At 42.5% G+C, this 72,089-nt stretch overlaps 1 protein-coding gene across 1 annotated transcript; it reads left to right on the top strand.

Moving 5' to 3' along the window:
* Nucleotides 1–22,782: 22,782 nt before the first annotated feature.
* HTR3A (5-hydroxytryptamine receptor 3A) lies at nt 22,783–57,603 on the top strand. Its single transcript, XM_088443020.1, has 9 exons — nt 22,783–22,849; nt 23,358–23,503; nt 36,442–36,486; nt 39,396–39,505; nt 46,264–46,433; nt 50,182–50,339; nt 52,142–52,352; nt 55,686–55,916; nt 57,311–57,603. Exons 1-9 carry the CDS (start codon nt 22,783–22,785, stop codon nt 57,592–57,594), a joined length of 1,422 nt encoding a protein of 473 aa, XP_088299146.1. The 3' UTR covers nt 57,595–57,603.
* Nucleotides 57,604–72,089: the final 14,486 nt, after the last annotated feature.

The following is a 72,089-nucleotide window of genomic DNA, read 5'->3' on the forward strand; positions in this document are numbered from 1 at the left end:
CAAATGTGCAGAGAGATTTAGATTTGGGAGGGAGGTGTCCAAACTGACATCTAAAGTGCAGTGTAATAATAAAGCTGTGCAGTATTTGTGAGCTACATACAAAAGCAGCCAGTATTTACACTACATGCAAAAAAATGTATGTATTTACACTTCTTGCATTGCAACAGGGTTTGCCCAGGTACACAGTTAAGTGCTATCTCTCTCTCTATTCCCAACTCTGAATCAGTCCCTAAATACAGAGGGATTTTGTTTGCAATACAGCACTAGGCAGGTATGTTCCCTTTCCCCACTTCTCTTCAATCTAGCTTTAGATCCTCTTTTTCGTCATTTATATTTGAATACCACGTGGCGTGGGATTGAGTTTGGCCCTCATGTGTTAAAAAGTAACAGCGTAGGCTGATGATTTATTATTATATTTCACTAACCCCCATGCAGCATTTACTAGTTTTATACAGCTGCTTCATGACTTTGAACATATATCAGGATTTGTGATTAATAAAACTAAGACAGCCTTATCATTGCATACAGGGACGGCGGAAAACTGGGATGGGTCATTTTCGTTTAGGTGGGCTTGTTCTACACTGATTTATTTAGGACTTAAAATACCTGCTAATCCCTTTGATTTATACGCAATTAATTTTCCCAAAGCCATTAGCCGCACCCTAGCTGCCTTTCAGGCTTGGAAACAAATACCACTCTCTTATATAGGCAGATGTCATTTAATAAAAATTATTTATTTGTAATTGTAATTCATCCAAATGCTTCCTTTAATGTGGACAGACTCTGACTTGAAAGTCTTGGCTAAAACTATTGGTTGATTCATTTGGTCAGACAAGAAGCCCAGAATATCTTTATATAAACTAAGCCAACCTAAAGAATATGGAGGTATTAATCTCCCTTGTATTAGAAGTTATGTTCTGGCTGCAAATTATCATTACGCTGTAGAATGGCTACAAGACACTAATGAATTTGCTAATACTGGTATAGAACAGGCCCTTTGCCCAGATATTCCACTCCCCAGTGTCCTACATAGGAGACCCACAGCATTCCTATCTTCAGTTGCTAATAAGTTATTACTTACTACCACCTGTGCAGCATGGCGACTATCCCTCTCCAGGGTGGGTGACTCAGCTCATAACACAGTTTTTCTCCCCTTACTCAATTATACAGGGTTTGAAGGTCCTCTCTCCCTATTTCAAATGTATTACATACATGGAACCCGTTTGGTCCATCAACTTCTAGATTAACAGACGCTGAAAATGCTATCTCATGAATGCTTGGAAGAGGCATTTCCCTACCTTCTTGTCCCCTTATTTTTATACTACCAAATTCGCAGTTATGTGGCTAAGTTACTTTCTAAATGATCAAATGCTGATAGAACACGTATTGGATTATTGTGCTGTCCCGCTGCCCTGGGAGGGGTTGCTCTACCACCTTTTTGTATACACATACGTATTAAATGCTTAATCAAGATAGATAGGATACAGACTGGTATTGCCAAATGGACAAAGGATTTTCCCACCATATCTCTTGAAACCATATTTGCTGCTTTTATGTGCCTCAACAAAACTCTTATTTCTGCTTCCTATGCAGAAATGCATTATAAATTACTACACCGAGCTTACATTACCCCAAAACTACGTTGCTTGATGGGCATTTTGACTAACGCTGCACCTGAAGCAGACCTTTACCATTGTATGTGGAGTTGTCCAGAGGTCAAAAAATGTTGAGCCCTTGTTCAATTATACCTTAAAGATACTCTGGGCATATCCTTTACTGTTTCTCACGAATGGGCCCTATGAGATATTTATTCGACTTCCCAACAGTCTAAACCTTCTTTGGGGCACCGTATTTCACTGGATAAAATTGTTGCAGCAGGAAAGAAAACAGTTCTTTCCCAATGGATTTCCTCAGACACCTTGACCTTAACCCTATTAATGCCACATATTTCCTATTTATTTCATATGGATTGGCTGGAAATGATGATAAAGAAAGAAAATAGAGCCGAAAAGTTTTCTCATTCTGGTTACCATATAAATGTACTCTACCCTTGCCTGTGAAGGAGACCCTTCGTAGTGGTGTTAACCTCTTGGTATAATTTAGAAATTCTCTCTTCTGGTTGTCCTCCGTTCTGAGTTATCAACTCTTACCCCACTAGGTATAATCCCTTCTTGATATATATGCTTGTACATGGTGCGCTGGGCCGTGTGTCATTCTCTCACTCCATTTGAATGTTTGTATGGAAGAGTTTGTATTGAAGAGTATCTGAAATAGTGTTATATATATGTGTATTTTTTATATTTTGATACATATGTTTGTATGTAATGTGCAGTTTTCCAATAAAATATTTTGAAAAAATAAATAACTATATGTTGTGGCTTTCACCAAAGCAAGAATAAAATAAATTACATATCAAATTTCCTGTTTATTTCTTCATCAATTTGTGATAAATATTATTTGTTTTTTTGTTTTTATTTTTACTTTCAGCATAGACAAATATACAGAAATGAATATCTTACCATAATTATATCCAGTCTTGGGCCAAAATAATGAATCACATGACAAGTAATCATACAGAGATAACTAATGCATGTATATAACATTTTTTTGCCTATTCTATAAAGAATAATAAACAAGTAAATAATAGACAACGCGAGTAGCTGAGATCATTTCAAGCTCCAGTCAAACATTCACATGCAATATTTCATCATGAGTATCTCAACGTAACAGTCTATTGGGAGAAAAGAGATACAAAAGGAAAAGATCTTGTACAGAATTGATGCTGTTTGTCCATACACCCAAATAATAACTGTCCCCCCCTACTTTATCTGGCTGAATTTCCATATAACAATGATCAGCAATTTTTCACCCCTCAGATTCTAAAGACTACTTTGGCATTCCAGTAGAAGTCAATTTCACTGCGGCCCATGTTTATCTAATGTCACTCAATGGTAATTCACAGAATCTTTGGCAAGTTACGGCCTGAACACAAGAACATTGCAAAATATGTGTCAAACCGAAGGCATAGCAAAGACACAGAGTTTAAATTGAGCTCTTGGGGGTTATTCACAAACTGCAGGAGGGTTTGGGTACGAGAACCCAATGATCAAATACCAACAGCAGCATTCTGACATTCAAAATCCCTACAGATTTTAGTAAGTATTCTAACTGCAATCCTTACCCTTACCCACCCCTCCTGCAGCCTAACCCTAACCGACCCCTTCCACGGCCTAACCCTCCCCTAGGGCCTAACCATAACCGATGTTCGTCTATGCCAATGAGCTGATATCATTCAGAAAATGCAGTGTGTACAGACATTATACGACAAAATGTATGTAGAAACATCACCTCGATGTTCTTTAGGGAAATGTATTGTTCACATAGGAATGATAATTGTGTAGTGTGTGTACAGGACATTGGGTCTCATTCAGACCCAGTTGCAAGCACCGATGTGCTCGCAACCGGGTCGATAGTTAGCCCTGCGCACGTGCAGCAGCCCCACTGCGCGTGCGCAAGCCCCGGAGCGACAGAGAAACTCTAGCTCTGGAGCTCCCTACAAAAGGGGAGGCTGTCGATGTTGATCGACAGCTCGCCCCGTTTTGTAGGTGGGCCAGGGGGTGGTTTCCAAAACGGAGGCGTTCCTTTACGAATGCCTACAGTTTTGTGGGCGGCCGCACTGACATCATCAGTGATGTCAGTGGGGAGTTTCCTGCTCTTTCAGAGCAGGAAGCTCCCTGGAGCTTATGAGGGCCCAGACCCAACCTTAGGGTCTGGTCGTAAGCCCTGATGGTTGCGATGGTGTTCACCATCGCGACCATCAACCTGGCCAGTCGTTAAGCTGTGGGTGGTAATCTACAAGGAGGCGGTCGTTCAGGATGCAAGCAGCCGCCCTGATTCAGTGCGACCGCTTGCAACTAACGACCGCCTCTGAGGTCCATTGTGTGGTCTCTGGATTGATCAGCTGTCAGATAAACAATTGTGGATCATTCTGCTTATCTTTCAAATGTGTACCTACCAGTGACGTGTGGTGAGGTCAATGGCTGGGGAGGCACACATGTACAAATACACAGTTTTTATATCAAAACTCTGTAGCATGACAGGGAGTATGATAGGGGAGGGAGTATGACAGGGGAGGCTCCGCTTACACTGGGGTGTTCCTGTAATGGCAGTATAATGGTAGTATGTCAGACTCAGGTGGAATGTTTTGCTGTTTCCACAAGTATCCACATACCTGGTGATGTCTGATTTTACCAGTGTGATTTTAAAGGCTATGAGGCTGTTCGTTAAAAAACTTATGTATGGTCTCTCTAGGTTGAAGCTTTGTAAAGTTAAATACAAAATATTCAGACTGCGCATCTTAATTAAAAAGGTGGAAACCAGATATTGTTACATATGAAAATAAAGATATAAACATAGTAAATCTCACAGCTAAAACCATAAAACACACAATAAAACAATATTAAAATGGCTCATAGCTAATAATTCCACTGTTACATATTCAATTTATAAGACTGTAGAGCTCAGTTCCCAATAGTACTATATATTGCACTGAACGTCTTTATTAGATAATGGGCACATTCAGTCTCTGATGTTTAGAGTTTTGCATTGAATCTCATCACTCATCATTGTTGGTAATGCCCTGGGGTGGCTAAGCTGCACTGATTTAGGGGTGTCCTGCTCTTTGGATTTGAATCCTAGTATGTTAGGGACCTACCCTAAAGAGGTTACCTGGATGTGGTGGGTAGGCCCATAACCTCGGCCATGATTATGCTAAAAACCTCTATGGATTGCAAAATTATATTGCATTTATATATTATCAGTAATTTGGAGTTGTGCACCTAGATCTGTCTGTTTCTGGGCCTGCAATTAGTCTCATCAGGTAGCACCTCCCATTATATATATTCAGGGTGTGCAGTCCAGGAATCTTTCCTATACACGCCATTTAATGTGCTTTATTGCACATCTGAAGGAAAGAAGATGCCTTCATTCTGGACTAGCACCCCTCTCTTATTGGTTTAAAAGCATGTAGTCTGGTATAGTATATGTGCACACTATTAATAGTCACAATTTTAGGTAAGTCCTACAAGTTTACATACTGTAGTGCAATTTTGGGTTGATTTTTGGGGCATGGGTCCCCCTGGATTGCTTTGGTTGGTCTGCTCCAGGGCATTGCATTATAACACATTCTTTCTTTTCTGCACAATTTTAATACTTTGTTTGTTTCATTATATTTGTATTTTCACCTTTCTATGCAGCCATAGCTGCTCTTACTTTTTTTACTTCACTTTTCTCACTATGGCAATGCTCTGGGGTGCCTAGGCTGCGCTGATTTAGGGGTGTCCTGCGCTCTGGTTTTGAACCCTAGTATGTTAGGGACCTACCCTAAAGAGGTTACCTGGATATGGTGGGTAGGCCCTGTGGAAGCTGGATAATTGGCTGATACAGGATCGGTTTAAAATTAAATCTGCGCTATGTCATTTTGCGAATGGCAATGAGATGCCATTTTGCGACTGGTGAATCTTGCCCATTATAAGTACATACGACGATGCTATTATTTAGCGTCGTGCGATTCCTACGCAATGGAAAGAAGTTAAAAATCCTCACCATATAAATACAGACAGCCACTAAAACATATAAAATGATTAACCCTGCAAAACACATACCATGGTGTACTCCACAAACACATAGTTGCAGAATGCTAACTAGCATCTTTTCTCAATTCCCCAATACTTACACACTGCGCACTTACATGAAAAGGTTCCCTAACATTAAAGTGTAATATTCAAGATTTATTCAGTATTATTAATGTTGTGAAATAAATGTAGTTTGATATCTACGGTTTAGTACATGGTAAGCAGACTGTGTTTGGTGTTGTACTGATCCACTGTGTCTTTGCAGATTTCCGGTACCATCAGTGAGAAGATCGCAACATCTGTCTGCAAACTATGGACTATAGAGAGTTAAACATTAAAATGTACTTTGTAATGTAGCCAGCTTAGATTTATTATGCAGCGGGAAACAGGACACAAAGAGCTGTTGGAGACTGGTTTGTGTCCAAACGAATTGACCTATGAACTATACTGTAACAGAAGAACCAATGGAATCATGCCAAACTGTTCTATTGTATTGCCTATCTTTGTAAGAGTATATATGTGGGCTCTCTAAAACTTGGATGCCAGTCTGACTGCTTTGCTGCTGACGGAGGTTTCTATTCTGATGCTGGTATCTGGGTCCAGAGCGCATGCGTATGTAACAACTGTACCTTGGGTCTATATGATTTATTTGCACTAATTGTATTTAGATCACAGCGTGTAACCATCTGTTTTTATATTGAATAATAACTTTTTGTGCTTTGGAACCACAGTCAAAGTCTGAAAGCATTTATTTCTTGTGCGACTCATTACGCTAAATAGTGACAATTTTAAAAGGTATAGGTAGGTAGGAATCGATAGGTAGGAATCCATAGCCCATAACCTTGGCCATGATTATGCTAAAACCTCTATTGATTGCTAAATTTTATTGCATTTATATATTATCAGTAATTTGGAGTTGTGCACCTGAGAACTTTCTGTTTCTGTGTCTCCTTGTTGGTAAGGAATAATTGAATACATTGGTCCTATTCACTGTCATAAGGTACCACGATTAGCACACTCCGACTGTCAGGTGTACTTCACTCCTTTATATGAAGGGATATAATTGGTACTTCTTATGTATTAGAGATGTGCGCAAACCCCTGTGTTTTGGTTTTGGTTCTACATATTCATTGTGTTTTGATTTTGGTTTTCTTTAAAAATGTATAAAAACAGCTAAAATCATGTAATTGTGACCTGTTTTTGTTCCTACAGTATTGTTAACATTAATAAAATTAATTTCCAGTCATTTCCAGTCAATTTTGAACACCTCACAACTCACAATTTTGTATTCACAAATATTGGCCAAAGGCTGAAGCGAGCTGCCTGGCTAAACTGAGTGACAGAGCTGTGGCACAAACACATGGCAGTTTAATAGAATATACTGTAGCACATTTATGAAACATAGTGGAACAGCAGTGGCAGACAGGATGGCAGTTTAATAAACTATACAACCCTATGGGATGTTTTCATCAATCAAGAACTAATAACCTAAACGTAAAAGCTTAGTAGAAAATATGGTACAACATCACAGGCCTCAGGCCAATAGATATTGATAATAGTGGAAAGTAGAGAGTTATAATTAATGAATACATTAATAACAAACTTCTCCACACAGCAAATCACAGGCCTCAGGCCAGTACAGTCAAATTGAGTTAGAGTATTTATTTAGTGGAAGCCAGGTAAAGCATTGATTGATTATAAGTTGTAACTACAAAGATATTGGAGACATGGAAAAAATATTAAAAACAAGCATTAAAATGTGAGTTTACGAACATACTAAATCCAACCAGCAAATCACAGGCCTATGGACAATAGAAATTGATAATTTTAGAAAGTGAAAGTAGAAAGTACAGAGTACTTATTTGTATGAATATCTGTTACTATCTATTAGATAAAAGTAATGTTTAATGCCTAAAAGGTTTGTTAGATGTATAACATCCTATAATGTTTCGTTGTCTGCCTCTGCTAGCAGTAAAGTAACAGCTAATCCGCAGTAAAAAGGTAACTAAAACTTGACTGAGCTTCTGTGATGTTTGATTTCGTGTTTATGGACAATAAAGAGGGGTTATTAGTACTGTTCCATCTAAAATGAGAGACCTGATAAATATAGTTGCTGTATTTTTCTCTGAAGCAACCTGCAAATTGTGAGCACATTGATCATTAGACCTTAATTACTTAGACCATCCAGTTCCTAGGTCTGAGAGTCCTGTACAATTGACCATGGTTGACCCTATGCATCTACTTTTTAGAAGAATGTAGACAGCTGTATATTGTTTCTGTCATCAGTCTATACATTTCGAATAAATTGTATTTGCAATGTCACAGTACTTATTAAAAAGAAAAGAGTAACAATGTTAAGTATGCTGTTTTGTTTGTTTTATTTCTTTTTGATCAGGGGATAAAAGTCTAAGTTGGTGGGAATTTTCTTAACTGATTACATTATTTCTAATAAACTATTCAGAGATTGAAAAATAGGGTTTGCAAGATATAGAACATCAATGTATTAGTAAAGTACAGTAATATACACTGCCTGTCAAAACACAAAGTCTTGGTAAAGCCCATAACAAATAGTGATGTGGGATAGATTTGTCCTTGGGCCCTACCAGCCACCTGTATATTGTATATTAAAAAAGAAAACATTTTGATGGTTTGGTTAAAACAATGGGCTTAAGGCTGTCAATGTTGCTGATCATCATCACATTTGGAAGATGTCATCTTCCTCATCATCACCCTAATCACTTTTGTTATTATCATCATCACACAATACTCAGACGCACATTCAGAGCTTGATCTACAAGTCCAACATACTTAGCAGTATCACTTAGTTTCATCTCCTCCTTTAGTTTCTCTAGCTGCTTTTCCAGTAGTTTAATTAAGGGTATGACCTGACTCAGACTAGCAGTGTCTGAACTCACTTCATTGGTTACAATTTCAAATGGTTTCAGTAGCTTGCATAAAATTTAGAAAAATTCTCCAGTGTGCTGAATTCATGCTCCCTTATGTCATGGCTTACTGTGTTCATTTGGATGCATTGTTGCTGTTGTCTCCAGTTGCTGAAGCAAATAAAGGGCAGAATTCCACCTGGTTACTACCTGTTTCAGTTGATGGCATATCAGAAATATCCAGAAATGTTATGGGCCACAGCCAGCATCTCCTGCACAGACCTGTCACTTTTTAAGAAATTCTGAACCACCAAGTTTATTGTGTGTGCAAAACATGGTAGATGTTGAAATTGACCCAGTTGTAATGCTCGTACACTGTTACTTGTGTTATCGGAAATGACAAATCCTGAGGACAATCTGAGCAGGGCAAGCCATTTTGCTATCATATCCCTGAGTTTTACCAACAGATTGACCAGTGAGTATGCCAGTGAAACAAAGAGAAGCAGCCTGTGAATGAGCTGGTGTTGTGTGTAAGATACTACTGCTGCTGAAAGTGATACACCCACCCAGTGGGCCGTTACAGTGATGTCATATTTAGTTTGACCAATAACGTTTGTCCACATAGATAAGTGTACAGTCACTACAACAGTACAGTAGGCATAGAAAAACTTTTTGCTTAATGTCCTGGTACAGGAAAGGAGTTTCTGTATCTGGTAGATAGATTTGAGATAGAATTTGGTAGCAAGGACACATGACCTCAACTGAACATCGAAAAACAGGTGCATTAATGGCAGATATTGGATGCAGATATAATGCTCACATAGCCTTCATGGCTTCAGTGATCTGCTGTGCAATAAGATGGCAGCTGTCATACTTGGTTCCTCTTGCCAATGATTGTTTCACAGACAATTGTCACCCACAGTAGCAGCCCTTGCATGCAAGGATTCATCATGAGAATCCTGGATGGGGAGGAGTGGTGGTTATTTGTTTATGATTGGGACTGCTCTTTCCAGAATGGGCTCTAGTGGTGCTGGGTGCACTCATATACAGTAAACACAGAAAAAAAATAACAGATATGTATTAGTCCAGTATTTTTTATATTATCTAGACAGTGGCTACAAAATCAGTTGACTTTTCTGATTAAGTCAGGGTGCACACCTATACAATCATTGGGCCGTTCTTTCAATATCGAGAGGACAGCCTTTTGATTGTATGGGTATGTACGCTGTCCCGATGCAGGAGCGTTAGCCGATAAATGGCTTTTAACACTCCTGCAATGGTCGGGATCGGGAGTTTGCATCTTATGTATGTTTAGTGTTTATCAGTTCGACCTCCCGTTCCCATAGAAGCCCGTACACAATGTGCTATGTCTGCACAGTGTGTACACAGCTCACAGGCAGCTAACAAGGGGTCACACTGGGGACAGATTGCACGTCTGATCAGGACAGTTTTACCCAATCAGCCTGTAATCAAAAAGGCGTTTTCCCAGCTTAACTTAGGACCTGAAGTTGTATGCAAACCTAATGGTTTACATACAACAACAATGTTTGCAGATCGACACATGATCAGGATCTGTACAATGGTCGCAGTACTCTCTAGGCTGCAGCATGATTGACATGCTGCGGTCATTTAGGGGTGTGGAAGGGGCTGCAACAGCCAGCATAACAGAAAATGAGGGAGTATGTCAGTCCTGCTTTCTGGGTGTGCCCAGGCAAGTGTCTGCATCCTTGAAGGCATCTTCAGTGGCCCCAACATTGTGAAAAGCAAAGCCATTCTGAGTAACCTAGGGATTTCTCAGATTACCGATGTTCATGCAAATTATCTGATGCTTCATCTTCGGACACAGCAGTGGATCACAAAAGCATGCAGTGGGCGTCTTACATCTACAGGCGGCTCCTGCTGCTCTTACATATTTTCATGTAGCAGCTGCATCATGGTATGAGCTGCGTCCCTCTCTGAATCAGGCCCTCAGTCATATTTTTCTTGCTAATGAAAGAAAAATTTGTCATTAAGGAGATCTGTAAATTTGCAGATCTATTTAATACCTTAAGCAAATTATTATGTCTCTACATCAGCCAATCTCTACGTGTGACATATACTGTGGCAACAGGACACAGTGTATTCCATGAGTATAGAGCAGAAATCCGCCTTATGGACCTGATTCACTGCGGATCTCTATTGCGATCGCAGCTGCGATTACGAACACAGGTCTGCTGCAAAAATATGCTAATGTCTGCAATCGTAAAGCTAGTATAGAGACGTCCAAGGCCAGCATGGAGACGCCCACTACCGCTATCGCACTTCCGTAATACCTTGCAATCCTGCGTATACATCGGTACCATTGAGTAACAATGGCCCCTCATGCACAATTACAACAGGTCTGACCTTACTCAGAAATTGCTAACCTCATCGCCCGCAGTGAGTACACAAGCTGCGTATGCCATCACAGTGGCTACTTTATGCATGCCCAAGTAAAGGCGGTCATACGGCCAGGCACGCCTGTGTTTCTCCGACCATTCCCCTGTCACCACCCCAAACGCTGACATGACATCACTCACTCTGCGATGGCTTTGTATCTACACAGGCGCACTGCGATGAATACGCATGTGTAGTACGCACCATCGACCGATCTGCATATGCGGTTGCAATTGCGTTCCATGATGAATCAGACCCAATGTCCACAGCAGCAAGATTGGGAACTGCAGCAATAAAGAACTACAGAAATGAACGGTACCAGGAATTGTACATCACGGACCACGTCGCCTAGTATTTCACTTTGGCACAATGCACATCTACAGTACATATTAGTTTTCCCTTTAATTAAACTTCTTATTTTTATTTAGTTATTAGTTTAATTGATCCTAGAAAATCTACTGTACTGTTTTCTTGTTTAGATTTCTAGCATTTGTTCATATTACCTTCTTCCCAGAAATCCAATTATAGATCAGTCTGTTACTAGAATGAAATCCCATTATAGCAATTGAATTCAGGGAGAATTTGATACTTTAGACTACGTTCATTATGAACCAGACACAAACAGAGAAAATCTATTTTAATAATCCCTGGGTATTTAACATTCAGGTTTTTGGTCTCACTAAGGACAAGAGCTGGGATGACATGAGAAGGAAACAATAAAATATACAGCTATATTCTACAGATCATGATCAATTGGGCCCTTCAGTGTGAGAGTTGGTTTATTTTCTAGGTCAGATGATATACAACTATAGCTATTAAGAGGCATTTGCACGCACAAGAAGATGTGAAGCTGCAAAGCTAACCAACATCAGGGTTAGTTGTCTGGGTCTATAATGCATTTACCCTGTAAGCCCATGTATGGTCATTTAGCTATACAAAGAGCTAATTGAACACTATTTTGAAGGATTGGTGAAGCTGCGTCCACTACACTAGAGTGTAACAATCATAACTTTCTTTTTTTTTTTTTTTTAACTTAGTGTCTATTCACTTACCAAAAAAAAAACTAGTTATATATACATATACAGTATATATATATATATATATATATATATATATATAAATTTAAATGTCCTGACTGACTCAATGACTGACTAACTGACTAATTTACGCCCAGCTCAAACCCCTGGACCTGGAAACATGAAAATCAGGGAGAATATTATTTTTATGATGTAGGTACCCACTAAGAAGTCCTTACTGACTGTCTCATTGTGGCTGTAGCACAGTTCAGTATTTAAACACCAACTGTCATCCCAAGTGCTGACAAACATCACTGGCAGTTGGTGTGGCTCCCCAATATGAAGACTGAGGAAAGGGAATGTGTTACTACAGAGGTGAGAAAGGAAAATGTGTTACAACAGCAGTGAGAGTGGAATGTGTTACTATAGAGGTGATGGGGGAATGTGTTACTATAGAGGTGAGGAAGGGGGAACGAGTTGCTACACAGATAAGGGAGGGAAATGTGTTACTATAGAGGTGAGGGAGAGGAATGTGTTACTTACACAGATGAGGGACGGGAATGTGTTACCATAGAGGTGAGTGGGGAATGTGTTACTTGAGAGGTGAGGGAGGGGAATGTGTTACTAGAAAGGTATGGGGGGAATGTGTTACTACACAGGTGAAGGAGGAAAATGTGTTACTACACAGGTGAAGGAGCGGAATGTGTTACTACACAGATGAGGGAGGACAATATCAAATGTGTTACTATGGGGTGAGGGAAGGGAATGTGTCACTACAGAGGTGAGGGAGGGTAATCTGTTACTACAAGGTTGACTGAGGGTAATGTGTTACTACAGGAGTGAGGGAGGGATTGTATCTACACAGGTGAGGGAGGGTAATGTGTTACTACACAGATGATGGACAGGAATGTGTTACTATAGAGGTGAGGGGGGAATGTGTAGGTGAGGGTGGGGAATGTGTGACTACACATGTATGGAAAGAGAATGTGTTACTACATAGGTGAAGGAGGAAAATGGGTTACTACACAGGTGAGGGATGGGAATGTGTTACTACACATATGAGGGAGGACAATATCAAATGTGTTACTTTACTACGGGGTGAGGGAAGGGAATGTGTCACTACAGTGGGGAGGGAGGGGAATCTGTGTGCAGAGTCATTTCAGGGGATGATTCAGCCGTGAAAGCAGTGACAGGGATCACACAGATTCCCGATTATCGGGAATCTGTGAGTGCACTTGACCTGTACTGTGCATGTGCAGTATGGGTCTGTGTTGTCCCGCATGCAGTCCGGCAGCAGACTGTCAGTGATTAACAGTCTCCTGCCATTTCTGGCTGAGGAGCAGATGGCGCCAGCCTCCGTTTCCCAAAATAGAGGCATGTTGTGGCCGTTCGGGGGAGTGGAGAGGCCAGGATCTTTGACTGCTGACCAGGTTTCCTGACCTCTTTTACTCATCTGTGGCTGGCTTGCATGACCCCCATGGTCACTCAGCCGGGCGGAGGGATTGCAGATGATCTGATGCTGCCTCCTTTGCCGCAACTCGGATCAGTAATGCATACAGGAGGCGTGACGCCTCCTGCTGCATTACCATATTACAGCTATCGCAGCTTCTGGCATGTTAGCAACTGTGGTAACATATCCGTCTGCAGCGGAATCACCCGCTCTGTTCTGCAGTGATTTCTGAAACTCAAGTGATTAAATAGGAGGGAACCCGTGTGCAGACTCCATTCGGCCCCATCTCTCTCGCTGGTGTATCTATTCCTTTTCCATGGAATAATTATATGTGTGTTATGAAATACAAATATAATCATTGACACAAGTTATTAAACATTTATTTAATAAATATAAGGAGTGACACAATGGGCACGATTCAATTAAACGTGAAGTGAATAGCGCCGGGAATGAGCTCTTGAAGCAATTCAATGCTGCGCGAAGTTAGGTCAGGGAAGGCTCGTTCTTGTGCCTTAAACAGGGTGTTTAGGCGCGAAAACGGGCATTCTCCGACTAAACTTCCCGGCGCAATGCTGTTTTCTCAAAGCTAAGGGCAGAAAACAGCATCGTGCCTGGACTTTTGTCGAATTTCTGCTCGCATCCCCGGAGGTATGTGAGAAAAAATCCTTAGTCGGGCTTAATAGCGCAAATGAATTGAATAGCTCTGGGAGCAGATTCCCGGAGCTATTCACTTCGCGTTGAATAGAATTTTGCCCAATGATATTAATACAAATGATAATACAATAGATATTTATAAAAGTGTCAGGTACAATATTCTTATGGTTACTCATATGATTGGCGGCCCACAGGACCAGATAACGGCTTGTGGATGCCCTTGGGCAACTAAGTTATGGGGGTCCTCACCGATAATATTGCCAAGACCCCCCACCACCAGTACTACTGTATGCTCCTTTTCTGAGAGACAGAGAGATAAAGAGAGAGAGAGAGAGCACACTGCATGTAGCAGCATCAGGTTGCTGATGGAGATGGGCACTTCATGACATTAGGCTGCGCCCCCTTCACATACACCTGTGAATCACTACATTATTTGAGTGAGGGGGCAGGGCTTTGCTCATCAGCAACAGCTGGGCCACCCACTGTAGATCAAGAGGTTTTTCTGCTGAGAGGCAAAAGGCAGACTACTGGGCATATGCAATTAGACGCAATAAGCCGTTTTCAGTGAAAAGTTTTCGCTGGTGATGTCATTTCGCCAGGCAAAATCTTATCCCCGTAAAAATTTCCAAAAACTTTTCGCCGGTGCGGAAAGTCAATGCATTGGAATAGGAAAACATCCTGCACCCTTGGGACTGCCCCCCAAAGGTAAACTGTGTAAGTAAAAAAACTTAAGAACACCCCCAAAAAAAAGTACAAAGTTGGGGGACAAACATAAAAACTAGTGAAATAGACTCCAGGGGGGTCCCCAAGTATGTCCCAGGTGCTTTTAAGATTGCAGGTGTTTGCGGCAGGTGGATTTTTAACGTTTTTTTAAAACTTCACTTTAGCAACTTCAAAATATGCTAGCACCCATTTTCATGTATCCCAAATTTGCTGGGACTACTTATTTTCAGCAAAAAAACTGCTAAATGCTATTCTTCACCACTTCTGCAAAGACACTAATTAGCAGCTATTGAAATCATTTAAGTACCACAAATACCTTCAGCAGGCCTATTGGGGGTATCTATAGTCATCCCCAATGTCAGTGCATCTTTTGTGGGATGTCAGGCTTATTTTTCCCAAATTTGACAGGACTTTTCGCTGGTTTAGAATTCGCCGGGTTCCGTTTTCGCTGATTTGGAATTGATTTGGAATTGAATACGGGGATAAGCGGGGACAAGCGCGATACTGGAAAATCCTTCGATGTTGGCGAAAAGTCCGGCACGTGACTTTTCGCTGCTAATTGAATATGCCCCTATATGTCTTTTCTGGGACAACACTTACAGGTTTATGTATCAAGCAATGAAAAGCATGGAGGAGTGAACCAGTGGAGAAGTTGCCCATAGCAACCAATCAGCTTTGAAGTAGAATTTGTCAAGTACAGTCTATAAAATAATAGTTAGGAGCTGATTGGCTGCTATGGGCAACTTCTCCATTGTCCACTTCTCCACGCTTTTCACTGCTTGATACATAAACCTCTTAGTAAATTATTAAAATATAACTTTTATTACTATACACTTAAAAGGCACTTCCGGTCCGATGCCCGACTTCCGGCTCTAGCAGATGTGGACATCGGAGGCTGTTTCCCTCACCCACTGAACTGCAGCGGTAACTGCAGCGCCACTGAGTGCCGATATAGCAGCACACAGAATACCACCCACACTCAATCACCTATTGTTACCTTTCCCATGCACGCTCTCTCATCCAAGCATCTGCGACTTAAGGCGCACATCCACTTGCCGATTTCTATGAGCGATTGAATGATATCGTTATCATTCAATCGTTCATGAATCGTGCATGAATCGGGCACTCTAATGTCGGAAACAACCAATGATGCACGCTCCCGCTGGTCGTTTCCGACATCAATCATCGCCCGAACATGCCGGTCAACCTGACGATAATGTCAGGTTGAGCATGTTAGGGGATGATAGATGTGCTTACACTGAACGACTGATCGTTCAGTGTAGGTACAGTACAGACTGTGAAACGACTGCACGATTACAATGTCGTAATCGTTTCAAAGTCTGCTAGTGGATGCGTCACTCATAAATATTGTAACAACACAATTTACCTTTATGAAGCATATGTTCTCCCCTCACAAATAACACCTTGAATAAACATGTAAATGTTGAATTGCTTATCTATTTAAAGTCTGCATCCTATTTACTACTACCACAGACTTGCATTATATAAATTGGCAAGCTGGAAAGTATTATGTGTTGCAGGCTGCGGATTTACGATCAATGTTTAGATGATTATACTATATCACATGTATACATTTTGCATTGTGAGACTTCTATTGAATACAAATTGCATCTTCTGACTGTACAAGTCCTTGATACACACCAATCAGGTGAAACCTGTGTGTGCCACCTTAAATACAATAGATTGAGATTGACTTTACAGGTGGTCTATTAGTAATATATTGAACTGCAGCAATGATTTTAGGATGATTTAAGGTTAACAAGCAAAGTTTTTTTCTTAATAAGGATAATTGTCTGTATAATTTACGTTATCTTTTATGTGATTTGGAAAAAAAAACAAAACATTATATTTTTGCCATTTTCACATTTCTTTTGCCATGAACATGACCATTTGGTAGATTTGATGATTATCATAGCGATAAAGTATTAATATTCATCATAGTTTCACACTCACTAATTATACAATAAGCAATAAAAATTTCCGCATATTGTGAATATTTATATTAGTGAGATACATTTTAACTATACCCAACTTTTGCCTTTTAAGTGTATAATAATAAAAGTTATGTTATAATAATTTACTAAGTGTGCCCCAGAATAGTCATATAGGGCCAAATGTAATAGCGTGAGAGTTTAGAAAATGTGAGTCCGAGAACATGCAAACTCGCAAGTTTTTCAGACTCAAAAAACTATCACTATTCAAACGCTCATCCAGATGTTTTCCCATTTTGAAATACAACTCGACCAATGTAATAGTGTGCAAAACTCTCACATTTTCTAAACTCTCACCTATTACATTTGGCCCATAGTCTGATTTTTGCCTCTCAGCAAAAAACCTCTTGACATATAGTTTTGTCTATCAGTGACTGTGATGCTGCCAGGAGCTGGCCAGGGAGGGTGCAGAGTGCCTCCGCTCAGTGCAATGATGGCGGCACCTTCCGCCCCGTCCTCTCCGCCTATAATACGGCCCTGACTGCCCATCTGTCAAGTAGACAGGCAGATTTAATTCATTCTGCAATTCAAGCTCCTCCTAAGCAGTCAACTACTTCTTTTGTTTTGCTCTCTATATAGTTTATATTTTATCAAGAACTGATTCAATATTCAACATTTCTATTATGGCACCAACAGTGCCAGTAAGTACTTGCACAGAAGTGGTGTCACCAGAGTGAACACTATATTTTATTACTAGCTGTAGTACCAGGCATTGCCTGGATTTAAATCTTCAAGTTAAGTTTTATTATGTGATGTTGTTCAAATCCATCTAGTGGAAGGCCCAGAACATGTTCCCCGGATCATAGTGCTTCCCAGCGCACTCCGCCGTGAGGTCTGACCGGGATCTCAAACCCCTAGTATATCTTCTGGTATCCAATGTTACCACTCTGTGAAGTTTTCATCCAAATCAATCAAGTGGAAGGCTCAGAACAGGCTCCCTGGGTCAAAGTTTTGCCCAGCATACACCAACGGGAGGTCTAACCGGGACCTAACCCTCCTAAAACATGGCCAGGATCCAACTGGACCACCTCATGTTAGTTTCATCCCAATCAGTGCAGGGGATTATCTTCAAGTTATTAAGTTTTATTATGTGATGTCATTAAAATCCATACAGTGGAAGGCCCAGAATAGCCTCCCTGGGGCAAAGTTCTGCCTGGTGCACTTCCCCGTGAGGTCCTACTGGAACCCCAACCACTCCTTTAGGCATCCAAGACTAATTGCCACCCCTCTGTGATGAAGTTTTCATCCAAATATATCCAGTGGGAGGCCTAGAACAGGCTCCGTGGGTGAAAGTTCTGCCCAGCATACACCAACGGGAGGTCCGACCTGGACCTCAACCCCCTAGTATGTATTTTGGGATCCAATGTTACCACTCTGTGAAGTTTTCATCCAAATCCATCCAGTGGAAGGCACAGAACAGACTTCCCAGTTCCGAACATGCTCCCTGGGTCAAAGTTCTGCCTAGTGCACTCTGCCGTAAGGACCCCAACCACTCCATTAGGCATCCCAGACCAATTGCCACCCCTCTGTGAACTTTTCATCCAAATCCATCCAGAGGAAGGCCCAGAACAGACTCCCTGGGTCGAAGTTCTGGCCTGTGTCCCGGGTCAAATTTCTGGCCATTATACACCAACAGTATGTCTGTTTGGGTCCTCGGGTCCTCAACCCATTTGTATGTCTTCTGGGATCCAATGTTACCATTCTGTAAAGTTTTCATCCAAATTCATTCAGTGGAAAGCTCAGGTCAAGCTCCCCGGGTCAAAGTTCTGCCCAGCATACACCAATGGAAGCTCCGACTGTGACTCTAGCCCCTTTAAAAACCAACTGGACCACCTCGCGTTGGTTTCATCTCAATCGGTTGTCCGAGATCATAACTGGACAGACAAACAAACAAACAAATAGATCAATTAATTTTATATATAAGACTAGTTAGCAGCCTGTCAAAATGACAGAATATTGTCGCGCCCGTGAAAAGTCCCATTTGAGCGTTCAAATGGGTCACTTTTTGGTTATTTCTTCTCCACAACTGCGAGTAGAAATGTCAGCGCCGGTGGCTGTGCACACCGAAATGGAGCAACAATTGAATTGTTCCGTCGGGCACAATCTAGTGGCGCAACACAGAAGTGAGGATCAGCGTTAGCCTTTTATCGGAGAGACCTCTCTAGGTGTGGGGACCTAATAATTTTTTCAGGGGTGTGAAGCTTCCCTGAAATATTATCCATATTGCTTGTCTATGCAATAAATCATCTTTTTGGAAAGAACCTGACTTGTTTTACTACTTGCCTGTGGCACGTGTTTGTCTGCCTGTATTTCCATTAACTTTTGCATTTGTTTGTTGTCCTTCAAAAGGCGTAAGGGAGATCACTAAAGAGCACCCTGCAGATTGTTCCCACTTGTGTTGTGTATGCAATGATTCAAACAGCATTTACACATAGGCAATATTGTCTATGTATCATGTGTGTAGCATAAGTGTTCTTTATTTATATTTCCCTTCAAACCCAATTTGTATTGATGTCATCCATTAGTTCCATGAGAATCCTCTGTGTTGAGTTAATTACTTTACTATATTAAATAGGGTACTACTACTAACAGCAGTAAGTGCCAATCACATACAGTACAATGCTTTTTTTCAAAGTGGAAAAAGACATCAATTGATTGGCTGGTCTGACCCTCATGTCTATCCATACTGTTATCTGCAGTACTGGTGTCAGCAGTTCCAGAACTGATAATTGTTGTCTAATTGGATCAAGTTCCAAAGTGAGCTGGGGAAAGAGACTCACATCCTGAGCTGTTTATGTCTTATTGAGTTTGGATAATAAAAAGGGCATTTTATGCTCACACTGCTTTCTATGTGGTGTTAGCAGCAGTGTGTTAAATATCTCTTTTGCAAGTATTGCTTGCTACTAATGTTGTTATATACTTTTATATTCACTAGAGGCGTAAGGAATTTAAGAATTGATATTTCCCTAAACTAACATTTAAACATAATTTGTGTGCATTGCACGTGGTTTTAATCTCTCTCTATATGTATACACATTTCTAGATAAACAATAAAAATTATAATAATAAATACTAGTGGTTATGGCCAACTTATAGTGTTAACTTTCACTGGTACTGTGCATGTAAGAAAATATTCCAGAAACTGCACTAACAACCAATATATTATGGATAAACCAGTTTTATTTTAGATAAATAGTGCAATCTGGCATCCCCTAAAGGGCAGTGAATGCAGGGCCATAACTAGGGTGGTGTGACTTGTGCCACAGCACAGGGCAACGCAAGGCAGGGGGCACTGCTCGGGTCTGTTAATTTTCTGTTTATAATTATTCTCACTTGTAGTTTCTTTTATCCTCCTGGCACCCCTATTCACTCCCTGGCTGACTCCGCATCCATCTGGCCACCTCCCCAAGCACCTTCAGTCACATCCTCTTTTATTTAACACACACATTTCATAATACTGCCATATCCAGGACATAAACCCTTCACCTCTCACATGGCAGTCAGACACCTTACACATGGAACCATCTGCCCCTCATGATGGCAGCCCATGAGGCCATACCCTTTTTTAGGTGTGTGTCTTATGTCCCTATTTGAAAAATGGGGGGGTGCCAATACTCTTCCTGGCCCAGGGCACCAAAAAGTCTTTGTGAATGGGCCATATTGGGTCTCACTGTATCCCTGACCCCTCCGCTAAATTTCAGTGGTATCACAATGGGGTTAAGCATTAAAGTCACAATTGATGTGCTGTGCCTTATGGTGAGTACGCACTACAAATACGGATCAACCATCCAAGCGTCCCATTGGAAAGTTATACATACTTTCCAATTGGCCTGTCTGGCTTGACATCACAACTGGGCAGGCATTTAAATTTTCCTGTCCGCTTGTGATGTCAGTGTCAGCGGTCCTTGCAGCCAGTGTACAGGCAGTCGGCAGATCGCCCGTACACACATGCAGATGCACTGATATATCTTTCAGATATATCGGCAACGTCTATGTTGCATGACATCATTCAAAGACATATTGGGTGTACACACCTGCCGATGCACTCATGATATATCGTTTGTCGATCAGGCAAACGATATATCAACAAGTGTGTAGTCAGCATAAGGCACTGTTTCCCTAAAATAAATATGCTCCAATTGCAAAACTTAAAAAATAATGTCATCTGTAATTTTATTAGTACAGGTTTATTTACTAGCACTCACCTTCCCTGCTCTCAATCTAATATTTTATAAATACAGTCAATCAAACGTTTTATAAATCCCCTAATTAGCAGCTGTGGCACATGCTTTAAAAAATGGAATTACCTTTAGAGATGTGCAGTTAGGTTCTCATGAAATACAAACACACTCAAACTTAGGGGTCCTGAGTCAAATTGAGTCCCAGTTTGGGACCACTTTGGTGTCCAAGTCAAACCAAGTTCCGGTTCAGTTTTGTAGTCAGTTTGGAACTCGGATTTAAAAAACAAACTTGGGTTTTGGATGGCATGTAAACAAGTCCAAGTGACATGATTTTAGCTGTTTTATTGATTTTTTATTGATTTTTATAAATTCTTATAAATTTTGAAGGAATCTAAAACTGACCAAAACCGAATCCGAACCATAATACTTGAGGTGGTTTTGCCAAAACCAAAACACAATGATGATTTGGAACCAAAACACGGGGGTCTGCGCACATCTCTGGTTTAAAGGCAAATTAAATAATTCTAAAACATTTTCTTAGATATTAATATAATTTATGCACTTCTAGAACTCCTGGTAATATAGGAATATGCATTTCTAAAATAAATAATGGATTTATCAATTATTGTAGGTATATCTCACCTCTTTATGAGAAAAGTATGATAATATAGGTTATTTTACCATATAACAAACACCGTAAAAGGTGTATTATTCTAATAATCAACTAACTCAATTATATTGATTTTAGATTGAAGGATAATTTACAAATGTATAATAATAAGAGACTTCTAGTGAGGGAATAAAGGATATGGGACAAAGAAACCTTTATCACAATACTATTTGTGGATGGTGATCTGCAATCTACATAACTAACCTGCTTAGTAGAAAATTATCTCGAAACCTTGTACATATTTTCAAACTCCATCTTAACAGTTTGAAGGCCTACGCTCCAGCAGTCACATGTCTGCAAGGTAGATTTAGCAGAAGAGGGGTTAAAAAGTTCTCAGGTAACTAATTGCTCTGTGCAAAACCATCCGTCTGTCTGATTAGCATTAAGTGGACATGACAGTGCTAATGGGCAAGAGGGAGCAGGGGCAATAGGTTCCATCTGACTCCTTAGATTACAGGGTGACATCACGCCGAGGAGTGACAAGCTGGCAGCTGTGGACAGCAGAGCAACATATTCAGGAAAGTTCCTGAACACCAAATAAAAAAGGACAGAAGAAGCGATGGATGGACAGTAAGATAAGTATTGCTAGAATTCGATAATAAGATATGTGAGGGATCAGTAAGACGTACTTGGTTTACTTTATAGACTGAGATCTGAGTATAAGTGATAATGAGAAATAATAGTTAAAACAACTTACAGGGATAAGAAGAATAGGAAAGATACAGACTAGGAGGACGCTTTAGCACAGGACAAAGGAATACTGTAAAATAGCATCTGAAAAATAGAGATTGATAAAGAAAACCTAAGCAGCAGAAATAGAAAAGAAAGAGATAAAAAAAAAAACAATTAATTAAAAAGTAAAAGAAAATAAACCATGAGACAAACCTCTTTCTGATTAGAAGGTCGAGCTCCTCATAATTGGGCCCGATTGACAAGCCCAAAACGAGGGTTATATCACGTATCCGACACCGACAACTGAAGAAACGGTCTAGAGGCAGAGCTCGATGAAGCTGTGAGGTCTCTGCAATGAAGAAGATCCTAAGAAGTAATATGCTTTTCTGATATCAAGAGCTTTCCAAGAAGGGTCTAACAGCTATATACATTGCTACCAGAGTACATTGGATGCTATCTTGACTGGCCGCCAAAATGGTGCCAAAAAAAACCTGGATTCACCACAGTGTGCTTGTCCCAGCCCTCCTCATGATAAGTGCAGGTAAGTCAACATACTATTTCATAATTGTACCATCTACATATCTATCAACATATTTGTTTGTCTTTTCTTATGTTCTTATTTATGTTTTTGTTTGTTTTATTTATGTTTTTATTATGCATTTATTACATATATAGGTATACTGTACATTATGCACACAGACACTATTTTATGATTATATCATTCAGTGTGCTGCTAAAACTAATTATTCGATATCTTTAAATGGAATGGATTGTCATTTTTATTTCAAATGGAAAATAATTGCAGTAATTGAATATGAGACGTTATTCCTCTTACAGATGTTGCTGTGTGTGTTTAATAAATTAATAAATAAATGGTATGGATAAGACAGTCAGCCATATATCTACTGCAGTAATCAGCTGTACAGCTTTATAGCTGACATAGTCACAAATTGATACCAATTTGTATATTGCGATCATTTTTATTACAAATTGGAAAATACAGATTCTTAAAATAGATGTGTGAATTTTCTGTTTTTTAATTTTCGAAGCACATGATAATTCCTCCAAGCCAACCCTCCTGCGTCTATCAGACAAACTGATGGCGGGATACAAAAAGGGTGTGCGACCGGTGTACAACTGGAGACAGACCACCACAGTCTCTATAGATGTCATGGTGTATGCAATTTTAGGAGTGGTGAGTACAGCATTAAATGTTAAAACATGAAATACATAAAGTCATACAGATACATTTTAGATCAAACTGTAACCTATACAAAGGATTGGAAATGTTATTTATCTGTATGTTTTATTTGTATCTTTTAGGTTTGTATTAAAGAATCAATGCAAAAGCTTCAGACTAAGGCAAAGGGTTAAATTTGGCAGTTTCCGTATAATTTTAGCTAATGTCAATAGGCAGCTAAATTTACATATATGTTTTCAGGACTTCCCTAACCATGAGAGGTGTTAAGAAAAGCATTTTACAATTAACATTGTATTTTGCAATATGCCTGCTAGTACTGCACCATTCATCTAGATTAGGTGCAAGTAAGCCAATATGCATGTTAAACCCTACTTATAACACTTACTTTAAATATTTACAAATGTGATTGTTAACATTTATACTGTATTACTTGTTATGATAAATTGGGATTTAACATTACTAGTTCTTAAAGGAAGGCTATAGTTGGGATCCTTCATTTGAAAAACACACATTGCAAAACTGTACTCGCACTGTGTTTCTCAAATGCACAATCTGTAATTTCCAGAGATTACAGAACACACATAAGAAGGCAGAAGGGAAAATTCCATAAAAAAAGGACATATTAAATACCAAACCCTCACCCCCAATTAGCAGAACACATTCAGGAGACACAGTACTCACCCATGCTGGCTATTCTAAAAGATGACCTAGAGCTTTTATAATGCAAACTGTGCTGTGCAGAATTGTTGGAGGAATCTCATTGGACAAGACAACGATGTGGTATGGAACACCTTGAATTTACTATTTGGGGGGTGTCCGTTGAGTATTGAAAATTAGTTTCTGCATAGAGTTACTATGTTATTTGCACACACTACATTTTGATGACATGAGTAAAAAAGAAAAGGAAGAAGTAGGTGTAGTTATAAGGCAAACTTTCTGCAAGTCAAACAATCATACTGTACTACACTGTGGAATATAGTTAAACCTTACTACTATGTAGTAGCTTAGATAATGTTTTTCAACCAAAGAAGGGGTGAGATAGTACTGTCCTTACAATTATTTTAAAATCATCTTATTATCAGATGCAGTATATGATTTGAATGAATGTTTTTACATTCAAAAATTTTTGGATGGTTAAGTAGTACTTTATAGTAAATAAAAAGTGCTGCTCTGTTACCTTTTTTTAATATAAAATAATCATTATCCTTAAGGTTATGGTTATATATCTCATCCCTTATTCCTTTTTTATCCATCAGAAAATACTTTTAACCTTCTACTTATAATAATTTTGACTTAGCAAGTGATGTCATAAATCTGATTAAGTGCAGTGGTTATTCCATGGTCTCCAGTGCTTGTGTCCCTTATGCGGATAACCACAGAGTTATGACAGTTCTTGTTCAGCTTCAATCTAAATGAAAATCTATTCTTACTGACATTTTCCCAGCAGAAAGTGGAAAAAGTGGAACCAACACATCTAGTAATAATTTTAAAACTCATTTATAGTAAAGTGCAAAAACATGATGTTGTTACAACACACATACAAAAGGCCATGTTAAAAAGAAGAAAAAAGCTGCAATAAGAAGCATGATGGCATAAACAATGCAAATAGTCCACCTATCAAATAGGTGCTAGGGTGAAGTTTTGTCCAAAGCAGCCAGTCATCCTTGTGTCCTGACTCTTGTATTGGGGAGCACTCCACACACCTGTGTATGTCTGTTGGAACTGTGGTGGAGATGCAGTGGTGGAGGACAGACTGTAGTGGGGATGCAGTAGAGGGGGCAGCTGGTGGTGAGTGGTAATGCAGGGTTGTTGGTGGGCAGGCTGTGGTGAGGATGCAGTGGAAGGGCATGCTGTGGTGAGGATGCAGTGGAAGGGCATGTTGTTGTGAGGATGCAGTGGAAGGGCATGCTGTGGTGAGGATGCAGTGGAAGGGCATGCTGTGGTGAGGATGCAGTGGAAGGGCATGCTGTGGTGAGGATGCAGTGGAAGGGTATGCTGTGGTGAGAATGCAGTGGAAGGGCATGCTGTGGTGAGGATGCAGTGGAAGGGCATGCTGTGGTGAGAATGCAGTGGAAGGGCATGCTGTGGTGAGGATGCAGTGGAAGGGTATGCTGTGGTGAGAATGCAGTGGAAGGGCATGCTGTGGTGAGGATGCAGTGGAAGGGTATGCTGTGGTGAGAATGCAGTGGAAGGGCATGCTGTGGTGAGGATGCAGTGGAAGGGTATGCTGTGGTGAGGATGCAGTGGAAGGGTATGCTGTGGTGAGAATGCAGTGGAAGGGTATGCTGTGGTGAGGATGCAGTAGTAGGGACAGCTGATGATGGGGTCAAACTGGGATGGGGATGCAGAGTTGTGGGGAGGAGAGCTGTGGTGGGGATGCAGTGGAAGGGCATGCTGTGGTGGGGATGCAGTGGAAGGGCATGCTGTGGTGAGGATGCAGTGGAAGGGCATGCTGTGGTGGGGATGCAGTAGTAGGGACAGCTGATGATGGGGTCAAACTGGGATGGGGATGCAGAGTTGTGGGGAGGAGAGCTGTGGTGGGGATGCAGTGGGGGGGCATGCTGCGGTGGGGCAGACTGTGGTGGGGATACAGTGGTGGGTGGCAGGCTGAGGTGGGGATGCAGTAGGGTGCATGCTGTGATAGGGATGCATTGGTGGAGGGAAAGCTGTATGGGGGGATTCTGTGTTCCCTCCTTCCCTAAACGCTGCCCTCTGTCTGTGCAATTGTGCAATGTGTGTACACACCGCCAATAAATAAGTGGGCAGAAAGAAAAGAGTGGGTACAGAGAAAAAAATAAAGAGAAAGAAAAAAGGTGATATGGCAAGATGGAAATGGAGAGAAAGAAACAGGGGTAGAGACAGAGAGAGTGAGAAGAAGAGAGAGACATAGGGACACGGGAGAGAAACAAGGGAACGTTTCATTTAACCAACCCTGATGAAATATGGTTAAACAAAACATTGTGCGTGTCCTTCCACTGTAATTCTAATGTTTTGAGTCCTTTACCTGGATTTTATGGACTTTTTTTGGGACTATACTGTACATCTATTATATGCTGCAGTGATTCTAATGGTGAAATAGGAGAGCAATTTTGGAGATCCTTCCAGACATTGAGCTGTATTTCGATAAGCCAATATTGTGTTCTCTCTTATAATACTCCTGGTGACCAGTGTTTTTGAATACCTGTATTTGGAAGATTATAAATTGTTATCAGATAAACGTATTTTACTTTATCATATATACACAGTAATAGACACCTTACTGAAGACTTAAGAGGCTAATCATGCTACACTAGGAGCACTTTCACCTCTTATGTTTAGGAATAAGTACACATACAGTTAGTTACAAAAGTATTCAACCTTCTATGATAATTTACAGATTTGTCTGTTACAATTGTTAGTTACATACATTGTGCATTTAACACTTGTGCTGTGGAAGCTCTGAGCGTACTCAGAAGAAACACATTTCCCTATCAGTTGGCTTTCAATTAGCCTCTATCTTTAAGTTATTAAAAAAGTACATATTTTATGAATAAAGTATCCCCCAATTCAATTAACATTATTTGTGGAATCGGTATGAAATACCGCAGGCCCCATGGCCGGCGGTTCGATTCCCGGGAGCGGCAGCCCGACACTTCAACAGATCCCGTCAGCGGGAGCCCGACAGCGCTGGAAATCCCGAATGTTGTAAGGTAAGTATAGACTAACCTAACCTAACCCTCCTTAGGGGTGCCTAACCCTAACCTCCCCCCAAGTGCCTAACCCTAATCCCCCCTGTAAGTGCCTAACCCTAACCCCCTCTTCCATGCTGCCTAAACCTAAGTCCCCCAGGGGGTGCCTAACCCTAAGTCCCCCCCGGGGGTGCCTAACCATAACCCTCCCTTCCCCTAGCCTAACCCTAACCCTTCTGGGGGGTGCCTAACCCTAAGTCCCCCCCGGGTGCGCTAAACCTCACCCTCCCCACCCATGGCTATCCGCTCGTGGCACCCGGTATCCCTTTGATCAGGATGCCGGGCGCCGGACTCCTGGCGTTGGTGAAATGAACGGCATCTACATCTAGACGCCGGGCATTTCACCCTCGCCGGGATATGACAGTCGGGAAGCCGGCTGTCGGTTTAATGTCAGCCGGCTTCCCGATTGCATCCCATTATTTGTATTGTGAACCTGAAAGAAAGCTATAAAAATGAAGACTAAAGAGCATTCTAGGAAAGTTTCGGATAAAGTTATAGAGATACACAAGATAGGAAGTGCTTAGATATCCCAGTGAGCACTGTTGGATCAATTGTGAGGAATGTAAGCTGCATCATACCACCCAGGCACTTCCTAGAAAGGCCATCCCTCAAGGCTCAGCTTCAAAGCAAGAAGTAGACTTTTGAGGGAAGTCATAGAGAGGCAAACTATCACTTTGAAGGAGCTTTAGAGTTTGTGGCTGAGACTAGAGTGAAGGTGCACCAGTCAACCATATCAAGAGCTCTGCATACAACAGACCTTTATGGTGGCTGGAAAATAATATATTACTCAAGTACAACCACATCAAAGCATGTCTACAGGTTGCCAGAAAATATCAGAGTTACTCAGATAAAATGTGGGATAAGGTTTTACTGTCAAATGCAGCTTTTTGGTGCCAGTTTTAAAATGCTTTGTATTTTGCAAATCTAAAACTGTCCATTCCTCAGCAAACACCAGGACAAGAGTGAAGTGTGGGGGTGGCAGTATCATGATTTGGAGATGCTCTTCCTCAGTGGGGACTGGGCAACTTGATAAAATGTAATAATTGATGGATGGTGCAAAATACAGGGAGATACTGCAAGACAACCTGCTTCAGTCTGCTATAAAACTAAAGCTTGGTTGAAAGTCCACCTTTCAGCAGAAGAATGATCTCAATCACAAGACCAAAGCAACACTGGTGTGGTTGAACAACAAAATTGTTCTACAATGCCAAATCAAAGTCTAGGGGTATATTTACTAAAGGTGGATTTTGGTAGATTTTATGTTTCTGTACTATTTGTAGTCGATTTTCATTTGGGTTTAAAGTCAAACTATAAAATCAACTATAAAACCGAATCACAACCAAAGCAGAATATCGGCTAAACATTCATACTTTTACATACAAAAGTTGACCAGAAAACGAACAAAAGTTGATCAGAAAACTGAATGACAAACCACCCAAACAATAGACCTGCCTGAGGCAGGCAAGTTTGGGAGAATACTGCGCTAATAACTATGATCTGTTCAGGCTTCTTAGGGTTAAAAGAACTAAAAGCGTTAAAAAAGAAAACGTTATGGGATCCCCCCTAAATCGATAACCAGTCCTGTACCTTTCAGCCTGGACTGCTCATGGAAAATTGAGAGGGAAACCAGCGTGGGGTTTCCCCTATTTTCCATTAGCCAGCTGAACCAAGAAACAAATAGTCCTATCTTAATTAGGGGTGTGCACCGGCCACTTTTCGTGTTTTGTGTTTTGGTTTTGGATCTGGATCTTTCTTCGTGTTTTGGATCTGGATTGGTTTTGCCAAAACCACCCTTCCGTGTTTTGGGTTCTGGGTTTTGTGTTTTGGATCTGTATTTTTTTTTTAAAAAGCATAAAAACAGCTAAAATCACAGAATTTGTTGGTTTCTCTGCTCCTATGCTATTATTAACCTCAATAACCTTAATTTCCACTCATTTCCAGTCTATTCTGAACACCTCACACCTCACAATAGTGTTTTCATGTCCAAAAGGTTGCACCGAGGTAGCTGGATGACTATGCTAAGCGACACGAGTGGGCGGCACAAACACGTGACCCATCTAGGAGTGACACTGCAGTGGCAGACAGGATGGCAGTTAGAAAAACTAGGCCCCAAACTGTACATAATGCAAAGAAAAAAAAGAAGTGCAAGATGGAATTGTCCTTGGGCCCTCCCACCCACCCTTTTGTTGTATAAACAGGACATGCACACTTTAACAAATCAATCATTTCAGCGCCAGGGTCTGCCACACAACTGTGGCTGAAATGATTGGTTCGTTTGGGCCCCCACAAAACAAGCTGGCAATTAATGTGTCCCTGCACAAACTGGCTCTACGGAGGCAAGATGTCATCCTCATCCTCCTCATCCACCGATTCCTCACCCTCTTCAGTGTGTACATCCTCATCCTCACAAAGTATTAACTCGTCCCCACTTGAATCCACCACCACAGGTCCCTCTGTACCTTCTGGAGGCTGGTCTCCCTGGAAGAGCTGATAATTCATTTTGATGAACATCATCTTCTCCACATTCTGTGGAAGCAACCTCCTACGCCTTTCGCTGACAAGGTTCCCGGCTGCACTAAACACTCTTTCGGAGTACACACTGGAGGGGGGGCAACTCAGGTAAAATAGAGCCAGCTTGTACAGGGGCCTCCAAATTGCCTCTTTTTCCTGCCAGTACAGGTATGGACTGTCTGACATGCCTACTTGGATGCTGTCACCGATGTAATCCTCCACCATTCTGTCAATGGTGACAGTATCATATGCAGTGACAGTAGACATGTCAGAAATTGTTGCCAGGTCCTTCAGTCCGGACCAGATGTCCAAACTTGGTCCTGCCTGCCCTGCATCACCGCCAGCGGGTTGCTTAGGATACCTAAGTTTTTTCCTGGCAGCCCCAGTTGCGGGAGAAAATGAAGAAGGAGCCGTTGACGTGTCACGTTCCGCTTCAGCTGACAGTGTGTTCACCAGCAGGTCTTTGCACCTCTGCAGGCTTGTGTCGGCCGGAAAGAGAGACACCACATAGGCTTTAAACCTAGGATCAAGCACGGTGGCCAAAATGTAGTGGTCTGATTTCAACAGATTGACCACCCTGGAATCCTGGCAAAGCGAATGAAGGGCTTCATCCACAAGTCCCACATGCCGAGCGGAATCGCTCCGTCTTAGCTCCTCCTTCACTTTCTCCAGCTGCTTCTGCAAAAGCCTGATGAGGGGAATGACCTGACTCAAGCTGGCTGTGTCTGAACTGACTTCACGTGTGGCAAGTTCGAAGGGCTGGAGAACCTTGCACAACACGGAAATCATTCTCCACTGCGCTTGAGTCAGGTGCATACCCCCTCCTTTGCCTATGTCATAGGTGGATGTATAGGCTTGTATGGCCTTTTGCTGCTCCTCCATCCTCTGAAGCATATAGAGGGTTGAGTTCCACCGCATCACAACCTCTTGCTTCAGGTGATGGCGGGGCAGGTTCAAGAGTGTTTGCTGGCGCTCCAGTCTTCGGCACGCAGTCGCTGAATGGCGAAAGTGGCCAGAAATTTTTCGGGCCACCCAAAGCGTCTCCTGCACGCCCCTGTCGCTTTTCAGAAAATTCTGCACCACCAAGTTTATTGTGTGAGCAAAACATGGGACGTGCTGGAATTTGCCCAGATGTAATGCCCGCACAATATTGGTGGCGTTGTCAGATATCACAAATCCCCAGGAGAGTCTAAGTGGGGTAAGCCACTGGGCGATGATTTCCCTCAGTTTCTCTAAGAGGTTGTCGGCGGTGTGCCTCTTACTGAAACCGGTGATACACAGCGTAGCCTGCCTTGTAACGAGCTGGCGTTTCTGAGATGCTGCTACTGGTGACGCTGCTGCTGTTGCTGCGTAAGGTGATACATCTACCCAGTGGGCTGTCACAGTCATATAGTCCTTAGTCTGCCCTGTTCCACTTGTCCACATGTCCGTGGTTAAGTGGACATTGTGTACAACGGCATTTTTCAGGACACTGAGTACACTTTTTCTGACGTTTCTGTACAGTCTCGGTATCGCCTGCCTAGTGAAGTGGAATCTAGACGGGATTTGGAACCGGGGACACACTACCTCCATCAATTGTCTAAATCCCACTGCACTAATGGCGGATACCGGACGCACGTCTAACACCAACATAGCAGTCAAGACATCAGTTATACGTTTTGCTTCAGGATGACTGCTGTCGTACTTCATCCTCCTCGCTAAGGACTGTTGGAGGGTCAATTGTTTAGTAAAAGTAGTGGTGTTCCTACTTCCTCTCTGGGATGATGAACGACTCCCAGCAGCAGCAACAGCAGCAGCGGCAGCAGTAGGCGTAGCAATGCAGGATCCTCCAGAGGAATCCCGGATAGGAGAGTCAGTCATGCCAGTGACATGGCCTGCAGGACTACTTCCGATCCTGACTAAGGAGGAAATTGACGAGGAGGGAGTTGACGGTGTGGTTTGCAGGCGCTTGGATACAACAGGACAACGGGATTTAGGTGTCCCTGGACTGCTTACGGTCTTAGCCAAAGTTTCTGAACTTGACAGTAACTTTTTATGAACGCGCTGCAGGTGCCGTATAAGGGAGGATGTTCCTAGGTGGTTGACGTCCCTACCCCTACTTATTTCACCTTTACATATGGTACATATGGCAAGACAGTTGTTGTCCGGATTTGGATAGAAATATTGCCAGACCAAAGAGGTGGAATGTTTGGTCTTCTGCCCAGGCATGACCGTGATGGGCTTTTTCATCCCACGGACAACAACTGTCTCCCCCGGAGCCTGATTTAAACAAACCACATCACCATCAGAATCCTCCTCGCCAACTTCCTCCTCAGCGCCAGCTACACCAGTATCCTCATCCTGTTGTACTTCAACAGTGACATCTTCAATTTGCATATCAGCAAGTGGACTGTGGCTGCTCCTTTCAGCACTTGCAGGGGGCGTGCAAATGGTGGAAAGAGCCACCTCTTCCCGTCCAGTGCTGGGAAGGTCAGGCATCGCAACCACCACCACACTTGGACTCTCCTTGGGGATTTGTGATATCTTCTTAGAAAGCACAGTTCTTCGCTGTGCTTTTGCCAGCTTAACTCTTTTGATTTTTTTAGTGGGAGGAGGGCTTCCATCGTCATGTGAAGCTGAACCACTAGTCATGAACATACTAGGGATCGACCTTAGCCGTTCCTTGCCACTCCGTGTCGTAAATGGCATATTGGCAAGTTTACGTTTCTCTTCAGCTGATTTAAATGTCTTTTTCAAGGTCATTTTCCTGAACTTTGCCATTTGGGATTGTATGTGCCCTCTACTATGACATTGGGCATCGGCCTTGGCAGACGACGTTGATGGCATGTTATCGTCTATGTCATGACTAGTGGCAGCAGCTTCAGCACTAGGAGGAAGTGGTTCTTGATCTTTCTCTATTTTATTTTTATCGGAGAAAGTTTGGTCCTCCATTTATGTTATATCGATTTGATATATACGTGCGGCTAAACACAGAAAATAATTTTTCTTTTGGTTTGGACTGGAGTGTACTTTGTGGGTTACAGCACCCTTTAACGGTCAAGCCAGCCGGCCCTTTACTTATGACACAGGCGCACTCTTGGCACTACTTTGTTGATGCACGTGCGGCTACTGCGCACACAATTCACAAACACAGAAAATAATTTTTTTTTGGTTTAGACTGGAGTGTACTTTCGGGGGTTACAGCACCCTTAACGGTCAAGCCAGCCGGCCCTTTACTTATGACACAGGCGCACGCTTGGCACTACTTTGTTGATGCACGTGCGGCTACTGCGCACACAATTCACAAACACAGAAAATAATTTTTTTTTTGGTTTGGACTGGAGTGTACTTTGGGGGTTACAGCACCCTTTAACGGTCAAGCCAGCCGGCCCTTTACTTATGACACAGGCGCACGCTTGGCACTACTTTGTTGATGCACGTGCGGCTACTGCGCACACAATTCACAAACACAGAAAATAATATTTTTTTTGGTTTGGACTGGAGTGTACTTTGGGGGTTACAGCACCCTTTAACGGTCAAGCCAGCCGGCCCTTTACTTATGACACAGGCGCACGCTTGGCACTACTTTGTTGATGCACGTGCGGCTACTGCGCACACAATTCACAAACACAGAAAATAAATTTTTTTTGGTTTGGACTGGAGTGTACTTTCGGGGGTTACAGCACCCTTTAACGGTCAAGCCAGCCGGCCCTTTACTTATGACACAGGCGCACGCTTGGCACTACTTTGTTGATGCACGTGCGGCTACTGCGCACACAATTCACAAACACAGAAAATAATATTTTTTTTGGTTTGGACTGGAGTGTTCTTTGGGGGTTACAGCACCCTTTAACGGTCAAGCCAGCCGGCCCTTTACTTATGACACAGGCGCACGCTTGGCACTACTTTGTTGATGCACGTGCGGCTACTGCGCACACAATTCACAAACACAGAAAATAATTTTTTTTTATGGTTTGGACTGGAGTGTACTTTCGGGGGTTACAGCACCCTTTAACGGTCAAGCCAGCCGGCCCTTTACTTATGACACAGGCGCACGCTTGGCACTACTTTGTTGATGCACGTGCGGCTACTGCGCACACAATTCACAAACACAGAAAATTATTTTTTTTCGGTTTGGACTGGAGTGTACTTTGGGGGTTACAGCACCCTTTAACGGTCAAGCCAGCCGGCCCTTTACTTATGACACAGGCGCACGCTTGGCACTACTTTGTTGATGCACGTGCGGCTACTGCGCACACAATTCACAAACACAGAAAATAATTTTTTTTTTGGTTTGGACTGGAGTGTACTTTCGGGGGTTACAGCACCCTTTAACGGTCAAGCCAGCCGGCCCTTTACTTATGACACAGGCGCACGCTTGGCACTACTTTGTTGATGCACGTGCGGCTACTGCGCACACAATTCACAAACACAGAAAATATATTATTTTTTTAGCACTTGGGGGGAGCACCCCTGATGGACAGAGCACCCCCTGGACAACACTACAGCACCTCTTTAGGACTGGGACACTGCACAGGACTTTGGAGTGGATACAGCCCCTATGGAGAACTGACTGCACAACACAGTCCAACCAGCCCCTATGGACTTTGAAGTAGTGGACACAGCCCCTATTAACAGCAGCACAGCACAACACAGCCAGCCCCTATGGACTTTGAAGTAGTGGACAACAGCAGCACTACACTACACTACACTACACAGCCCTAACTCCCACCCTCCCTCTTCACTGTCCACAGCCGAGTGAGAAAATGGCGCCGACGTGGGTACCTTATATAGGATCCAAAACCCGCGAGACTCGGAAGGCGGGATGATGACGTTTTGCCTCAATTTCAGATCCGAGTCAGGCGGGAAAAGTCGAGCCTGATTCGGATCGGACTCGGATCGGGGGGGCTCGGGGGGGTTCGGATTTCAGAAATCCGTACCCGCTCACCCCTAATCTTAATAATTGTAATCCTCAAGTAAAATTATACCTGTAACCTCCTAGCAATAGCTGCAAAAAATATGACCTAACAATATTCGTAGAAGAATATAGTGTATAACAAAAACATAATTATCTATACGTAAAAGGAAGATATAGACTGTTGATCCTTAATTGAAAGGGTGGTTAATCATTTATTAGAGTCACATAAAATGATGCAGAAAGCACATAGTATATAAATATATTTAGTGAGATTGAGTGTGACGCAAGTAAATAAACACAAAGGAAAATATTCTCTTATCAATAAACAATAAAGACATAAATAGTAAAAATCATAAAAATACAATCAACCCAGATCTTATTAACAGATTTCATATATGGTAAGTATCATATCCAGGATTGCGGTATCCACAATTCCAATACTGAGGACCCCATTTAACAGGGGTTATGTCATCCTTTCAGGATTCAACAAACAGCAGTAGTCTAGCTGGCCATACACTAGACCAACTTTCATCCAACCGTCCAACTAGTTTGTTGGTAGTTTGAAAATCTTGTAAATTATGGGTGCAAATGACAATCACAAGTTGGTTATATCTGTTAATACATTACCAGATTTCATTTCCAACCAACCAACCAACTAGTTGGCTGGTTTGATGAAAGTTGGTCTAGTGTTTGGCCAGTTTAAGATTATCACTGTTTGTCACTGTATTGCTCTCACCATCTTTAGATGGCGAGAGTGTTGTGGTCCCCATTGTTGGCAATGGGGACCTGTCAGCAGCCTTTCTGGCTTCAGTGAAGCCTTCCAGGCACTGCTGGTTTATACAGCCATGCACATGCACAGAATGACCACAGCTGAGCGGAGGATCCAGACAATGATGAGATTATCCCTGGTCCTCGCCGGTGAGGTAAGTAATGATGAATACCAGTGGCATATCTGTTTTTATCACTGCATTACTAAATTAAATATGCAGCTGTATTTAAATTTTTTGGTAAATGGGGCCCTCACTATGTACTGTATATATTAAGGTATGACGGAATAGTAAAGTTCGGAAAATATCCAATACCAGGGTGTAATAAGTATCTGCTTTTAGTCATGTGCTGGGCAGTGAATGACTAATGAGAGTACCTCCATACAATTCCACATTGATTATAGTCATTGACTATAGTCAGGTATATATAACCTGTTAGCCTGGGGGATGGAATCCTTGAAGTGTGGCTAAATTAACCACACATGATTAATGAGAATATACTAACAAGATAAAATCGAGGTGGTGGTGGTTTGCAAACTTTCATAATTCTGGAGGTTTCTCGGTGGTTTTGAGTTTAGTAAATGCGGCAGTTTGAAAACCGCTAAAAAAAAAAACACTAGAAGGGTATATTAGTGAGTGTCCATGGACTCAAATGAGGGTACTGCAGCTGTTTTTAGCATCTGTGTAATTTATAATTAATACTGGATTGACACCTTATGGTTGACTATTAGCGCCTGGATATAATGGGTATTGCTTTAGTAAATTTCCCCCTGAGTCTGTGAGCTTTATGCATGACTGTGTGTATCTTGAGGTCGTCTTTACATGACAGATGTGCACAGTATTACAATACGGGTTGGGTACAGGGTGCCGGCGCTTGGAATCCTGGCGTATAGAATCCCGAAGCCGGCATCCTGACAAAGTTAAGATACCGACACTTGTAAGTCAGTATCCTTGGGTTTTTTATATTCCAAGTTCCTATACTACAGTCAGTTTTCAATAATATTATATTTTTATTCACTTTCTCCCCAGGATGAGAAAAACCAAGTGCTCACAACGTACATATGGTACAGACAGGTAAAATAACTGAACTCTTCTTCCTTGTAGCTATCGTATACTAAATTTGTTGGTAATGAAATTATGTTTAGTGAAATACATGTTTTTAAATTGTCTAATCATTTTATTATTGTGTTTATTTTATTTATTTGGTATTTTTGTCTAGATATTTTATTAATAAATTTTCCAAGGCATTAAAACTTTTTAAAGTTGTGCTGAAAAACTGGTGCAAGACAACAAGAGCAAGGGGTAAATTTACTAAGAATTGAGTCTGGGAGAGTTTGCTTTATTATCAACTCGATTAGCTTCACCTAAACTCGGGTTATTTGAAGCTCCTGAAACTCAAATTTGCAAAGAAGGGAGTTTGGCTGAGAGTGAGATGGCCGATGGTGAAGCAGACCGAGATTTCTCTGCCGAGTAGCAGGGTTTGCAGGAGATTTCTCCCCCGAGTAGCTGGTTTTGCAGGAGATGACTCACTCGAGATTGCAGTGTCTTCTCTCTGCAAATCTCTCCTGAGCAAGCAGCCTGCACATATCAGTGAGATATGTGTAAGCTGCTTGTGTTGTACCTGTACAACAAACGGGTTAAAAGAGGTTAAAAAAAAATGACATAGGGCCCCTCCCTAAAGCATAACCAGCCCCAGGCTTGCCAGTCTGTCCTGGTTTCTAAGATTACGGGGAACAAAATGTGTAGGGTTCCCCTGTAATTTAGAAACCAACACCAGGCTGCAGGGATAGTCCTGATTTAAAATATAGGGTGGAAAAAATTGCATAAGGTCCCCCCTATATTTAAAACCAGCAACAGACCCTAAACAGCCGGGCTGTAGTGCCACAGCCCGGAGACCCTTTCACCGGGGCTCCGGGTCCAAAGCATTAACTGCCCAAGCCGGTTAGGCCAAGCCGGGGATCTCAGGGGGACGGAATGCCGACCGCCGGCTTCCAGACAATTTAATCCCGATGACGGACGAATGACAGTCGTCTAAATCTAGTCGCCTGTAATTTTACCGACGTCGGGAGGCCGGCGCCCGGCATCCCGATCAAGCGGATGCCAGGCGCCGCAGCGGGCAGCCGTGGGGGGGAGGGATAGGTTTAGGGCTCCTGGGGGGAACTTAGGGTTAGGCACCCCCTGGGAGGTTAGGGTTAGGCTAGGGGAAGGGAGGGTTAGGCACCCTTGGAGGGGGTTAGGGTTAGGCACCCGCCTGGGGGACTTAGGTTTAGGTGGCAGGGAAGGGGGGTTTAGGTTTAGGCACTTAGAGGAAGGATTAGGGTTAGGCAGAGGGGGGGGGGGGTTAGGGTTAGGCACCCTAAAGGAGGGTTAGGGGGAAAAATAGGTTAGTTTATACTTACCTGGGGAGGATCAGGATTTCCTCCTCTGTTGGCCAGCCGCATGTCAGGATTTGGACCGATTCCATTTGAAAAAGGTCTGCAGCACATATCTCTGATTCTATATGACTGTATTGTATCTGCATGCATCATGCTTCAGAACCATTCTGGAGCTTGTTCCCGCTAGCCCAACGCCATCAATAGATGATATTGGCTGTAGAAGCCTGTAGGCTTCTTTTTACTAAATTCTCCAGAGAGGAATCCAAAGGTTTCCTTTCATTACCTGCAACTTGCAGATGGCCGTTCATGTAAAGTTCAGGCCCTGGGTTCGATACCCGGAAGTCTACGCATCACTGGGACAGCTCTATAGCAGTAGAGTTATTCCGGCAAGTAGGTGATCCTGCATACCAGCGATATTAAAATGCTGGTATGCAGATAAATAGAGGGGGAGATGATCGCAAATTATATGTGATAATTGATACATCTCCCCCAAATATATTTTCATTTAAACTGTGAACCTGATGGTCTAAAGAAGCTGCATGAAAAAAGTGTGTCTTTAGCACTTGCAAACAACTTATGCCAGGCATATCACTAATAAATATATTTTTACCCATTTTGTTGCTTGCTAAATACACATTTGTTAATAGGCATAAATAAATATACAAAAGCCTCTCTAATACACCAGAAACAATTGTATGCCTTATCTGCACACCAAACAAAAAGTAAATAAGTTGTAAAAATACACACACAAAAGCATAATATGCACAAGCAACTAAGAAAGTGCTTATTAGCATCTGTACTGTATTTGCAGACTTCCAATCACACGTGTTTCACTAGTACTGGACAGAGTAATTATTCCTTATCATGGGATGTAGTTGTGATCCCGGTGAAATTCCGGCACCAGAATCCCTTGGGTTAGGCTGAAGGGGGAGGATTAGGGTTAGGCTGCCGGGTGGAGGGTTAGGGATTAGACACTTACCTAGTTGGGTCGGGATTCTGACTGTTGGGATCCCATACCCAACCCATTATCATCATCCGCCTCCTAATAATATGGCTAATAATATGGCTGATAATATGGCATTCTTAAGCATAAATGCATCTGTTTCCCTGTCTGCATGTGATCTCAGTAGCACGAACATTCTCTTACTATACTTGGCCAACATTACGCTCTTAAATACCAAACTCATGCAGATCTTTGTACATCTGCTATCTCAGCATGTACGAAGCAATGTCACCCAAGATTCACTTTGTGAACTGGTGCAGTACTTACTATGTGTCAGCCATTATATGGCTATCATGGGCAATCCACATAATGTCTAAAATCTAAAAAGTAGCTACAGCTGTATTAGTCAAATTGCATTAATAATATACACAGTATAGTGCCAGCTCGATTCGATGGGGAGAGAGAATTTTTTGAAAGCTGCTTTTAAAAATTATTTGTTGATTTAAATAAAAAATATCACAAAATACTACAGCACTCTACTGAGCACTTTGCTAGTGTTATTGCACAAATTCAATTACTTTTGGCTTTTTGCGTATTGGTTGCTCATATTTTGTGTAAGCAATATATACTGCTGATTTGAGGATCTCACTCTGTGCTTTTAATAGTTTTGGGTGGATGAGTTTCTCACCTGGGATCCAATGGAATATGAAAACGTGACACAAATCTCCATTCCTACAGAGAAGATCTGGATTCCTGATATTCTGATCAATGAATTGTAGGTAACAGCATAAATGTGTTTCTTCCACATGTTGCTTTAGCATCAATATTCTACAATTTTAAACATTCACTTGTATTTTAAATTTAGTTTTAGTCTTAGTCGCTTATTTAAAAATGTTTTAAAGTTGCATTTTAGTCTCTCTTTTTTGCTTTGTTTTAGTCAATATTTAGTCTGTGGACCTCAGTTTTCATTTTAGTCTAATTTTAGTCATACTTTTTGCAAACAGTTTAATGATACCTTTTGTGATTTTACTGAAGAACTTTTCTCTAAAATTCCCATGAGAATTTGAAATCAGCATACAATTAACTGTGTTTAACAGTGGTGTAGCTAGGGGGTCGAGCAGGCCACCTGCCCTTGATGCTGTGGCAAGCCCAGCAGAGGGGGGGGCGCCGCTGGCCAGGGCAATGTATCCGGTGGTTACCGTTATACAAGAAACATCCCTTGGCAATGTAGCTTCCTGCTCTGTGAGTCCCAGCATCTCCTCTCTGCGTCTAATCACATCTCCCATTCAGTCATATTCACATTTTAAAATACAGTCATAGTTGGGAATCAAACCTGTCACTTCATGCTTTGCAGTCAGACAGCTTACCAATGAGCCATCTGCTATTACAAGGATAGACTGTGCATTCTAATTATATCAAGCTACTGTATTTTAGATTAATAAGATGTGAAGTAGCATGATATAGTGAGAATTCACAGGCTTTCACTGTAGTAGCAGGTGGCTCCATAGGTAAGGTGACTGAGTACAAAGCATGAGGTGCTACGTTCAAATCCTAGACATGACTGTATTTTAGATTAATAAGAATGTGAACTATATCAAGCTACCCCATTTTCCAGTGGCCACACCCATTTTTGGCATGCGCACACAGTTGGGGACGCCATTTTTCATCTTGCACTGGGCACCAAATACCCTAGTTACACCTCTGGTGTTTAGCAATCTAGGCTGAGTGAGAATGTGTTACATACTGACTTACCATAGTACTCCTCACATACATCATATACAAATTAATGCCTTACGTTTTATAGACCAAGTTCAATACACCACCATATTGATTTTCACCAGATATCTAGAACACATACTAATCCAACCCCTGTCAGGATACCAATCATCGGGATACCACTGTCGGTATTGTGACAGGAGGCATCCCGATAGCCGACATCACATACCAATTCCGACACAAGCACCCAGATAAAAAATAGTAGTATTTGTGCCAGATGCACTGCAGATGTACAGTACATGTGTAAAAGGCTGTATATTTATCACAAACTGGTTTACGGGTATCTTATTTTCATAGTTACCCCAAAATATAATAGCAGCAGATATGCAGTCTTTTTGCTTGTATTTTCTTTGTGGGATTCAAATACGCACAATTATCGTATCAGCAATTAATTATGATAGGCTGATCTTTACACTTTTATCCTTATTAACCTCAGTGCGTTCTTGGACATTTAGAAAAGCCCACTCCTCCAGATGGAATGGTATAAAATAGTAGAAATTTGGAGAATAGTGTAATATATAAAACACAAGTTTATTTAGTTACAATAAATTGGGTACATCAAATATAAAATATAACAGTATGGTAATAGAATGAAATAAAGAATCACATAAGTGTCCCATAGTGGTGTCCAAAAGCCCCAATGTGTTTCATAACCCCCCCCCCCCACCTTTCTGTCTCTTCTCTCTTTAGGAGCTATTCTTGAAAGCTTGGAGATAGAAACAATTGTGAGAGATAAAGTACCAACCAATCAGCTCCTGTCATTTTTCAAATACAGGGGTCTATGTACTAAGCTTTGGAGAGAGATAAAGTGGACAGAGATATAGTATCAACCAATCTGCTCCTGACTGTCACGTTACCGGCTGTGGCCCATATTCAATTTGATCCGAAAAGCCGTTTTCGCGTGTTTTTGGCGGAAAGTTTTCGACGATGATGTCATTTTCGCCTGTTTTGATTTTACTCTGTATTCAAATTGGAAGACTTTTCGCCTAGGCGGAAAGTCTATGCTATGTAACAAGCGGAAAAGTTTTGCCTATGAATATAGCAGGCGGAAAAAAGTGCAGAATTGGGGTTTTGGGGTGCAACATTGCGGGAACCCAGTGCAGCCTTCAGACAGTCCCCCAAAGGTAATCTGTGTCAATTTTTTTTTAAAAAAAAAGGTCTTAAGAACACCCCAAAAAATCACTTTGAATTTGGGACCAAAAAAAAAAATGTTGGAGGACAAAGTTAAAAACTAGTGAACTTGACTCTGGGGGGTCCCCAAGTATGCCCCAGGTGTTTTTTTCATTCCATGGGCTTGCGGCAGGTGGATTTTTCGTGATTTTTTTAAACTTAACTTTAGCACTGTAAAATATGCTGGCCCCCATTTTCAAGTACCCCAAATTTGCTGGGATAAGTTATTTTCTGCAAAAAAACCTCCTGAATACTATTCTGCACGCTATTTAGCAGCTATTGAGCCCGTTTAAAACACCAAATACCTTCAGCAAGCCAAATCGGGGGAGTAACCATAGTGATCCCCCATGTCACAGTATCTTTTGGGGGGTGTCTGGATGATTTCCCCAAATCTGACAGGACTTTCTGCTTGTTTAAGTTTCGGCGGGTCCCATTTTCGCCTACTTTCGAACTGAATACAACGATACGTGGGCATGCGCGTGATACTTTCCCGCCTACAAAACACGCGATGTAGGCGAAAAGTCCGGGAGGCGGAAAAATATCGCAGCTCAGCTCAAGTTGAATACGGGCCTGTGTTTGAAAAATTACATATGTATATATTAAATGTGTTTTTTACCACTTATTTAGTGCATGATTCATTCCATACTGCTCACAAATTTAGCAGATTGTAGCACATAGATATATCTTTTAGTTTTCTCTGAAAAATTACAGGAGATGATTGGTTGGTACTTTATCTCCATCCACTTCCTCTTTCTCCAAGGTTTAGTATATAGACCCCTGTGTTTGAAAAGTGACAGTTAGGAGCTGAATAGTTGGTACTGAATCTCTCACAATTGTATCTATCTCCAAGCTTTTATGAATACCCCCCTTTATCTCTCTGTATTTTTAAAATAGTTGAAATGCAATGATTTAAGTAATATAAGTTGGCGTGGTCAATATGCAATGATCCAATCAGAACTTGTTAGATAGTGCACACCCTCCAGTACCCACATTAGATATGCCCATAAAAGGTAAGATCTAAGGGCCTGATTCAGAGCCGGAAGCTCTTTCAGAGCGCTCGCTCTGAAGTAGTGCCCGCCTATTGTATTTTTAGAGCGGCCTCCTGGCCGCTCGCATAGCTGTGGGTGACCACCCACAGCTAGTGCGAGCGGCCAGGATGATGGTCGCGATGGTGAAGAGCATCACGACCATCGGACTTGCGACGAGACCCTTGTGGTAGGGTCTCGTTGCCGCAAGTCCCAGTGAACTTCTTGCTCTTACAGAGCAAGAAGTCCACTCACTGACATCACTTGTGATGTCAGTGGGGCTGGCCCCAGACGGTAGGTGTTCCCATGGGAACGCCTCTGTCTGGGCAGCCATGCCCCCGGCCCGCCCACCAAAGGGGGCGTGCTGTCACTCAACATAGACAGCACGCCCCCTTTGCAGCGAGACCCGGAGTGACGGCTTGCCCGTCGCTATCCGGGTCTCGTGCATGCGCACGACGGAGCCGCCTCGCGAGCGGGTCTGAATCAGGCCCTAAATTTGTTGTGCTTATGTGCTGATTTGTGTCTTACACAAAAAATTGATAGAATGTGAAGAACATCTTTCATCTAGGAACAAAGTATTTTTGGACTATTTATTTCCTAATCCTAATATATTATAAAGTAATTTAATTTCTGAAACCATTTTATTACCTGTAATTTTATTCCCATTTACTTGTGATGCTGCAGTTTGTTTCCTACTGTGACATACTCCTGGATTGTTAGGATGAAGAGAGTGGCCCCAGCGCTTCTCCCGCCTTCTAGAATATTTGACTTGATTGTGTACAGACAAGAACTAGAGTGAAATATAGTGAGCACAGAGCCTGATTCAGGGTTGTAAGTTATGCCGATGTTTTCGCAAATGGATCGATTTTTTTTTTGTACTACTGTGCATGCATCTACCTCGGGGGTGGCAATGGGGACTGCCAGCTAAAAAAGCAGGTGTCTCAACCATGTCGGGGGCGTGTCTCATACACAGGAAACAGGGCTCCGGTGTCTCAGTTACGGCGACCATAGACTCACCCAAGGAGTCGATGTTTGCCTGACCTGCATCCGATGCTGCGTATGTGTACAGAGTTGTAGACAGCTGCCATGGCTCAGGTGGGCATCTCAGTAAAAGTCCCGGCTACTGCTGCATTAGCATATTTTCTACAGCTATTAAAATGGCAGCTTCATGAGCATCAGCGTACAACTGTGAATCAGGCCCGTTGTGTGCAACTGGCATAAGAAAAGAGGTACATGATGAAATTAGGTATTGGGTGGTTACGTGGCAACAATGTTGTGTCAAGTTGCATCTTTGGTGTGATCCTCATTCCCGGTACTCAGAAAAGGTATACAAAGGTGAGAACATACTGAGGGGCCTGATTCTGAGCAGACCCAAGTGTAAATGCAAGCGGAGTTTTCAGATTTCAGCGTAATGAGCATAAGGAAAAGTTCAGACTTAAGGTGCATACACACGTAACGATTTTTTGGACGATTTGTCGTTAACGATGTCGTTATCGTTAAGTCGCTCAAAAATTCATCCAGTTTCAGGGGAAAAACGCTAAACGAAAACTACCAATGCGCGCTCCCATCTGTAGTTGGTAGTTATCGTTCATCACCCATTCTGACTGTCCTACATGGCGATCTCAGCTAAGCACAGCCACCATCGTTGATGAAATCGTTCACTTCATTACATAAATTTGTTCTATTTTTCAAGGGAAAATCTGAAGGGAAATCGTTAACTAAACAAATCGTTACGTGTGTACGCACCTTTACACTTCGGACAGAGGACCTGATTCATCGAAACTGCGACAGCATATGCAGATCGGCCGGTGGTGCCTACTGCGCATGCATCGCACTGTGCGTGCGTGAGTTAGCATTGTAAACACACTGCGATCACCTATGCATATACAAAGCTATTGCATACTGAGGGACGGGACGTCAGCATTTGGGGGTGGTGACAGGGGAGTGGTTGGAGAAACGCAGGTGTGCATATCCATTTGAACGCCATTGCATTGGCATGAATAAATTATCTACTGCCACGGGATATGCAGCTTGAGTACTCACTGCGTGCGACGAGATTAGTAAAATTTCTGAGTAAGGTTAGACCTGTTGTAATTGTGCATGAGGGGCCGATGTCACTAGATGGTACCGATGTATATGCAGGATTGCAATGTTTTACGGATGTAAGATAATAGTAGTGGACAGTAGGAAGCGTCTCTATGCTGGCTGTGCGATGGCTTTGAGATTGCAGACATTAGCATATTTTCGCAGCAGACCTGCGTGCGTAATCACAGCTGCGATCGCAATAGCAATCCGTAGTGAATCAGGCCCAGAGATTGTTCCTCCAAATGGATTCATTGGTTTCTTGAAGGAACACAGTTTTGGTGAAATGGGCATTTCTAGGCTGGTACCTGGGTGGCGACCATGCATTTGCTAGGAATTGCCCCAGTTTGTGGGAGTGTCATGGGCAGGTAATCCAACTTTCATGCATGATTGTAGCATTCAGAAGGAGATAGGACATCTGTATCTGACAGATCATTGTACCTAGCATGGTGCTGCTGCAAGTCCAGATACTACTGATGACGGTTGTGTCTGCAGACATATACCCAGTGGACGGGATGAGCTTCAGTCGCATGGATTTTCTGCCCACTTTGGTGGATTCTTGAATTAGCATAAGAAGGTAAGTAGAATTTCATGGTCGTACAGGAAAGTTGCTGCAGGTGCAGATAACTCAGAATCAGGTCCATAGTGTATACTGTAATTACAGATGACAATCCTTAATCCGCTTCTTTTTATATATCGTACTCAGCATTTGAAAATAGTCTGTTTACCAGACTAAGGGCCTGATTCATAGATGAACGGTATTACACAGCTGCACACAGGCGGCTGTGCAATACCGTCCATCTAAAATCCTAATGCTGCAGGAGGCATCTGAAGAGAAACGACACCTCCTGTCAGCATCTGTGATCCCCGCACTGAAATCACAGTTTGGGGTCACTGTCATGACCGATGGTCGCAATGTTCCCCGACATCAACCAACTGAGTAAGCCTCGGCTTAAACAGGCTGGCCAGCCCCTGGCTGCTTGAGAGGCCAGGAAGTCTGCACCCATGGACGCAGACCCGAGCCTCAGGACTCTTAGGAAACGTGAGCAACACGCCCCTGTTTCTAGGAATGCAGGCCGTCCCTGCCCCCAAAATGCTTCTGCCTGTCAATCATGAAGAGGCTTGGGGGAACTGTGGGTGAGATCACAGAACCCGTTCTGCACATGAAAAAAAATTGAGAATTGTCTGAGTCCTGACCTTGACAGTCCTGGTAGATTTGCTGATGATGAGCTTCACATTTAAAGATAATAAACAGTAGCATTTACGCTTACAGATTATGTTCCAGGTACTGTTATTAACTGACACCATACATTTAAATGGAAGAGTTAACTTCCTTATTGCTTTATTAGATGTAAGTTTGGTAGATCTAAATAAAGTACTCACAGACATGAACAAATAACATGCACAGCTATTAATAATGATAATTTGTGTTGTTCTTTTCTGTAATGTTCCTTAACTAGATGTATTTGTTTCTCCTCAGTGTTGATGTTGGAAAGTCCCCAGATATCCCCTATGTCTACGTCAACTATGAAGGCAGGGTGCAGAACTACAAGCCTATCCAAGTGGTGACGGCCTGCAGTCTCAATATCTACAACTTCCCTTTTGACCTCCAGAATTGCTCTTTGACCTTCACCAGTTGGCTTCACACAAGTATGTTCTGTACAGTATATCTAACAAGAGCAGGCTTCAGTTCTTAAGATACAAATCACACATCTACAATATAATCATGGACCTACACATGGGTGTAACAAGACCTAGGGGGGCCTCATAGTAAAATTTTCATGGGCCTACCTAGGTCCCTACCACCCCTTTTCGGTCCGCAGACCCCTTTCCCCTCTATTCTCTCCCCGAGTTACCTCTGTTGGTCGTGTCCTCCAGCAGTGCGCTGTGCAGGGCAAGCACACCTCTCCTGGTCGGCTTCATCTCTCCTCACTGACTGATACTGGGAGGATGCGGCCACTCCTCCTCTTAGTATCAGTCAATGAGGAGAGCCAGAGGCAGAGCCAAATTGGAGGGCAGATGTGCCTGCCTTGCACAGTACACTGCTGGAGGACATGACCACAGCAGCGGCTGGCCTGGCACTGTAGGTGTTGGGGGAGGGGCGGGCCCTGGGTCGGTCCGGGCCCCAGAGCAGCAGCACCCCCTGCGCCTATGGTAGTTACACCAGTGGACCTATACATTCAATCCATTATGTGCAGGGCACTGACTGGCATAGATAAGGCTTTCAGGATGGAAATGCTTAGTTCTAATGGCTTTACAATACCTTAATATATGTTCTTTACTTCTTGCTTAATTAATGTCTTAGGGCCAAAACTAGGATTTTTGTCACCCTGGACAAGGACATAATTTGGCACCCACCCAAAAAAATACAACATAGAGGACGAAAAGGGTGTGTGGTTTTGTGACACAGTAATGCCCCTTATAACACATTATGCCACACATTAATGACCCTTCTAACACATTATGCCACAGTAATGCCCCTTACCACACATTATGCCACACAGTAATGTCCCTTACAACACATTCTGCCACAGTAATGCCCCTTACAACACATTATGCCACAGTAATGCCCCTTATCCATTAAGCAACAGTAATGCCCCTTATACATTATGCCACAGTAATGCCCCATATACATTATACCACAGTAATGCCCCTTATACATTATGCCACAGTAATGCAACCTTATACATTAGGCCACAGTAAGGCTCCTTACACATTATGCAACAGTGAGGCCTCTTTTACATTAAGCCACAGTAATGCCCCATCTCCCTTCTCTTACCTGTCAGGGCTGTGCGGTGGGTGAGCCCGGGGTGGTGCAGGATGGGGCTGCCACATGCTTGGGAACTGTCAGTACTGCCGTCATTGTAATGTGGCGCCGCTCACAAACCAATTGGAGCTCACGGACCAGCAGCCTTTGCTGATTGGCTGCCAGTCCGCGATCACTGATTGGCTTGCGACCAGCACCACATTAGACTGACGGTGTCTCTGTGCCCCTCAAGGCCGTGATGTGGCTCCAAACCCACAAGAGCAGCAACCTAGCCTCCTGGCAACCTCTCCCCAGCACCCCCTCAAGTCCGGCACCCAGGTCATGTGCCCCCCTAGCGGCCCTGACCTAGTGCAACCTAGTTGAAGCCCTGATCTAATGCATCTATAACAAATGTGTAGCAACTCATACAGTCCAAACAGATATTGGGGCTTATGTAATAGGGTGCGAGCTTGTGCCAGTGCGAGAATTCATGTGACGGTGCCCATATTTTTAATGCAGCAATCATTTTAAAGGCAAGACCAGCTTGGTTTTGCCTTTAATATGATAGCCACTTTAAAAATACAGGAACCCTATTACATGAGCCCCATCATGTTTAAAGAGCTTTCCACTAAACATCTTCATGCCCAAATCAACTGATCCACCAATCAGCAGACAGCTTACAGTCACAGGTGCTGCGCTAGATGTGTTCTATTTTGGGGGAGACTTGGCCAGAAAGTGGATGCCAGAAAACTCCATGATTTTCTGCCACTTTGTTGTACTGTAGAATAAGTTTATTGGACACATTTTCCAAATGTGCTTTTTTTTTTAAACAAATGTGTTATTAAACCTGTGCAGGCAATAAACTTTTTCTTTTTTTTTGCCTAAATGAAATATTACATTACCTATAGCTTACTAATATAATTATATCACTTTTCCAATCAGTGTGTCCATTTTAAAATCTCATAATTTGTCAGAGTAAAATATTATCTCTTCTCAGGATTTTGTGTGAAGAGTATTTATAAAACATGATGTATGATGAATGACTAGTCAAATCCATAAGTGGTGACCGACAATTGACAAGTTAAAGGATGAGTGATGAGTGAGCCATGAGTGAAGAGCAAGAAGCTCTGATTCATGAGTAAGATGAAGAAGAAACTTTAATACATAAGTATTATTTTTAAATAGAAGATCAAAGAACTGCATGCTGCTAATATTTCCACCATATAAAATATGTGCCTCCATTTAAAATACAGTCCTCATTGTAATGCGACCAAACTGCCATAGACATATATCAATCCTATATCATATAAAATACTATTATTCTTGTCCCTCATCTGGTGCCATGCAGCACACACTTGTATGATTCTGACAAATAATGATGCCTTAAAATGGATAAGTTGACTACAGTATAAACCAACTTAACTAAAATAAAACAAAGACACATAATTATCAGTAACAGGTTACAGCATTTATTAATTGAGTATAATAATAAGAGGGTTGGTAACTGAAAAAGCATTGCAGCCAATCAGCTCCAGCTACAACACTACATAACATATAGGGCAGATGTAAACTGAGTTGTGGAGATTCATTTCCCCCTTTTACTGGCACAGTACTGGGCTCTATCTGAAGGAAGGTGCCCAGGTTCCCCCTCACTGGCAGTTACAACTCATCTCTCTTTCAAGGGGAAGTGATCCACAACAACCTCTTGACCACTTGTGGCTGCCCAAGAGTAATGTTTTCCCATCACGCTGTACCACCTCTGTAGGACAAGTCAAGTTAGAAGAAGACATAACATCTTATAGACAGAAGCATAAGCAAGGAAAATAGTAAGGATAACATGACTGTAGCTATAAAAAAGTGGACATCATATTACAAAGAGGGTGAAACCTCCCATAACTAGTCTATTTATCCTACCAGTAACCCTCCCCATTGTGCCTAATAGGCTACTGCAACCCTACCAGCCTGTCCATCAATTCAGTAACTGATTTATCAGATGTCCAGTCTGCATCATACCTCCCCCCACCTTGGGCACATATGTGCCATTATACTTTTCATCCCCTGATTATATTGCTCTATTGACAGATGATCATCGATATGTGATACTGTCTGGTCTGATTCTAATGTTTAACTCCGATAAATGATGATCTCCTAAAATGGACAATTACACCATTTTTTTCTTCTAAATTAAAATGTTTTCATTTTTGTTTACTGGCGAGGATGACTTTGTCTACAAAAATGTATAGGTGAATCTCAAATCTTTCATTTAATAATCATTATGATTCAAACTATGAACTATGGTCTCAATTTTATCAACGGGGTAAAACATTTGACATTTTCACAAATTAAATTGGATGAGTATTTTCATTGTGTGCAAACAATATTATTGTATGTAGTATAATGTAGGTTATAGATACTACAGCTAAAAGTGATTGACATCATGAGAATTTATATGTTAGCCTTTAACTGCAGCTGAACTTCAAATCCCAGGATGCTCAGCAAACCACTGATCAGCTGATAATTAACTTGATCATAGAATGAAAAATTAGGACCAGCTGGAGTGCTGAAATAATCCATGTAATCAAAGTGAAATATGTTTCTTCAGTGTGTTTAATTGCTAAAGAACATCATGTAACATTGATCCGTCTGCTCTAGTTCAGGACATCAATGTTTCTTTATGGAGGACACCAGAAGAAGTAAAGGAAGACAAGAGCCTGTTTATGAACAAGGGAGAGTGGGAGCTGCTCTATGTCTTGTCCCAGTATAGGATGTTTGTGGAACATGACGACAGTTTTGCAGAAATGAAATTTCATGTGAGTTCTGTGTCAGCAGATAGTGACTTACACCTTATCTCTGATTTGTTGTTTCAACCAGTGTATAAGCTATTTGGTATTCACATGGGTTGGGTATGGGAACCCTATGCTTGGGATCCCTGGCAGTCAGAATCCCGTTCACATATATTTGCTGGACTTGTCTAAATCAAGAAACTAATATATTGATGAGATATGTCTCGGTTATCTCACAAATCTTTAAATTCTGTAATGATAATCGATCACGTCCAAAACTGTAAAATTAGGACCTCATTCAGTCCCGCTCACAAGTGCTATGCGCTCGCAAGCAGGACAATGGTTGTGCATTGCGCACGCGTAACATGTGCAATCCCCGTAGCGAGTGAGAAATTCACTCGCTCTGGGGCTCGCTACAAACAGGGCGCCTATCGATGTTGAACGACAGCTCACCCCGTTTTGTAGGCGGGGTGGGGGGGTGGCTGGACAAACGGAGGCGTTCTTGAAGGAAAGCCTGCCATTTGTGGTTGGCCCTATTGACATCACCGGCTCACTGGGGCTTGCGGCAGACGAGACCCTACCACAAGGGTCTCGTCGCAAGCCCGATGGTCGCGACCATCACCTGGCCACTTGCAAAAGCTGTGGGTGGTCACCCACAGCTTAGTGAGCGGCCAGGAGTCCGGCTTAAAAAAAAAAGCAACCGCCCTCATTCAGAGCGAGCGCTCACTTTTTGCAAGCGGCTCTGAATGAGATCATTAGTGTATTATCATCTATTCTTAATTAATTTATAATGCCATCAATTTTAGATAGCGAGTATGCTAATCATTTTCAAGATACAAGAGGGTGATCAGGGATTCTATGGGATAGAAGAGATAGAAGGTGGCCATACATTCTGCGTTATTGCCAGTGATATTATCCAATGTGCTTAATATTGCACTGTTTGCCTTACAACTGGGATGATAACTGGCATAGTCCACCTTTAGGATACCGTGATGTCATGATGGGCTACAGTCATTGCTGGTGCAAATGTGTTAGAAGCTCTCCAATACTTCTCTATAACTGGCAGTGGCCCCCAATAGGCAATTAACAGCTACCATACTGCAATCACAGTCTTATAATATTCTCACTTTAATGGCACATCATGACACATTAATGACACATCACATATATATGCATATATAAAACAATATTTACATATATAAAACATGAATAGGATACCATTGGTGTTACAGGGTAAACGTGTAGTATATGACAACTAAATCTTATTTTAATGTTTTGCTACATACTGTACATTACATAGAGTTCTGGAGAAAAAGATTCCCCTTTAAATATGCAATGAACTTGTAATCAACTCAAACAACATGTCGATGTGTTAACTTTACCCTTAACAAAGATACTGTGGGCCTGATTCAGCTTTGGAAATAGAGTGAGATTTAACACTTAACTGATCATCTTGGTGAAACCATGCTGCACGGCAGGTGGGCAGATTTACAATGTGCAGAGAGATTTAGATTTGGGAGGAGTGTTTCCAAACTGACATCTAAAGTGAAGTGTAATAATAAAGCTGTGCAGTATTTGTGGGCTACATGCAAAAGCAGCCAGTATTTACACAACATGCAAATTTTTTTTATGTATTTACACTTGCATTGCAACATGGTTTGTCCAGATACACAGTTAAGTGCTAATTCTCACTCTATTCCCAAAGCTGAATCAGGCCCTGTATGCTTTCCTGAACTAAATTAACCATGTTGTGTATTATAGGAAAATAATAACACTTAACTTGTCAGATCCATAATCTCCATTATGATATACCTATCTTTACCTAACAGGTTGTTATTAAGAGAAGACCTTTGTTCTATGCTGTGAATCTACTTCTCCCCAGCATGTTCCTTATGGTCATGGACATAATTGGGTTCTATCTGCCTCCTGACAGTGGAGAACGAGTCTCCTTCAAGATCACCCTTCTCCTAGGCTATTCTGTCTTCCTCATTATTGTGTCGGACACATTACCAGCCACAGCTATTGGAACCCCACTAATAGGTAACTGAGTGTATCTGTGACTTTCTTGCTGTCATCAGAAATGATCTCTAGTCATTTGTTGTTTGATGAATAATCCTTACGTGAAATTGTTTTTTCCATGTGAGATATTTTAAAACTTCTACTAAATCCCCTGGTTTCTCTCCTCGAGCTATCATGGCCCATTGTGTCCCTGAGTCTAATTACTTTTTTAGGGCTGTCGCTATTTTATTACAGCTAAAAACTATATCAGTACAGAACAATCAAATAGTAAAATGATGTCTGAATATTATTGAGATGTTGAAGCATCATAAAAATTAATGATGTGAATAGATACATCAATGTCTTAGAGGTAATAAAGGGAAAACAGATGCAATGAAGGAGAGAACATTAGAAGCAAAGAAAAAAATGTATTTAAGCAAATATAAATGTTAAGTAGTTACAGTGGACTAACAATATCTGCTTGTGATATGATACATGATTAGGCTGAAAATGTTTTTTTTATGTAAAAAAAGTCCAAGATTTTTAAAGAGGAACATTAGTTTTAAGCTTACACTAAACCCCTATATCCCCCAAACTTGTAAAATTGTAAGGATTTCATTATCATTATTAGGGAATGATTTGTACCACAATAGGTTAAATAAAATAACTTTGGATATCCTATAAGCCATACAGTATTCTGGCTGCCCCCTCTAGTATGGGGCAGCCAGCGCGTGGCGGCAGCAATGGAGGGTGGTGCAAGAGCATTGAGGTGTAATCACATCACCGAGACCCCGCCCCCTGCTATACAATATGAAGATTATCGGAATTGTAAAGCAGGGAGCTGGGCTATGATTACTCAATTCGGCACAAAGCACATCATCAACCCCTGGACCACCCACTTTCACAATTGCAGCAGGGAGGGTGTGAGGTATTTTCTGTGGGTGGTGGCGGACCAGGAGACTTGTCCTCTTTTGTGTGTGGCCGGGCGCGTCACTCGATTTTCAGGATCCTCCACCCCTTTGCGGTAGAGTCTGCAAGTATGACATAAGCTACAGTATATTGCTATATGAAAATGACAGATCTCTCATTTCTCATTAACCAACATAGGCCCGTATTCAATTTGAGACGAAAAGCCATTTTCGCGTGTTTTTGGCGTAAACTTTACGCCGATGACGTCATTTCGCCAGGCGGAAAAGTATCGCCGTATTCAATTTGAAAAAAAGTGCAGTATTGGGGTTTTGGGGTACAGTCACCCAAAGGTAAACTGTGTCAAAATGTTTTTATAAAACACTTAAGAACACCCCAAAAAATCACTTTGAAATTGGGTGTCCCCAAGTATGCCCGAGGTGTTTTTCATTGCAGGGGCTTGTGGCAGGTGGATTTTTCACGTTTTTTTAAGCTTAACTTTAGCAACTTTAAAATATGCTGGCCCCCATTTTCAACTACCCCAAATTTGCGGGGATTAGTTATTTTCTGCAAAAAAAACTCCTGAATACTATTCTGCACCACTTGTACAAAAACGCTATTTAGCAGCTATTGAGCCCGTTTAAAAACACCAAATACCTTCAGCAAGCCAAATCGGGGGGGTATCATAGCTAACCCCCATGTCAGAGCATCTTTTGGGGGGTGTCAGGCTGATTTCCCCAAATCTGACAGTACTTTCCACTTGTTTAAGTTTCACCGGGTCCTGTTCTCGCCTACTTTCAAACTGAATATAGCGATACGCAGGCGAAAACTTCGGGAGGTGAAAAAGTATTGCGGGTCTGCTCAAATTGAATACGGCTCATAGTGCTTGTAGTATAGTTTTACCTGTCAGTGACATACTGTATATAGTCATTTATTATAGTATTTGATCTACTGTATCACCAGTGGGATAAATAAGTTATAATTCAGACAATGGTAAAATGAAAATGAGCATTTTAAAACAGCTTCTTTGTTTAATTACATATGGGCAGATCCCAGTATACACACTGACTGGAAAATAAGGAACGTATCTAGACTGACTGGTGTTTGCAATGCATGAGCAAAAACAGGCTATACAGCAGGAGATTGATGGTGTTTAATAAAGTCACAACCTGGAAAATGTGAGAGGGCAACATTTTTGCTAAATTGAGAGGTGTTCCGTACAGACATAGGCAAATCCAGAAAGATGCAATATGGCCATGCAAGCAAAAGTAATAAAATAAAATAATTTGGGCCTGATCCTAAGTTGGATGCTGCAGCGTATATCTGCATCTTATGCCGGTCTTACATCCGTGACTTTATGCAGAGCCATGAGTCTGAACATGCCAGAACTGACATGGCCAGTTTCAGCATTTAAATGCTGAAATACAGCTTGGTGCAACTACTGGTCACCCCATCGAAACTTGCACCAGCCCCATGCTAGTTGCAGATTATACATCAGAGTGTGGCCTCTATTATATGCGATTGTGTGTCTTAGCCCACAACCACTCTGTATCACGCCCACGACACTCCCATTAAAAGCCCATAAGACGGGCCATCTCTGTGACTCCCTCGAGTCACTGTCAAGGTACGCCCATTACATTTTCAATATATTTCTGAGTCTGTGCATCTAAACTGATAGTTCAACTTTGTGCTCACACACCATTTGACACGTGCTGTATGACCATGATGTTGACACATGCACAATTGAAAAATATTGTCCATATGCATGAATATTGGCATTGCATCTCACTCAGAATCAGGAACTTTGACTCAATTCATCTTGCAGGCTCATTGTTTCAGCACCGGACAGCGACATCCATCATAATGTATACACAGAACACAGCACTCCCTGATGAAAGTACTTATCTGATACTAAAAGCTCTTTAGCATGTTCATCAAAGTGCACATTTAGCCAAATTTCTACAAATATGCACAAGGGGTTTCGCATATATGCCCATTTTTATATTATGTTGTATATTATGTGAATTATATTGCATTCATTATCATACAATGTTGTAACAAATGTATATAAGTACATGATTAACAATACACATATTTTACTACAATTGTAATATAGAGTTTGTTTTTATTATTATTGAATGTCTGATTCACATTGAATTTTATACATTTTTAACCTGCAATAAAAATTAATTTTAACAGCTTTCAGGTACATGTATCCAATGTTATCTTGTAGTTATTGGGAAAACCAAGAAATAAACCCAGGGATCCTATTGTGAAATGTGTATAAATCATACAAAAGGCCATCGGTTAGCTTCAAACCTTCAGATCACTGTAAGAATATGTCCAGAATATCACTATATTAGTCTGTCCACAATGTGTGGTACACTCATAGCTTTGAAAAATAAATACTGATTTGTTAACATTTTTGTACCCTTATTTCATGGTTCTGTTTTTGACCTGTATTGGCAGGTGTGTACTTTGTTGTTTGTATGGCACTGTTAGTCATCAGTCTGACAGAGACTATACTCATCGTCCGACTAGTACACAAACAAGATCTCCAGCCACATGTTCCTGAATGGATGAAGAAGCTGGTCTTGGAGAAAATCACAGTTTTACTGTGCATTCGAGACAAGAAGAAATTTAGTACATCTCGGATCCACAGTTCTGACATGTCCCAACAAATGGAGAACAGCAGCACTGGTAAAATTATCTTATTCCCCTTAATATATTTAAAAAAAATGGCATACAGAATAAATGACAAGAGGAGAAGCTAGTAACATATAGGGGGATAATATAAACAGTGTTTAAATGATATGTAACATGCACTTTATGCACTCACATCAAATACTGTAGTTGCCTAGAGCATCAAATTATTTTTTAGATATATATGGATTTTATGTAGGCTGTACTATAGAGATGTGTGGGTCTGGAATTCAGAAATCCGAACACACACAAATTTAAGAGTTCCAAGTACAACCGGGTCAAGGATCAGATTCACTTTTGTGATCCGGTTTGAACAGAGTCCTGGTTTGGATCTGTTGCCGTTTCGGAACTCAGATTTAATAAAGAAACTTGGGTTTTGGATTCTGAGATTTTAGCTGTTTTGTCGATTTTTTATTGTTTTTTTATACCCGAATCCAAAACCAAAACACTTGGGGGTGGTTTTGCAAAACGAAAACACGAAGGTAAATCCAGATCCAAAACCAAAACATGGGGGTCAGCGCACATGTCTAGCCCCTACTAAGACAGGGCAAGTTCCTCTTGTGCAAATGGACTGCAGTATACAGGGGAACAAATGGTCGCCAAAGGGGGAGTCTGCACAACACCTCTTCAGTGACTGTTATTTTGATACACTGCATCACAAAAACATCCTGCATTGCTGTGATAAGTGGCGTTTCAGGATGCGTCTTTGAGCTGAGATAAAGGGTATACAATCGGGAAGCCGGCTGCCTTAATACCGGCAGCAATCTTCCCGACTGTCATTTCCCGGCGAGGGATGAAATGCCGGGCGTTTATATCTAGATGCCTGACATTTCCCCGATGCCGGGAGACAGGCACCCGGCATCCCGATCGAAGGGATGCCAGGCGCCGCGACCGGACAGCCGCGGGGGGAGGGTTAGGTTTAGGGCACCCGGGGGGGGGACTTAGGGTTAGTCACCACCCCGGGAGGGTTAGGGTTAGGCTAGGGGGAGGGAGGGTTAGGGTTAGGCACCCCCAGGGGGGACTTAGGGTTAGGCACCCCCCCCGGGGGACTTAGGTTTAGGCAGCGGGGAAGGGAGGGGGTAGGGTTAGGCACTTAGAGGGAGGATTAGGGTTAGGTACTTGGTGGGGAGGTTAGGGTTAGGCACCCCTAAGGAGGGTTAGGGTTAGGGGGTTAGGTTAGATAGTACTTACCTATCCACGATCAGGATTTCCAGCGCTGCCGGCTTCCGCTGCTGGGAACTCTGCTGATGTCTGCCAGGCGCTGCCGGGAATCGAACCGCCGGCCATGCGGCCGGCAGTATTTTATACCGATTCCAAATAAAGGGCTTGTTAATATATTAACCTCAAAGTTCTCAAATGGATGATAATTTGTTATATGTTTTCTCTTATAGATAAATTGGCTCATTACAATTCTGAAAATGTTAAAGATTATGAAAATTCTATGGGAGTAATTCTGCCTACAAAAGAGAGCTCAGTAGCAGTGGATAGTATCCTCCATGAGATTGCATCGATTCGGCAGTATCTAGAGAAAAGAGATGAATATCGTGATATAGCCAAAGAGTGGTTGCAGATTGGATATGTCCTTGATATCCTACTTTTCCGTGTTTATCTGGTGGCGGTATTGGCTTACACTGTTACCTTGGCAACTATGTGGTCCTACTGGCAGCATGCCTGAAACTATAAAGAAAGAAAGGACACTATTTACATGTTTAGCATATATTATACCGATTATTACTATGGATTATCCTGAATAAGTATTGTAGTGTGCATTTGTAAATATGTATATATATATATATATATATATATATATACTGTATATGCACATTAGACAATCTGGTTTCAAATCAGAGGATGTGCTGGTAAATTGTTGACCACAGCTACAACTGCTGGCATATTGCTGGGTCATATTGTTATGTTATAACTGTCACTAATGGTCATTAATGCTGGTACATTGCAGGGCACTACTACTATTTGCGTCTTGATAAAGGAGTATAACTCCGAAATGTTGACCTTTAAGGCTGTGCTGCCAGCGTCTTCATTTGATGTGTGTATGTCAGAGTGCCATCCATTTCACCGTTAGTAGTTTCTGGGAAAGGCACCTCACCGCGTTGTTTATACACCTGAGTGCCGGATTTCTTTGGATTGTAAATACAGTCAGGTCCATAAATATTGGGACATTGACAGAATTTTCATATTTTGTCCTCTATTCACCACCACAATGGCTTTGAAATGAAACAAACAAGATGTGATTTAACTGCAGACTTTCAGATTTAATTTGAGGGTAATTATATCCAAATCAGGTGAACGGTGTAGGAATTACAACGGTTTCTATATGTGCCTCCCACTTTTTAAGGGGCCAAAAGTAATGGGACAAACTAAACAATCATAAATCTAACTTTCACTTTTTAATACTTTGTTGCAAATCCTTTGCAGGCAATTACAGCCTGAAGTCTGGAACGCATAGACATCACCAGACGCTGGGTTTCATCCCTGGTGATGCTCTGCCAGGCCTCTACTGCAAGTGTCTTCAGTTCCTGCTTGTTCTTGGGGCATTTTTCCTTCAGTTTTGTCTTCATCAAGTGAAATGCATGCTCAATCGGCTTCAGGTCACTGAATTGACTTGGCCATTGCATAACATTCCACTTTTTAGCCTTAAAAAACTCTTTTGTTGCTTCTGCAGTATGCTTCGGGTCATTGTCCATCTGCACTGTGAAGCGCTGTCCAACGAGTTCTGAAGCATTTGACTGAGTATGAGCATATAATATTGCCCGAAACACTTCAGAATTCATTCTGCTGCTTTTGTCAGCAGGCACATCATCAATAATTACAAGGGAACCAGTTCCATTGGCAGCCATAAATGCCCACGCCATGACACTACCGCCATGCTTCACTGATGAGGTGGTGTGTTTGGGATCATGAGCAGTTCCTTTCCTTCTCTTCTCTTCCCATCACTCTGGTACAAGTTGATCTTTGTCTCATCTGTCAATAGGATGTTGTTCCAGAACTGTAATGGCTTTTTTAGATGTTGTTTGGCAAACTCTAATCTGGTCTTCCTGTTTTTGTGGCTCACCAATGGTTTGCATCTTGTGGTGAACCCTCTATATTCACTCTTGTGAAGTCTTCTCTTGATTGTTGACTTTGACACATATACATCTACCTCCTGGAGAGTGTTTTTGATTTGGCCAACTGTTGTGAAGGGAGTTTTCTTCACCAGGGAAATCATTATTTTGTTATCCACCACAGTTGTTTTCCGTGGTCTTCCGGGTCTTTTGGTGTTGCTGAGCTCTCCGGTGCGTTCTTTCTTTTTAAGAATGTTCCAAACAGTTGATTTGGCCACACCTAATGTTTTTGCTATCTCTCTGATGGGTTTGTTTTGATTTTTCAGCCTAATGACAGCTTGCTTCACTGATAGTGACAGCTCTTTGGATCTCATATTGAGAGTTGACAGCAACTGATTCCAAATGCAAATGTCACACCTAGAATCAACTCCAGACCTTTTACCTGCTTAATTGATAATGAAATAACGAGGGAATAGCCCACACCTGTCCATGAAATAGCTTTTGAGTTGATAGTCCCATTACTTTTGGCCCCTTAAAAAGTGGGAGGCACATATTGAAACTGTTGTAATTCCTACACCGTTCACCCGATTTGGATGTAATTACCCTCAAATTAAATGTGAAAGTCTGCAGTTAATGCACATCTTGTTTGTTTCATTTCAAAACCATTGTGGTGGTGAATAGAGGCCAAAATCTGAAAATTCTGTCAATGTCCCAATATTTATGGACCTGACTGTATATATATATATATATATATATATATATATATATACTGTATATGCACATTAGACAATCTGGTTTCAAATCAGAAGATGTGCTGGTAAATTGTTGACCACAGCTACAACTGCTGGCATATTGCTGGGTCATTATAACTGTCACTAATGGTCGTTAATGCTGGTACATTGCAGGGCACTACTACTATTTGCTTATAGTGGTCTCTGCTATTATTTCTGGAGTGTTACTTGGCACTATGGATAATGGTAGCATATATGTGCTTTGCTATTATCTCTGGGATATTACTGGTCCCCTACAACTACCAAGGGGCTTATTAATGGCCAATGATTTAAATGCTGACTTGTTACTAGAAACTCTTATGATTAAAATTTATCTATTACTTATTTATTTTTAAGCACAATAAATTTAACATTTGAGCCACTATGATTATTCAAAGAGTCACTTGGGAGGCCCCAAACTTTAGTGGTTTAAAGGACCAGGGCTAAGAAAGTACTTTCATAAATGGAAAGCTATTTATTCAAGCATGATTGTAGTTCCATTCAGTAGATACTTGAGGTGAACCTAGTATTACTGGAATTGTATGTTTCAGTAGTATTAAATTATCTATCTCACTGTTTGTATTGTATGGCAAATTGTCTCAAGTTGATCATGGATCATATGACATTAATCAGTAATGTATGACATGTGTTCTTATAATCCTAATAGTTCTAAGGGGCATATTTATCAATATTAGTTAGGTTTCACACCCGTTTCACATTATTTTAGTATCACCTAAATGTACTAAAGGGCCACCTGAAGATGGCGTTTTTAGGGCTTTCTCCCATTTCACCGACTCCTTCTCTGCTCTGACTGGCAGAGCAGAGCTGGGAGCTGGTGTCTGTGATCAGCCTTGTGAGTCTAAATAGACCACAAGCTAATCACAATGCAAAAAAAAATATTTAAAATAGAAAATATAAACACTTACTGTACCTGCACTTAGGGACTGTTGATCGGTGATTCGGTGAACTCCTCTGTGACCCCGGTCATATGATGTATGCTGTAAACCGGCATCTCAGTTTACAGCACAAATCAGGTGATCAGCTCACAGAGCAGGAACCTGGTTATCAGCTCACAGAGCAGGAGCCCGGTGATCAGCTCACAGAGCAGGAGCCCGGTGATCAGCTCACAGAGCAGGAGCCCGGTGATCAGCTCACAGAGCAGGAGCCCGGTGATCAGCTCACAGAGCAGGAGCCCGGTGATCAGCTCACAGAGCAGGAACCTGGTGATCAGCTCACAGAGCAGGAGCCTGGTGATCAGCTCACAGAGCAGGAGCCTGGTGATCAGCTCACAGAGCAGGAGCCTGGTGATCAGCTCACAGAGCAGGAACCTGGTTATCAGCTCACAGAGCAGGAGCCTGGTGATCAGCTCACTGGAGTCACAGAAGAGCTCATCCAATCACCGATTACCAAGTTAAGTGCAAACAGAGGGGCAGGGTGGGTTGGGTCTTAGAGGTAGTTGGCAGCGGGACATGCGCAGGTACACTCTTAGGGTATTTTTTGTGATAAATACCCTGAGAACTGGAGAGGATTCGCAGGGACAGAGCTTCCTCGCATGCACAGTCCCTGTGTGCAATATTTGATGCATATTTGCGATGTATTTAAACATTGCATTGCTAATTTGGGTGATATTATCACATCCCAACCACATCTGAGATGTGGATTGTGATAAATATACGCCTAAAAGAGAAATCACTATGTGCAGTAGCAGATGCGTCCCATCATTTTGAGCTCTAAGTCATTTCTGAGTACTTGAATTAAAAGGACACAAATCAACAGTACAATTTGTGAAATGTTTTCATGACATCATATAAACATTTTTTGTCGTGCTGGTGCCCAAGTTGTTAAGTATTTTTCCCACTAATTAAAACAATGAACCAGTATCTAGCATACAGAAATAGTCAACCTGATCAACACATTTTTCCAACACTGAAAGGCGGTCTGATGAGTCATGTATATCTAAAGGATGTTTAAACATTCTAACACTTTGACAATATGTAAGATTAAAATAAATGAATGTACTCTTTTAAGCTATTGCAAATGCCTTCTCCTGTCAGTATGTAAGTGGCCCTCTTCTGTGTCTTTCAATGGGAGCATAACATTACTTCTGTAGAAAAATGGCTTCCGCTACAGAATCCTAGCTGTTTCTAACTTAGCTTTAAATGTGCAAAGCTCCTTTTCTAACAGTGTGTAACTGTGATTATTATGAGTAGTGTTTTTATCTACAGTATACAGCAAATTTGCTCATACAGTTGCTACTTCAATAAAATCCATAGTAGTTACTGATTATGTAGTGTTAATTTATTGTTAGTACTGTAACAGAGGTCTGGTTCCTAAGCCTTGGATGGAGATAAAGTGAACAGAGATAAAGTACCAACAAATCAGCACCTAACTGTCATTTCTCAAACACAACTATATTATAAGTAATAAACCATTCCCTAGAACAGTGGTTCTCAATCTCGGTCCTCAGGACCCCTCACAGTGCACGTTTTCCAGGTCACCCAGCAGGTGCACTGGTGTACTCATTACTCACCAACACATTTTAAAAGATCCACAGATGGAGCTAATTATTTCACTTGTGATTCTGTGAGGAGACCTGGAAAACATGCACTGTTTGGAGTTCTGAGGACCGAGTCTGAGAACCTGTGCCATAGAGTAAAGATAGCACATGTTAGAAGTCACATGTGGCCTGTATGAAGGCATGTGGTTGCCCTTATATTGTCCTGGAATTCCTCAGTGACCTATAATATCCTTTTAATTTACAGTAGAGGGTACAGTATATTACATTACCCAATACTTTGAATAAACAAAACTGTGAACAATATCCTTATATTCATCACCATTTGGCAGCACTAGTAATCCAAGATAATTATATATTTCTCTCCAGTGTTAGGCTATTCCTCATCCTTGTAGCTTAGCAAATATAATATACTATACATTGGCTCATACATTATGAGCAAATGTAACACACTACACTTCTTTCTATTAGGGGTGTGCACCGGCCACTTTTCGTGTTTTGTGTTTTGGTTTTGGATCTGGATCTTTCTTCGTGTTTTGGATCTGGATTGGTTTTGCCAAAACCACCCTTCCGTGTTTTGGGTTCTGGGTTTTGTGTTTTGGATCTGTATATATGAAAAAAAGCATAAAAACAGCTAAAATCACAGAATTTGTAGGTTTTTCTGCTCCTATGCTATTATTAACCTCAATAACCTTAATTTCCACTCATTTCCAGTCTATTCTGAACACCTCACACCTCACAATAGTGTTTTTATGTCCAAAAGGTTGCACCGAGTTAGCTGGATGACTATGCTAAGCGACATGAGTGGGCGGCACAAACACGTAACCCATCTAGGCATGATACTGCAGTGGCAGACAGGATGGCAGTTTGAAAAACAAGGCCCCAAACCGTACATAATGCAAAGAAAAAAAGAGGTGCAAGATGGAATTGTCCTTGGGCCCTCCCACCCACCCATATATTGTATAAACAGGACATGCACACTTTAACAAACCAATCATTTCAGCGCCAGGGTCTGCCACACAACTGTGGCTGAAATGATTGGTTCGTTTGGGCCCCCACAAAACAAGCTGGCAATTAATCTGTCCCTGCACAAACTGGCTCTATGGAGGCAAGATGTCATCCTCATCCTCCTCATCCACCGATTCTTCACCTTCTTCAGTGTGTACATCCTCATCCTCACAAAGTATTAACTCGTCCCCACTTGAATCCACCACCACAGGTCCCTCTGTACGTTCTGGAGGCTGGTCTCCCTGGAAGAGCTGATAATTCATTTTGATGAACATCATCTTCTCCACATTCTGTGGAAGCAACCTCCTACGCCTTTCGCTGACAAGATTCCCGGCTGCACTAAACACTCTTTCGGAGTACACACTGGAGGGGGGGCAACTCAGGTAAAATAGAGCCAGTTTGTACAGCGGCCTCCAAATTGCCTCATTTTCCTGCCAGTACAGGTATGGACTGTCTGACATGCCTACGTGGATGCTGTCACCGATGTAATCCTCCACCATTCTGTCAATGGTGACAGTATCATATGCAGTGACAGTAGACATGTCAGAAATTGTTGCCAGGTCCTTCAGTCCGGACCAGATGTCCAAACTTGGTCCTGCCTGCCCTGCATCACTGCCAGCGGGTTGCTTAGGATACCTAAGTTTTTTCCTGGCAGCCCCAGTTGCGGGAGAAAATGAAGAAGGAGCTGTTGACGTGTCACGTTCCGCTTCAGCTGACAGTGTGTTCACCAGCAGGTCTTTGCACCTCTGCAGGCTTGTGTCGGACGGAAAGAGAGACACCACATAGGCTTTAAACCTAGGGTCGAGCACGGTGGCCAAAATGTAGTGGTCTGATTTCAACAGATTGACCACCCTGGAATCCTGGCAAAGCGAATGAAGGGCTTCATCCACAAGTCCCACATGCCGAGCGGAATCGCTCCGTCTTAGCTCCTCCTTCACTTTCTCCAGCTGCTTCTGCAAAAGCCTGATGAGGGGAATGACCTGACTCAAGCTGGCAGTGTCTGAACTGACTTCACGTGTGGCAAGTTCGAAGGGCTGGAGAACCTTGCACAACACGGAAATCATTCTCCACTGCGCTTGAGTCAGGTGCATACCCCCTCCTTTGCCTATGTCATAGGTGGATGTATAGGCTTGTATGGCCTTTTGCTGCTCCTCCATCCTCTGAAGCATATAGAGGGTTGAGTTCCACCACGTCACAACCTCTTGCTTCAGGTGATGGCGGGGCAGGTTCAAGAGTGTTTGCTGGAGCTCCAGTCTTCGGCACGCAGTCGCTGAATGGCGAAAGTGGCCAGAAATTTTTCGGGCCACCCAAAGCGTCTCCTGCACGCCCCTGTCGCTTTTCAGAAAATTCTGCACCACCAAGTTTATTGTGTGAGCAAAACATGGGACGTGCTGGAATTTGCCCAGATGTAATGCCCGCACAATATTGGTGGCGTTGTCAGATATCACAAATCCCCAGGAGAGTCTAAGTGGGGTAAGCCACTGGGCGATGATTTCCCTCAGTTTCTCTAAGAGGTTGTCGGTGGTGTGCCTCTTACTGAAACCGGTGATACACAGCGTAGCCTGCCTTGGAACGAGCTGGCGTTTCTGAGATGCTGCTACTGGTGACGCTGCTGCTGTTGCTGCCCAGTGGGCTGTCACAGTCATATAGTCCTTAGTCTGCCCTGTTGCACTTGTCCACATGTCCGTGGTAGGCGTAGCAATGCAGGATCCTCCGGAGGAATCCCGGATAGGAGAGTCAGTCATGCCAGTGACATGGCCTGCAGGACTACTTCCGATCCTGACTAAGGAGGAAATTGACGAGGAGGGAGTTGACGGTGTGGTTTGCAGGCGCTTGGATACAACAGGACAACGGGATTTAGGTGTCCCTGGACTGCTTACGGTCTTAGCCAAAGTTTCTGAACTTGACAGTAACTTTTTATGAACGCGCTGCAGGTGCCGTATAAGGGAGGATGTTCCTAGGTGGTTGACGTCCCTACCCCTACTTATTTCACCTTTACATATGGTACATATGGCAAGACAGTTGTTGTCCGGATTTGGATAAAAATATTGCCAGACCAAAGAGGTGGAATGTTTGGTCTTCTGCCCAGGCATGACCGTGATGGGCTTTTTCATCCCACGGACAACAACTGTCTCCCCCGGAGCCTGATTTAAACAAACCACCTCACCATCAGAATCCTCCTCGCCAACTTCCTCCTCAGCGCCAGCTACACCAGTATCCTCATCCTGTTGTACTTCAACAGTGACATCTTCAATTGGCATATCAGCAAGTGGACTGTGGGTGCTCCTTTCAGCACTTGCAGGGGGCGTGCAAATGGTGGAAAGAGCCACCTCTTCCCGTCCAGTGCTGGGAAGGTCAGGCATCGCAACCACCACCACACTTGGACTCTCCTTGGGGATTTGTGATATCTTCTTAGAAAGCACAGTTCTTCGCTGTGCTTTTGCAAGCTTAAATCTTTAGATTTTTTTAGTGGGAGGAGGGCTTCCATCGTCATGTGAAGCTGAACCACTAGTCATGAACATACTAGGGATTGACCTTAGCCGTTCCTTGCCACTCCGTGTCGTAAATGGCATATTGGCAAGTTTACGTTTCTCTTCAGCTGATTTAAATGTTTTTTTCAAGGTAATTTTCCTGAACTTTGCCATTTGGGATTGTATGTGCCCTCTATTATGACATTGGGCATCGGCCTTGGCAGACGACGTTGATGGCATGTTATCGTCTATGTCATGACTAGTGGCAGCAGCTTCAGCACTAGGAGGAAGTGGTTCTTGATCTTTCTCTATTATATTTTTATCGGAGAAAGTTTGGTCCTCCATTTATGTTATATCGATTTGATATATACGTGCGGCTAAACACAGAAAATATTTTTTTATTATTGCTGGAGAGTAGTGCACTTTGTGGGTTACACCAGCCTTTAAGAAATGAGCCAGCTGGCTCTTTACTTAGGGGACACAGGCGCACGCTTGGCGCTGCTCCTTTGTTGATGCACATGCGGCTACTGCGCACACAATTCACAAACACAGAAAATAATTATTTTTTTTGGTTTGGACTGGAGTGTACTTTGGGGGTTACAGCACCCTTTAATGGTCAAGACAGCCGGCCCTTTACTTATGACACAGGCGCACGCTTGGCACTACTTTGTTGATGCACGTGCGGCTACTGCGCACACAATTCACAAACACAGAAAATATTTTTTTTTTTGGTTTGGACTGGAGTGTACTTTGGGGGTTACAGCACCCTTTAATGGTCAAGCCAGCCGGCCCTTTACTTATGACACAGGCGCACACTTGGCACTACTTTGTTGATGCACGAGCGGCTACTGCGCACACAATAAACAAACACAGAAAATAATTTTTTTTTTGGTTTGGACTGGAGTGCACTTTGGGGGTTACAGCACCCTTTAACGGTCAAGCCAGCCGGCCCTTTACTTATGACACAGGCGCACGCTTGGCACTACTTTGTTGATGCACGTGCGGCTACTGCGCACACAATTCACAAACACAGAAAATATTTTTTTTTTTGGTTTGGACTGGAGTGTACTTTGGGGGTTACAGCACCCTTTAATGGTCAAGCCAGCCGGCCCTTTACTTATGACACAGGCGCACGCTTGGCACTACTTTGTTGATGCACGTGGGGCTACTGCGCACACAATTCACAAACACAGAAAATAATTTTTTTTTTGGTTTGGACTGGAGTGTACTTTGGGGGTTACAGCACCTTTTAACGGTCAAGCCAGCCGGCCCTTTGCTTATGATACAGGCGCACGCTTGGCACTACTTTGTTGATGCACGTGCGGCTACTGCGCACACAATTCACAAACACAGAAAATAATTATTTTTTTTGGTTTGGACTGGAGTGTACTTTGGGGGTTACAGCACCCTTTAACGGTCAAGCCAGCCGGCCCTTTACTTATGACACAGGCGCACGCTTGGCACTACTTTGTTGATGTACGTGCGGCTACTGCGCACACAATTCACAAACACAGAAAATAATTTTTTTTTTGGTTTGGACTGGAGTGTACTTTGGGGGTTACAGCACCCTTTAATGGTCAAGCCAGCCGGCCCTTTACTTATGACACAGGCGCACGCTTGGCACTACTTTGTTGATGCACGTGCGGCTACTGCACACACATTCACAAACACAGAAAATAATTTTTTTTTTGGTTTGGACTGGAGTGTACTTTGGGGGTTACAGCACCCTTTAACGGTCAAGCCAGCCGGCCCTTTACTTATGACACAGGCGCACGCTTGGCACTACTTTGTTGATGCACGTGCGGCTACTGCGCACACAATTCACAAACACAGAAAATAATTTTTTTTTGGTTTGGACTGGAGTGTACTTTGGGGGTTACAGCACCCTTTAATGGTCAAGCCAGCCGGCCCTTTACTTATGACACAGGCGCACGCTTGGCACTACTTTGTTGATGCACGTGCGGCAACTGCGCACACAATTCACATTCACAGAAAATATTTTTTTTTTGGTTTGGACTGGAGTGTACTTTGGGGGTTACAGCACCCTTTAATGGTCAAGCCAGCCGGCCCTTTACTTATGACACAGGCGCATGCTTGGCACTACTTTGTTGATGCACGTGCGGCTACTGCGCACACAATTCACAAACACAGAAAATATTTTTTTTTTTGGTTTGGACTGGAGTGTACTTTGGGGGTTACAGCACCCTTTAATGGTCAAGCCAGCCGGCCCTTTACTTATGACACAGGCGCACGCTTGGCACTACTTTGTTGATGCACGTGCGGCTACTGCGCACACAATTCACAAACTCAGAAAATAATTTTTTTTTTGGTTTGGACTGGAGTGTACTTTGGGGGTTACAGCACCCTTTAACGGCCAAGCCAGCCGTCCCTTTACTTATGACACAGGCGCACGCTTGGCACTACTTTGTTGATGCACGTGCGGCTACTGCGCACACAATTCACAAACACAGAAAATATTTTTTTTTTTGGTTTGGACTGGAGTGTACTTTGGGGGTTACAGCACCCTTTAATGGTCAAGCCAGCCGGCCCTTTACTTATGACACAGGCGCACGCTTGGCACTACTTTGTTGATGCACGTGCGGCTACTGCGCACACAATTCACAAACACAGAAAATAATTTTTTTTTTGGTTTGGACTGGAGTGTACTTTGGGGGTTACAGCACCCTTTAACGGTCAAGCCAGCCGGCCCTTTACTTATGACACAGGCGCACGCTTGGCACTACATTGTTGATGCACATGCGGCTACTGCGCACACAATTCACAAACACAGAAAATAATTTTTTTTTTGGTTTGGACTGGAGTGTACTTTGGGGGTTACAGCACCCTTTAACGGTCAAGCCAGCCGGCCCTTTACTTATGACACAGGCGCACGCTTGGCACTACTTTGTTGATGCACATGCGGCTACTGCGCACACAATTCACAAACACAGAACATCATTTTTTTTTTGGTTTGGACTGGAGTGTACTTTGGGGGTTACAGCACCCTTTAACGGTCAATCCAGCCGGCCCTTTACTTATAACACAGGCACACGCTTGGCACTACTTTGTTGATGCACGTGCGTCTACTGCGCACACAATTCACAAACACAGAAAATAATTTTTTTTTGGGTTTGGACTGGAGTGTACTTTGGGGGTTACAGCACCCTTTAATGGTCAAGCCAGCCGGCCCTTTACTTATGACACAGGCGCACGCTTGGCACTACTTTGTTGATGCACGTGCTGCTACTGCGCACACATTTCACAAACACAGAAAATAGTTTTTTTTGGTTTGGACTGGAGTGTACTTTGGGGGTTACAACACCCTTTAACGGTCAAGCCAGCCGGCCCTTTACTTATGACACAGGCGCACGCTTGGCACTACTTTGTTGATGCACGTGCGGCTACTGCGCACACAATTCACAAACACAGAAAATATATATTTTTTTGGTTTGGACTGGAGTGTACTTTGGGGGTTACAGCACCCTTTAATGGTCAAGCCAGCCGGCCCTTTACTTATGACACAGGCGCATGCTTGGCACTACTTTGTTGATGCACGTGCGGCTACTGCGCACACAATTCACAAACACAGAAAATATTTTTTTTTTTGGTTTGGACTGGAGTGTACTTTGGGGGTTACAGCATCCTTTAATGGTCAAGCCAGCCGGCCCTTTACTTATGACACAGGCGCACGCTTGGCACTACTTTGTTGATGCACGTGCGGCTACTGCGCACACAATTCACAAACTCAGAAAATAATTTTTTTTTTGGTTTGGACTGGAGTGTACTTTGGGGGTTACAGCACCCTTTAACGGCCAAGCCAGCCGTCCCTTTACTTATGACACAGGCGCACGCTTGGCACTACTTTGTTGATGCACGTGCGTCTACTGCGCACACAATTCACAAACACAGAAAATAATTTTTTTTTTGGTTTGGACTGGAGTGTACTTTGGGGGTTACAGCACCCTTTAATGGTCAAGCCAGCCGGCCCTTTACTTATGACACAGGCGCACGCTTGGCACTACTTTGTTGATGCACGTGCTGCTACTGCGCACACATTTCACAAACACAGAAAATAGTTTTTTTTTGGTTTGGACTGGAGTGTACTTTGGGGGTTACAACACCCTTTAACGGTCAAGCCAGCCGGCCCTTTACTTATGACACAGGCGCACGCTTGGCACTACTTTGTTGATGCACGTGCGGCTACTGCGCACACAATTCACAAACACAGAAAATATATATTTTTTTGGTTTGGACTGGAGTGTACTTTGGGGGTTACAGCACCCTTTAATGGTCAAGCCAGCCGGCCCTTTACTTATGACACAGGCGCACGCTTGGAACTACTTTGTTGATGCACGTGCGGCTACTGCGCACACAATTCACAAACACAGAAAATATTTTTTTTTTGGTTTGGACTGGAGTGTACTTTGCGGGTTACAGCACCCTTTAACGGTCAAGCCAGCCGGCCCTTTACTTATGACACAGGCACACGCTTGGCACTACTTTGTTGATGCACGTGCGGCTACTGCGCACACAATTCACAAACACAGAAAATAATTTTTTTTTTGGTTTGGACTGGAGTGTACTTTGGGGGTTACAGCACCCTTTAACGGTCAAGCCAGCCGGCCCTTTACTTATGACACAGGCGCACGCTTGGCACTACTTTGTTGATGCACGTGCGGCTACTGCGCACACAATTCACAAACACAGAAAATAATATTTTTTTTGATTTGGACTGGAGTGTACGTTGGGGGCTACAGCACCCTTTAACGGTCAAGCCAGCCGGCCCTTTACTTATGACACAGGCGCACGCTTGGCACTACTTTGTTGATGCACGTGCGGCTACTGCGCACACAATTCACAAACACAGAAAATAGTTTTTTTTTTGGTTTGGACTGGAGTGTACTTTGGGGGTTACAGCACCCTTTAATGGTCAAGCCAGCCGGCCCTTTACTTATGACACAGGCGCACGCTTGGCACTACTTTGTTGATGCATGTGCGGCTACTGCGCACACAATTCACATTCACAGAAAATAATTATTTTTTTGGTTTGGACTGGAGTGTACTTTGGGGGTTACAGCACCCTTTAATGGTCAAGCCAGCCGGCCCTTTACTTATGACACAGGCGCACGCTTGGCACTACTTTGTTGATGCACGTGTGGCTACTGCGCACACAATTCACAAACACAGAAAATAGTTTTTTTTTTGGTTTGGACTGGAGTGTACTTTGGGGGTTACAGCACCCTTTAACGGTCAAGCCAGCCGGCCCTTTACTTATGACACAGGCGCACGCTTGGCACTACTTTGTTGATGCATGTGCGGCTACTGCGCACACAATTCACAAACACAGAAAATATTTTTTTTTTTGGTTTGGACTGGAGTGTACTTTGGGGGTTACAGCACCCTTTAACGGTCAAGCCAGCCGGCCCTTTACTTATGACACAGGCGCACGCTTTGCACTACTTTGTTGATGCACGTGCGGCTACTGCGCACACAATTCACAAACACAGAAAATATTTTATTTTTTGGTTTGGACTGGGGTGTACTTTGGGGGTTACAGCACCCTTTAACGGTCAAGCCAGCCGGCCCTTTACTTATGACACAGGCGCACGCTTGGCACTACTATGTTGATGCACGTGCGGCTACTGCGCACACAATTCACAAACACAGAAAATATTTTTTTTTTTGGTTTGGACTGGAGTGTACTTTGGGGGTTACAGCACCCTTTAACGGTCAAGCCAGCTGGCCCTTTACTTATGACAGGTGCACGCTTGGCACTACTTTGTTGATGCACGTGCGGCTACTGCGCACACAATTCACAAACACAGAAAATATATTTTTTTTTGGTTTGGACTGGAGTGTACTTTGGGGGTTACAGCACCCTTTAATGGTCAAGCCAGCCGGCCCTTTACTTATGACACAGGCGCACGCTTGGCACTACTTTGTTGATGGACGTGCGGCTACTGCGCACACAATTCACATTCACAGAAAATAATTTTTTTTTGTTTGGACTGGAGTGTACTTTGGGGGTTACAGCACCCTTTAATGGTCAAGCCAGCCGGCCCTTTACTTATGACACAGGCGCACGCTTGGCACTACTTTGTTGATGCACATGCGGCTACTGCGCACACAATTCACAAACACAGAAAATATTTTTTTTTTTGGTTTGGACTGGAGTGTACTTTGGGGGTTACAGCACCCTTTAATGGTCAAGCCAGCCGGCCCTTTACTTATGACACAGGCGCACGCTTGGCACTACTTTGTTGATGGACGTGCGGCTACTGCGCACACAATTCACATTCACAGAAAATAATTTTTTTTGTTTGGACTGGAGTGTACTTTGGGGGTTA

The sequence above is a fragment of the Taudactylus pleione genome, unplaced genomic scaffold, assembly GCF_031769625.1.
Source record: "Taudactylus pleione unplaced genomic scaffold, aTauple2 ptg000322l, whole genome shotgun sequence".
In the NCBI taxonomy this organism is placed as follows: domain Eukaryota; kingdom Metazoa; phylum Chordata; class Amphibia; order Anura; family Myobatrachidae; genus Taudactylus; species Taudactylus pleione.

What these genes read in the sequence shown, in the direction of transcription:
- HTR3A (XM_088443020.1), top strand. Translation starts at nt 22,783, where the DNA reads ATGGTGCCAAAAAAAACCTGGATTCACCACAGTGTGCTTGTCCCAGCC. An exon ending in TGTATGCAATTTTAGGAGTG is followed by an intron (nt 23,504 to 36,441) that starts GTGAGTACAGCA and finishes CTTTCTCCCCAG; the next exon opens with GATGAGAAAAACCAAGTGCT. An exon ending in CACCAGTTGGCTTCACACAA is followed by an intron (nt 46,434 to 50,181) that starts GTATGTTCTGTA and finishes CGTCTGCTCTAG; the next exon opens with TTCAGGACATCAATGTTTCT.